The sequence below is a fragment of the Lactuca saligna genome, chromosome 9, assembly GCF_052625555.1.
Source record: "Lactuca saligna cultivar CGN05327 chromosome 9, ASM5262555v1, whole genome shotgun sequence".
NCBI lineage: Eukaryota > Viridiplantae > Streptophyta > Magnoliopsida > Asterales > Asteraceae > Lactuca > Lactuca saligna.
In genome coordinates, this window is record NC_136425.1 from 29,488,276 (window position 1) to 29,560,364 (window position 72,089).

Sequence of the window (72,089 nt, forward strand, 5' to 3'; positions counted from 1 at the left end):
GATGTTTCAGATCTTTGCAGAACTTTTACCCTTCAGATGCTTTCAGAAATTTCAATAATTGGGGTCGAATGTTGATTTGTCACGAGAGAAAAAAACCGTGTGAGGGTTTGAAGTTGACACTTGAGAGCCATGACTTTCAATAAGTGTGGGGTGCGTATCGATATTTGGAGGGATTATTATTTCGAAGAGTGGCGTTTCTAACTATACATTGATTCCCATGGCATGGATGAGCTGTTTACCACACCATGGAGTTTTATTTTGACGCGATATAGAAGTATCATCCCGGCTGCCATGACATAGTTGACACTTTCCTATGTCGTGGGGGAGTTTTTCATCGCGAGAGGAGGCTGCTATTCTACATACCACGACGTGACCACCACTTACCACGTCGTGGCCATGCTATTATTCGCGATATGGATTTTTCCTCACTCGACGACACGACGTGGTTGACACTTTCCCACGTCATGGTCACTATACATTGCTTTAGTTTGCAATCATTCGCACCATATTTCATAAGTCATTGTTATTTTGTATTTTCCGGCACATTCAGAAGCAGCAGTTCCAGTTTTCAGTTTTTCAGCAATATTTGAAGCAACCTGTAGCAGCCCCATTCGATCTCGCCACAACTACCCAGGGGAGTCTGTTCATTTTTCTCCCTTTTTATGTTCTTAATTTGTTTTAGCATAGAATGAGGGCATTGTATGAAATAAGTGTGCGGTAAGGGGTCGGTAAAAGTAAATTATAAAAATGAAATAATAGTTAGAAATTACTAGATTTAGGGAAATTTAAAAATTTAAAAGAAAACTTGAAATAATAGTTTAATTTAGAAAAATCTAGTGATAATTTAAAATTTTGCTAATATTGTATGAGATGATCCGATGAGAACTCAAATGTTTAGTTGAGCCAATATACGTTATAGTGCATTTATGGCTTCCCTTATTTTAGTGAAATCATGGAACAAAAACATAACCCCGCTCGGTTTGAAGGATGCAATATGTTTAGCAGCCTAAACCTGAAATGTATCCAGGAAAATTATTATCATTAACCAATAAAGGTTGAGGTTGAGCGCCTCTGCTTAAGCATGTAGGTTTTGAGTGAAAAAAGAGAGGTACATGTAAAAACAAAAAAACAAAAAAAAAAAGAAAAAAAAGAAAAAAAAGAAAAGAAGAGAGAATTACGAAAAAGTTTGAAGAATTTTGGAGCAAATAAAGTGAAGATCAAAAGATCAAAATTCCAAGAAATTCAAAAAGTTGAAGATACCAAGAAATCAAATCAAATAAGGTGGTGAATTCAAAGAAATCAAAGATCAAATTGTTAAGAAAGTGAAGAATTCTTAAAAAGCTCCATAGTGGTATCATAAATTGTAATTCTAGATTATGTATGCTTAGGTTGCTCAACTAAAAATACCTTGAGGTTAGGAGGTTTTCTGCAGATGGATTCGGAGGGTTGCATAAAATGAGCATTGTTCGGAAAAAGCGGGCAAGTGTTTATGAAGATTGTGAGTATTTAAAGTATGGGGGGTACTTTAGGAAAATTTTAGACACAAATGCATGCGTTGAGGTCTTGGCATAATGACTGAGTTTTAAATGGATTGTTTAGTGCAATATTGGTAAAATAAAAGTAAATTTGCTTGGGGCAAGCAAAGGTTAAGTGTGGGGTATTTTGATATGTGTATTTTTATATATATTTATGTATAACATATCTTAATATTTTAGCCTTTAATATTATTATTTAGAACTAAAATATACTTAATGTGCTTTGAAATATTTAATTACAGTTAAAATGGGAGATGGAATGCAAAAGAAAAAAAATGGAGCTGAAAAGATGCAAAAAGGATATTGCTGGCAGATTGACCCCTCTTCAGTTTTTCGGGTATATCTGATGACTCACAAGTCCAATTGACGAGATTCAAAATGTTCTGAAAACTAGACAAAATTTCCTACGACTTATGTGACAGGGACTTTTGGCTAATTCGACACTTATCTTATCCAAAATCGGCCTTGAAGATGAAGCATAAAAGCTGGACGGAAATTCCCTCCAAGTTACTTATTCCCCAAGCACCACTTTCCTTATCTTTATTTGCTTAATCCCTAAGCCACATTAGTTTCCTTATTCCAATCCAACTCTAATATTCCATATAATTCCATCTCCATCAACTATAAATACCCGATATCATTCCACCAGTTTAATAATCTATGATATTCCACTTCGACTTGTGCAACAAGAAAACTTCATAGTTGCCGTTTTGAGGGTCTAGAAGGCGGCCGGAAGGCCGTTAAGCTAACGGGAGCAGAGATCTGAAGGATTGGAGAGTGGATACATGTCGGTAATCATATGGATTGCTAACGTGACCATGTTTAGCACTTCATTATGGTACTTTTTGTATTTAGTTTCTGATTTGGGTGTAAAAACCTTTTACTTTGTGTTTATGATTGAATGAAGTTTTGATTCTTAGACTAATTGCTATGTTAAATAATTTATTTATGTTTAATTTATCTTGCCAAGCTTGTTCAAAGATCCTCATGTGTTAATGATGATTATTTGCTGTTAATTGTTAAGTGAATTAAGTTGTATGAAAACCTGCTTGATTTGCTTGTCTCTTATGATTTTTGATGACCATTGAGATTATAAGACTAGAAATAACGAATGTGAAACTAGGATTAACTTGGGAATAAGTAAGTTAATGTGTGAGCCTTGTTTGATGACCATCAACAAGAGGTTAATTAAATGTTTAAATTAACTATATTTACAAGTCTTGCTTGATACGAACTGAACACTAGGAATCATGTTAGTTTAATCAATTGATCACTGTTTGAATTGACTTGTTTGCTAAAGGATTAGTTATCGTGAACACGAATCTAATCAATTTAGAAATCGTTGAACATGAATAAATGAATTTGTGTATGCAATTGTTTATGTTTTCAAGGTGGAATTTATCTAAACCAAAGTACCTAAAGAGATTTGTTTTCCTGTTAGTTTATCGAGGATGGTTAATTAATTATTAGTTTGAGATTTATTAAACTATTTCTTTTATTCTTTTCGTGTGACCTGTAACCTATAATCAAATATATTAAATTAATCCACCGTTCCCTGTGATCGACACCCGACTTACCTAAGCTATACTGTAATCTGACTAGGTACACTACCTATAAGTGCATAGTTAGTCTAAGTTTGTTAGGTTATAAATATTAAAATTAATGGGTACTTTCGTGCACATCAGTTTCACCTTTTCGTTTGATAATGAAGTTGGTTCGATTAATGCTTTCTTTAATAATGTTCTTTATTTTAAAGCATTACCTTGTGATGGTGTGTATGAAGCTGTATCTGTTGTAGATAACTTAGGAAATAATGTTTTGTGTATTGATTCTACTAATAATAATAACTTGGATAAAGCATCATTATGGCATTGTCGTCTTGGACATATAAGCAAGAAACGCATAGGCCAACTCCAAAAGGATGGAGTCTTGGAGTCGTTTGACCTAAAGTCAAATGATAGTTGCGAATCATGCTTACTTGGAAAAATGACAAAGTCACCCTTCACAGGCTCGTGTGAAAGGGGTGAAGGTTTGTTGGACCTTATACACACGGATGTGTGTGGACCATTCAAACATGCCACAAGGGATGCTAATCGTTATTATTTGACTTTTACTGATGATTACAGTAGATATGGATATGTCTACTTAATCAAGCATAAGTCAGAGACTTTCGAGAAGTTTAAGGAATTTAAACAGGAAGTCGAGAATCAATTGGGCAGGAACATTAAGATGCTTCGATCCGATCGGGGTGGTGAGTATCTTAGTTCAGAGTTCCTCGACTATCTAAGGGCATGTGGGATTGTCTCACAATTGACACCTCCCAGGACACCGCAGTTGAATGGTGTGGCTGAGAGGCGTAATCGAACCTTGTTGGACATGGTTCGTTCCATGATGAGTTGAGCTTCGCTACCAATCTCATTCTGGGGGTATGCCTTAGAGACTGTCGCCCATATCCTTAATCTAGTCCCTACAAAGAAAGTTGCCAAAACTCCTCACGAGATGTGGACTGGTAAAGTACCTAAACTAGACCACATCAAGATTTGGGGTTGCGAGGCTTTCGTGAGACGCGAGTCATGATAAGCTCGAACCCCGAAGCGAGAGGTGTATTTTCATCGGCTACCCACAGCAATCCTTTGGTTACCTCTTCTACAGACCTAGTGACAATGTGGTCTTTGTAGCAAGAAGAGGAGTCTTTCGAGAAAGAGAGTTTATAAGCCAAGGAGACAGTGGGAGGCAAGTTGATCTTGAAGAAATTCAAGAGTCAAGTGGTGAAGGAACTTCAAACTCTAGCCCTCAACTTGAGGAGGAAACTCCTGTTGAGCCAATTGACGAATCTGTACCTCTGAGGCGTTCCACGAGAGTTAGGAGTGCACCTGAGCATTACTATGGATTCCATATTACTGCAGAAGGTGAGACACTTATTAGTGATGGGACACTAGTAAGTCAAGATGACCCTAACAGCTACGAGGAAGCCATGGCAGGCCCCGAGTCTGCTAAATGGAAAGAGGCTATGGATAGCGAGATACAATCCATGTATGACAATCAAGTTTGGAACTTGGTTGAGAATGTACCAGGTCGAAAGACTGTAGGGTGCAAATGGGTCTTCAAGAAGAAGACCGACATGGATGGTAAAGTATACACTTATAAGGCTAGACTGGTTGCAAAGGGCTTCTCTCAAATTCCTGGAGTGGATTATGATGAGACCTTTTCTCCGGTAGTCAAGATTAAGTCTATTCGGGTTCTGTTAGCCATAGCCGCATTTCATGACTATGAAATTTGGCAAATGGATGTCAAAACCGCTTTCCTTAATGGAAAGTTGGCTGAAGATGTTTACATGAGTCAGCCAGAGGGTTTTGTCAGCAACAAGTACCCTAATAGAGTGTGTAAGCTTGAGAAATCCATTTATGGATTAAAGCAAGCACCTCGCAGATGGAATCTTTTCTTTGATGAAAAGGTCAAGGAATTTGGCTTTTCTAGGAGTGAAGATGAATCTTGTGTATATGTCAAGGCTAGTGGGAGTATAGTTAGCTTTTTGGTATTGTATGTGGATGACATACTACTCATAGGAAACGACATTCCAACCCTGCAGGAAGTAAAGTCCTGGCTTGGAAAGTGTTTCGCTATGAAGGACCTTGGTGAAGCTGCCTATATTTTGGGGATAAGGATCTTGAGAGATCGGAGTAAAAGACTAATTGGACTTAGTCAAAGTACCTACTTGGAGAAGGTTCTAAAGAGATTCAGAATGCAAGACTCCAAGAAAGGAGAGTTGCCCATCCAGAGTAACGCCAAACTGAGTAAGACACAAAGCCCTAACACTGAGGCTGAGATAGCACAAATGAGTTGAGTACCTTATGCTTCGGCTGTAGGATCGATCATGTATGCTATGACGTGTACTCGACCTGATGTAGCTTTTGTCCTGAGCTTGGTTAGCAGGTTTCAGGGGAAACCTGGCAAGGCACACTGGACTGCGGTAAAGAATATTCTCAAGTACCTACGAAGGACTAAGGACTGGGTCCTTACCCTCGGTGGGAGTGATTAGGGGTGGCAAATCGGGCAGTCGTGCCGTGTTTTTATCTAACACGACACGACACGAATTATTTTCCCTCAACCCGAACACGAAACGAAACGATATCGTGTTTGTTTTCGTTAACACGAACACGAAAAAATAAAAAAACACGAAAAAACCGATAACACGAAATAATTTACCAAAAAAAAAAAAAAACAATTCCATAATGTCATTCATAGTTCTTGCAAAAAAAGTTAAATTAAACATAACAAATACACATTTAGTGACAGAAAATAACATAAAACGTCATAAAATTTTGCTAAATGTCTTCAAGCTTGTGACTCCATTTCTTCATGTGTACCATTAGCATTGTTATCAAACTTCATAACATCTTCGGTAAGATCTTGTAAACATAACTCTTCATCACCTACAAACAATATTAAAAACATATTAAAAATATTAAATACTTTATACAAATGTTTCAAGAAGAATACAAATTACCTTTAATCCCAAACAACCAATCTTTTGCACAAATTAGAGCTTCAACATTTTCATGTTTCAACGAACTTCGATATTGATCAAGAATACGACCACCATTACTAAAGGCTGATTCGGATGCCACAGTGGAAACAGGGATGCTCAAAATATCTCGAGCCATGGAAGCAAGTTCCGGATAACGATATTGATGGGCTTTCCAAAAAGAAAGTACATTTATATCTTCAGTTATGTCACTTCTTGGCTCATCTAGATACATCTCTAATTGTGATTTTTGAGACAAAGCAAACTCCTTAGTTTCATACACTGTGAACTCCTATGAAAACAGAAAATTAATTAGTATAAATTAAAAAAACTTATGAAATAAACTAATTATATAAAAAAATTAATTAGTAAAAACAACTTCTTACTTGTAGCATTTCTCTCGTGCTTTTACTAAGTGTTGTGTCATCTTTCTTTTTGTAAACACTTTTACTTGAATCACTTGTTGAAATGGTTGATGCTCTATAAGCCATGGGTGATTCAATAACGTATTCACCAAATAGATCATGTAACTTCTCCCGAATACAATCACTATGCTCACGAAAACTGCTTCCATAGAGTTTTTTGTAAGTAAACTCAACATATTGCATTTTATAACGTGGATCCAAAACTGCAGCCATGGCCAAAATTGGACTATACTCGGACCAATATTTAGAGAACTTCTCATACATTTTGCAAGCCATTATCTTTATAAACGTATCCGAACTTTCTATTTCTTCTTTTAAAGTTCTTTCAACCGTGGAAACTGAAGGAAAATATAAGTTTGCTGTGCAATACTTATTTCCAGAAAAAATGCATGTGACTTCATAAAATACTTCCAAAAATTTGAAAATCTTTTCTAATTTGCCCCATTCTTCATTACTTGGACAATCTAAGTAATTAGAATCACTTAGTGCTAAACGGAAAAAAGCACGACGATAAAAAAGGGCACTTTCAGTCATAAGAAAAGTAGCATTCCATCTAGTTGGAACATCTTGTCGCAAGCCTTTATTTGGATTCAAATTAACCTGTTTCACACAATTCAGAAAGTTTCTTTTCCTTACTGAAGATCCCTTCACGTACTTGATAGATTCTCTAATTTTGACAATCCCTTCATCAATAGCCTTCAAGCCATCTTGCACAACTAAATTCAACACGTGAGCACAACATCGAACATGAAAATAATCTCCGTTACTATGAAGTGCACCTTCATTACATAATTGACCTTTTAGGAGATTGACAAAAGTATCATTACTTGCAGCATTATCTAACGTGATTGTAAACAACTTTTTATCAATCCCCCAATTGGTCAATAAAGTAGATATTGTTTCGGTCAAACATACGCCATTATGTGGAGGTGGCATATATTGAAAGTTCAAAATTCTTTTTTGCAACTTCCACTCCTCATCAATAAAGTGAGAAGTAACACACAAGAAACCATCTGTGTTAATAGAAGACCACAAATCAGCAGTTAATGAAATTCGACCAGGAAGTAACTCAAACAATTTCTTGAGTTTTCCTTTTTCTCTTTTAAACAAATTCAGCACATCTTCTTTAGCGGTGTTTCTAGTAATTGTGGTAACTTTTTCATTTAAGTAACTAAAGATTTCTCTAATACCCTCATACTCTACAAACCTAAAGGGAAGGTCATGCTTGACAATAGCTTCACTAATAAGTTCACGGAATCTTTCGGGTTTAAAAACTGTGGAATTTATTGAAATTGAACCACCTGATTTTGCAAAACTGAATTGTGCTATGTCACTTTTGTCCCTTCTTGGACACTTTGCAATGTGATTTCTCAAGCTACCTGTTCCATTTTTTGTTTCACAGATGTATCTTTTTTTGCACTTATCACATTCAGCCCTTTCCCTACCATCTGCACCAATTGGAAGTCTAGTATAATACTTCCATACCTTAGACCACCTTTCCCTTTCCATTTTTACATGATCTTCTTCACCCTCTACTTTAACATCTACCTCCACAACATCAATGTCATCAGCTTCTTCTTCAAGTTCTACATCCTAAAATAAAAAAGGAGGGTCTTTTTCAGAAATTATATAATTTAGATGGGGAAAAGTTTAAAAAAAATAATAAAATACCTGAGGAGCTACAGTTGCAGAATGTGTATCTGTTTTATTAAGCTTTGCCTTTTTTGTATTATGTGTTTTATCAAGCTTTGCCCTCTTCATGTCGATTTTCTTATCAAACTGTTTGAAATAAAAATTGGAAACAAATATTTAAAAGAAAGCTGCAATATGAAACTAAGAAAGCAATCAGAAGCAAAATATGGAGTGTACAGTTTATTAAAATAACAACAAAATTCAGAGTAATCAAGAAGACTAGAAGTATAAGTAAAATCAAGTATCTTAGAAACAAATATGGAGCAATATTAGAAGTAATCAAGAGATAAGACGTATACAACTTCTCCTTATTGCAAAATCAATCAAGAATTATCACAGAAATATTTTTATTTTCTTTTTGTATAAGAAACTACAAAAAAAAGCAAGTGACAAGAGTGCACAAATGTTTAGTGCTATTACGTATTTGCGTACTTAACGATATCACAATTCACAAAAGTCTTTTTCTAAGTAACCAGTTGCAACATTCTTTGAAAATTAAATAATAAAATTACCTTTCTTGCGTCAATTGTGGTTGAGATTTGAGAAGCAATAAAGCAAGTATATGAGTCAATTGCGATTGTCTGAACGGCTAAACCATAAACGAAACAAGTTTGAGAAGCAAGAATAGGAAACGGCTAGAGCAAATTGGTTTTGCGATCACCGATTGTCGGCTTGTGGTTGAGGGATTGTAGTTTAAAAACAAATAATGAACTGGAGATTCCTTTAACAAAATTGATTGCGTATGGTTTTCAAATAATACCGCCATCAACGGTTTATGGTTCTAGTTCTATTGAGTATTGAGAATGAGGAAATGCAAAACGCCGATTAGAATTTCTAAAAGTCTTTTGGGTTTTCAAAGAAGCCGATGGAAAGGCCTAGCCTAGGTCTTGAATCCTTAATTGTTTAATTATTTTAATGCATAAATTTAAATACCTATTATTATTATTTATTAAATACCTATCATTTAATAAAGTGTAAAATGGAATTATCGTGCTATTATCGTTTTAGTATCGTTCTATAGTCGTGTTTCATTTCGTTTTAATATCGTGTTATAGTCGTGTATATATCGTGTTTTAGTCGTGTTGTTATCGTTTCTAATTTCAAACACGAACACGACACGACACGACGTCGTTTTTTTTTAAACAACACGAACACGAAACGAACACGAATTCGAATTTCGATTTCGTCCCAATTTCGTTTCGTGTCGTGTATTTTTGTCGTGTCGTGTCAACTTTTGCCACCCCTAGGAGTGATGACTTGAGAGTTGTAGGGTATAGTGATGCTAGCTTCCAGACTGATAGGGATAACTTCCGCTCTCAGTCGGGCTGGGTCTTTACCCTAAATGGAGGAGCAATTTCTTGGAAGAGTTCCAAGCAAGAGACAGTGGCAGATTCTACTTGTGAATCAGAGTATATTGCAGCTAGCGAGGCGGCAAAGGAGGCGTTATGGCTGAGGAACTTCATTGGAGACCTTGGAGTTGTACCAGCTATTAAAGAGCCAATGGAAATTTTCTGTGATAGTGAAACTGCTGTTGCCTTAGCCAAGGAACCAAGGGATCACGGGAGATCCAGACACATCGACAGAAAATACCATTTCATCAGACATCGGATCGAAGAAGGACTCCTCGTGGCAAAGAGGGTATCATCAGATGAGAATCCGGCAGATCCCCTCACGAAGGGACTGACTCGGGTTAAGCATCTCCAGCATGCTCGGAGCATAGGGCTGAAGGATGATATTAGATTTAGTAGTTAGATAACCTCGAAATTTGTAAAGTGTAATTGACATTTGATGATGAATAAAAGTGTTTTATTTATGAGTCAAGTGTTGCTATCTCTTGTCGATCGTTTACTATATTTCTTTTGCATGTTTTGACTTCCAGAATAATTTTGTTTGGTATAACATATTATTCAAACCTCCACAGTCGGTCATATGTCGGAAGTAGGTATGAATCAAGACTGTCATGTTTGGTTGTAGAGGTCTTGGACAAGGCTACAACGATCATGAGTGCTCATAAGTTCTGAGCATTGGACTCAACCCACGCTCACTGGAATCACTTCATGGAATTCTATCTCGAGTGATCGTGAGACGGTAATATCATATAAGTCTTTAAACCTAGAGATATGATTTGTTACTTACAAGTTGGTTATGCATTGATTGTACGAAAAATGCATTGGTAACTCGATGTTATAAATCGCGCTCTTGTGTGTAATTCAATGAGTAGTAGAACAAACATATGAGTCGAAGTTTATCTGTTCCTTCTTGGATTAGAAGCTGATATCTGGGCCCCTCGATGATTTTGTTTTGACCTATGTATCGGGCCCGGTCAGAACTAGATTGATGTGTTCAATGAAGTTCTTTGTCAAACAAATCGGAAATCGGGAAACAAATTGTTGGACAATAGGTAAGACATTGTTCCATGTATTTGTCCGACTGATATCTAGAACAGAGGATTATATGATCACTTATCTTAAATGGCGTACCATCATCTTCTCAGTTTCGAGAAACCTTGAAAAGAGCTACGATTGCCGATCAGTTCCTGAAGTCATACTTGCAGTAATAGTTATTAGACTTATCCAAGTGGGAGACTGTTGGATAAGGTGTCTAAGTCCATAACTATTTCTGGTATGTACTTGACCCGACCCGGCATGGTCCATTTGGGTTGCATGGCACCATGCAATTGGATAGACTAAATGAGAGAAATAACACTTGGAGATTATTAATATATTATAAGTTCTAATATATTAATAATATTATTTGATTATTTTGATCAAGAATTAATTTAGAATTAATTATGTGATCAAAAGATAACTAATTAAATATATGGGTTGATTATGTAAATCATCCATATCTTGTATAGTGGGCTAAAAGGCTCCATGGACTATCAAGTTGGGTTCCACCCATAGGATGCTCCATGGATGCTCCATGGGAGTTACAAACCCATGGGTCATGGAAATGAAGAGTCATGACACATTAGGGTTTAACCCTAGATGTGTCAACACTATATAAGGAACATGTTCTCCACCTAAAATCGGCTACACTAAGAAACAAGAGGGCTTGGCCGATTTTGAAGAGTGTGTGTTCTCTCATAAGTTCTTCCAAGAGCATTTGGTGTTGTGTGAAGCATTTGAGGCATCACACTTGGGGTGCTAGGCTCACAAGGTTTCAAGGAACACAAAAAACAACAAGGTAAGTTATTCTATCTATACATTAAGTTAAAATTGTTCCCCATGTATGCTAGATAGGAATATAACCTTGGAATTCAACTTTGCATGACAATTAGACAAACATAGATCCAAGGTTATTAGGGTTGCATGTACACTTAGGAAGTGTTAGAATGCTCAAAACCCATCAGTTACATATAGCTATGCATTCCTTAGAGATCTATCAGTAGTGGTGGTGTTGTAACGCCCCAAAATTCAAGACCAAAAATTTCTTTTAATAAAACATTACTTAAAGCAAAATCATCAATCCAAAACATAAATAGAGTATTAATTTCCAAAACACGTGTTCGTTATCAGAGTAAAACATTCCTAGGCTGTCTAATCAATGGTGTGTGCCATTCGATCACCCCGAACTCTTCCCTCCGCTACCGGAAGTACCTGAAACCAAAACTGAAAACCATAAGCACGAAGTTTAGTGAGTTCCCCACCCTACCACATACCATGCATAACCATATACTGCACATACTGGGCCACGCCCACTATCTTGGGCCTCGCCCCCTGCCTCGGGCCTCGCCCACTATAACGGCCCCGCCGCTCCAGGCCCCGCCTGGCTTCGAGTCCCGCTCGGATACAGATCTGTTTTACGTAGGCCTCGCTTGTCACAGGGCCTCGCCCGCCAACAAATAATAACACATAAACATATCACAGGGCCTCGCCCGCCAACAAATAATAACACATAAGCTAAACTCATACGACTGATCCTGTCCTAAGGCCTCGCCTATCCTGGGCCTCGCCCTTGTCCTGCTACTGATGAGTCATGGAACCCCATCCACGCTCCTACTGGTAGTGAGATACGGGCCCAGCCCACTCTCACTCCTTCCCTAACTTGGGCCTCACCCCTGTTCTACTACTAATAAGATGTGGAACACCATCCACACTCTGCTATTGGTGAGATACGGGACCTCGCCCACACTCACCTCCCTACCAGGCACATACATGTATTACATAGACAACAAGTATAAACTATCATATAAACAAATCCTTGGGCACCCGCCCGCTATTAATAGACCTCGTCTTGAATATCATACTAGCATACTATGCCTAGGGCTAACCCCCGGGCCTTCTACTCATAACTACATGGGCCGGCATTGTGGCCTTAGACCTATTCACACAAAGGAAAACTCACCTGCACTGGCTGAACTTGCTGATGATCTCACTAGCTGCTGCCCGGTAACTCTCTGAACTCCTGCTCCCCTTGTTCCCCGAACTACCAATATCAATGCAACACTGAGTCTAACTGACCCCCCCCCCCCCCGAGAGACAACCAAGTCAACTCTGGTCAAAGTCAAAGTCCTGGTCAAAGTCAACCTTCCAGGTCAACCCTACTCGCCGAGTTCATATGTTCCGAGTCCTTCCATTCGCGACTTGACTCGCCGAGTCGGTCCATGACTCGTCGAGTCTACCGATTTTCGAGTCCTGACCTGTCCAACTCACCGAGTCTCCATTCGACTCACTGATTTGAGTCTCATCTCGAAGGGTTTGGGGTATCGCGACCTGACTCGCCGAGTCCAAGAGCAGACTCGCCGAGTACAAGGCAATCTTCATCTGACTCGACGAGCTGTTCATCCCACTCGTCGAGTTGCTCCTAACCTTCATGCTACTCGCCGAGTCCTCTCAAAGGACTCGCCAAGTCTATTCAGATCTCCTTACATGCAGAGGACTTTTGAGTCATGCATGGACTACAAACTGTAGATCTACCCTTCCCAAGCCTATTCCTCACGTAAAGTTGCAAACTTTACGTGTAGAGAAGGAGATCTAGGCAAAATACACCATAAACTAGGGTTTAAGGCAAAGAGGCTCCATAATCAACTCAAAGGCAGATACTTTATGCTTCTCAAGACCATAATATGCTTAGATCTGAAGTAGCAACTTCAGATCTGGCTTCTAACTCATAAGAGGTAGCTAATCATGGCTAGAAAGCCCCCACCAAAACTCACAACCATAATAGATCTAAAGGAGGGAAACGACTTAATACCTTCAATAACTCAGAAAGCTTCCCCAATCTTTAGATCTAAGACCAATCCTTGAAGCTTCAATGATTCCCCTTCTTCTTCCTCCTTCAAATCACCCAAAAATGGCTTGGAAGCTTGAATGAGCAACAATGGGGCTTAGGGTTCGCTGTTCTAGGTGAAAGAGGCAGTAAAGGAACCCTAGGGGAGAGAATGAGACGTTTAAATAGGCTCCAAGTCCCGAATTTAGGGTTTTCCTCGCACAGACCAGACTCGCCGAGTCCCCTTGGCCGACTCACCGAGTCGGTCACTTACTCGTCGACTCGGATCCCGCTCAGACTCACCGAGTTCCTCCTTGGACTCGTCGAGTCGCCCCTTAAAATTAGGGTTTTCTTTCCTTTCTTGGCCTTCCAGACTTTGGGTGTTACAACTCTCCCCCACTTAAACTAAACTTCGTCCTCGAAGTTTACTATGATCCACCGCTTGCGATCTGCCTCCAATACCCCACCAATTATTCTAACATTAGCTGCCTACCTTCGCTGGCCTTCCGCTCAGTCATTCCGACTAACATTAATCCTTGCGGATAATCATCTCGGGTCAATCCTGACCCTGAACATTCTAGAAACACAACTTACTCAACCGACAATCCTTCTGGTACTCGCCGAGTACTGCACTGAACCCATAAGGGTTCTCTCCTTCCTTCCTTGCGCGATTTCCTTGCTCCCCAAGGCAATGCTCCATAACCAACTATTTCCTTTGTCACTGTGAAGATCCTATCTTCACCAAATCCGTTACTCCCGTTACTTCCAGTACGGGTCATTATCGCCAGTATCCACTGGGCATTCTTTCTACTATCATTTGGTGTCGAGCACCCCACGATCAACTAATCTGAATTCCACCATACGCTGCATACCCACACTGCTACCGACTGGAAATTCTGCTATTCCTCATCTGGCTTCCAGATGAATTGGGACCACCCTGGTCCCTACCAACCTATCAATATCTGGATTACCGGCTCCCACCGATCGCTGACCCAACACAACTACTAGTCGCTCCCAGCGACTTTCGAAGAAATTTCGAACACCTAAAACTGCTCAATCTATCCTTCCATGCAGGCACTACAATTTCCTGGGATCCCCGATCCCCTATCCAGACACTTAGATCCTTACCAGGTCCTACCTGTGCTGCTAAAACTCACGGGCCTCGCCCACGGGTCTCACCCGTCCCTATCCTTCTAGTCTCACTTGCCTAACTACTCTCGCACGGGCCTCGCCCACGGGTCTCACCCAACCATACTACTGAGCAACCCTGCTCTCAAGTCTCACCTACACTGCTACTCTCATATGGGCCTCGCCCCTGGGTCTCACCCACTACATCCTGGAGTGGCCTCTCCCAAGGTCTTACCTCTCAAGGGCTATACAGGCAAACTCACCATCATTCTCATCCATCACCCATTCCTGATCCCTATCTGAATGCTAGGAGGTAAGGGCCTCGCCCCAACTCCGCCAACGAAGCTACTACAGAATGCTACGACTTACCCGTAGTCTTACATCACCTTCTATCGCCATCTGCTAGTGAATGCTACGGCTGCCCCGTAGTCTGACAACACTTTCCACCACTGACTGCTAGTGAATGCTACGGCTGCCCCGTAGTCTTACAACACTTCCCACCACCGACTGCTAGTGAATGCTACGGCTGCCCCGTAGTCTTACAACACTTCCCACCACCGACTACTAGAATGAAAGCACCCCATGCTTTCAGTTCTCAAGATCCTCCTTCTGACTTACTCAATTCCTACAAGCGATCCTTCAACCTGAATTCCCAACCACATACCAACCATCACCAATACACGCGCTGGCTGAGGGGGAGTTTCTCAAACTCCTAACCTTGAACTCCTCAATCATCAAACGTTGTACCACTTCTTTTCCTTCTCGTAGGCTGCATACTCATTCTAGATTTACGTGCTCTTACCTTTGCACGCTCTGAGGATTCTCCTCCACTTCGATCCTGCTTAACCCTTGCTGCTCAATGCTCGAAAAGTATAATTATTTTTCAATTTTTAAACCGTGGAGTTCCACGGGTTTAAACCGTGTGTGTGTAATTATTTTTCAATTTTTAAACCGTGGAGTTCCACGGGTTTAGACCGTGTGTGTGTGTATATATATATACACACACACACACATAGCATCTAATTTATATTAAATACTTCATATCTATATGTAAGATGAAAGTGACTATACAATCACTTGATAAGGTGGTGATTCAGACAACACTTCGTTCATTAAAACAATCTTCTTTGATGAAATCGGGAGGTTTGCTTGAAAACTAGGATCTGTGTGGCCAGAATTTCAAACCGAAAAACTGTTTTTTTCGGAGACTTCGAGTGCTCTGGGGATTTTTTCTAGTGCCAGGGAGGTTCCCTAGGCTTATGGGGGTTTAGAGTGGCTCGAGAGAGTAGAGAGTGAAAGAAGTGAAGAATTTGCAAAATAATTCGTCTGACTTTGGACTCTATTTATTGAGAGGGTCTACCTTCGGTGTGCAGGGTGTTCCTGCGAGGAATGCAGGGCATTCCTGTGAACACAGTGCGTTCCGAGGGGGCGCGTGTCTAAAACTGCTTGGTGCGACATGGTCCATCTGAGGCCTAGTGCCGCAAGAACGCGGGACGTTCCTCCTACGCGAGGCGTTCCCTTCGGATAAGCTTCAAAATGTGTGCCCTGAACTTTAAAAACTCATAACTTTCATATATGAGCTCTATTTTTTATGTTCTTTATATCCACGCGTAGGTGAGGCCGTACTCTACAACTTTCATTTAGAATCTGTAGGCTAATTTTAACTTTATGTTTTAAGTTATATTTTAACAGGTCGGGATAGATAAAGTCCGTTAAAAATTCATAACTTCTTCATATGACGTCCGTTTTTGTATGTCTTTTTACTGTTGAACTACTATTGACGAAATATTTGATTCTCGTTTAGGTTGTGTTGGTTAAAAATCGCTCGATCTATAATTCGAATTCCAGAGTGCACACAACTATGTCAAATCTTAGAAAATTCATAACTTCCTCATACGAAGTCAGATTTGGACGTTCTTTTTATGCACGCTCTCGGTTTAACGAACACTACGACTCTTGTTTAGATCGCTAAGGCTAAAAATCACTTTATCATAAACTCACTTTTTACGTTATGCAATGTCGTGTCAGTTCTGTCGCGAAACTTCGACAGGTCATAACTTCTTCATTATAACTTGGATTTCGGTGTTCTTTATATCTTCGGAATCCTTGTCACGACTACTACAACTTTCTTCATAGATATCAGGTTTATCTAACATTTTAATTCTGCCGCTTATTTTCTTTCTTAATTTATTATATCATCATAATTAAGTATAAAGCACATAAATTCACATAATACTCAAATAATTCATCTTTATTACTTCAAAACGAGTTACAATGGTTAACCTAGACTATTACATCATCATTAATGTTTAGCCCAGAAACACAAGCATTACACACTCGAAGGTATTTGTAAGATGATTTTATACTCAACCATAACTCTTATAGTGTTATATCCGTTTTCTTTTTGGGGTGCCTTATCTAAAACGTGTTTGGGTATATGATGTCATTAAGAGCATGATAGTCATCATTTCCTCTAAGGTATTATTTTTCCTTTCTATGATGTCATTTTGTTGCGGGGAATAAGATGTAGTCAGATTATGTCTAATACCATGAATTGCGCAACACTCCTCAAATGTTGATACATATTCACCTCCACGGTAACTTTTTAGTACTTTAATTTTCTTTTTGAGTTGAGTCTCAACTACACTTTTATACATTTTAAAACTTGCTATCATTTCATCTTTACTTTTAAGTAAATAGATATAACACAATTTAGTGTTATCATCAATAAAAGTGATAAAGTACTTATTTCCACCTTTAAATGGATCTGATTCCATATTACACACATCTGTGTGAATTGATCCAAGGGTTCAGTTGTCCTTTCAATGGACTTGACCTTTAAATGGATGTGAATGATTGTTGTGCTAACTTTGATTCAACATAAGTGTTTCATTTATATTTTGAGTCTATATGGATGTATAAGATGTGCTCAAATTTGACTAACCACCTTAATGTGTCAAAATTAACATGTCAAAGTCTAGCATGCTACACATTAGAAGACTTAAGAAAGTAAGCAAATGGATTATTCATGTTATTGATATTAGGCATATTAGACATTACATGGAATTTAAGCATTCCACCATCCGCATATCCCTTGCTTATAAACATACCTTTTTTGATTAATACAAACTTATGTGACTCAAACACTAAGCAAAATAGAAGATTGTTCAACAACCATCCAAAGACTAAGTTCTTCTTAATCTCTAGAACATGCAACACATCATTAAGTATTAGCCCTTTTCAAGGTGATACCATTTATGGAATATTAAACACCAGATTGAAATATCTAGAATCACAATTTTCACATAACTTTCTGCCTCAACATGGACAGAAACATAAGATATGCACAACTTTAATGTTCTTGAACCACTTATTCTTTGAGCACACATGACGGGTAGCACCTGTATCAATCTACCACTCAATGGAGTTAGAATTAATATAGTTCACTTCATAACCACTCTGAATGGTGACATTTTTGAAATTATTCATACACCAAATGTAAGTGTTTAGGATTACTATTTTCAGAAAATATTTATACCTCTTGCTTGGACAAAAATCAACATATTATAAAATAGCCAAAACTATTGTCAAAATCTATAATCTATTTCACAAATATGTAGCAAACTATGCCGATGACAATTTTGAAATATGGATTTGCAAATCTGGAAATCTGAATTCTGATGCAGAAATTTTTGATACCAAATCTGATGCTTAAATTATAATTTCATAAAATAATGTTATAATTTATGGAAAATAAATGTAAAATTGATTCCTGATAGAAAACTAATACACAAATTTGATACAAATATGATGGTTAACTGGTTTCAGAATGTTGTTTTCTAAGAAAACTGATTTTCTGATACAAAACTGATACACATTTATGATGTATATCTGATACTAAACTTCTGAAAAAACAAATTTTGATGAATAAACTATTGCAATATCTAATATAAAACCTGATGTATTTTCTGATGTAATATCTGATGCAAAAAATCTGATCTAGAAAACCTGAATCAGAAAATCGATAGTAAATACTAATATAAACTTTGATGATATCTGATGCGTAAATCTGATGAAAAACTGATGTTGAAATCAGAAATTTGTAGCATAAAATCCGAAGCATAAAATTCGGATTCATAAAATCTGATTCTAAATTCTAAAATTAGCATTTTGAAATCTGATGCAAAATTGTTGATTATAAAACAATTTCTCAAAATCTGATTGAGAAATTTTTTGATGAAGAATCAACAAAGATTTTTTTCTTTATTTTCTTTGAAAATTAAGTAGTAAAAAACACCATAAAATGTATTTGTTTTTATAGTTCGTTTTGTACAAACAAATTTATTTTAATATTATAGGAATAATATTACGAAAAATATACCAAATCAAACAAGAAAATAGAAAATGTAGAGGCATGTGTTTAATACAGTATCCTTAAAACAAATTTGCCCGCTACTAGATGTTTTGTTTCCCAGAATAGAACAGCTTAAAGTGATACTCCGAGATCACCCGAACCTAAATTAGGCATAGATTTTATCATGAAGCAATAAGAAAACAAAGCAGAAGTTGGAGAAGAAGAAATCTAGAGTTTCATTTGTCCTGTCTTTCAATTATTCACTCATACCCTCTATTTATACATGAAACGTGTAACATAAATAAAAGAATAATGTGTAATTTATGACAATTAATCACAAGTATTGTAACTAAAAATCGATGATCAATATGGTAATTGTGTCTTAGTTTTCACTTACGAAAAAAGAGATATTGCAAAAAAGGTCCTTGAACTTACCCACATGATGCACGTTTAATTCATACAAACCTTAGAAACCTTTGTACTTATATATCCACTTTCTTTTCATTCTCCCACCCATGTACGATGAACTAAAACATATTAAACTTCTTTATTACTGCTTCTAACACCCTTACTTAATGGATTAATTTCTCACTAATCTTAAATCCATTTTGGATGTGTGATATACCAAAATGAAGGTATCATGGAGGAGAACACAAACATAGAACCAATTATTCATTTTGATAATGGTTTAGGGTTCGAATTTTGTGTTAAAAAATAAGGAAACTCCATTTTTATAAATTGGTTATAATCAATTTTCCAATAATCTTCCTAGATAAAATTGATCAAACATTTTCAAGCTACCTATATAAAATTTAGTAGTTGAATTATGCATAGGATAGGTAGGTGTTACCATTTGAACTATCCCTTAAGATACATATTTATTTTACTAACAGACCAATAGACTCGATCTCCTTGAACTGTTGTGTCGTGTGTGTAAATAGTCAAAAAGGTCCTTGAACTTAACCACTTGATGTTGTAACGTCCCAAAATTTCCGAGTAAAATTTTCATTTTAATAATACGAATTCATTCAACATTCCATTCCCAAAATAATTAGATGTGGAAAAATAGTATTTAAACATCAAAGTAAAAAAAAATCATGATTAATCAAATGCAAAATAAACTCTAGGGGATGTTATGAAGTCACGTCGGGCCTTTCCCTTTCGAACCGGAACTACCTAAAATCATAAATAAGAAACCGTAAACACAAAGCTTAGTGAGTTCTCTAAAATACCGTATACCATACATATACGTCAGCTCAAGGTTGTACCAGGTCTATTTCACCATCAAGTCTATTCCAACTCATATGACAAGGTTGTATCTGGTCTATTTCACCCCCGAGTCTATTCCAACGCAATCGATATTTTTCAATCGTACAGGTCTATTTCACCCCACATACATATAGCAAACAAGCATACATGCATACATAAGAGTCACAAAGACAACACGCACATACAACCTTAGTATCCTATAGTATAATGAGCAAACTCACCTTAGTCTAGAGATAACCGAACCACATGCGTTGCTGCTACCAGGCTCCTCACACTGAACACATCTAAATTATCCCTAATCAAAATTAAGGAAATTTCCCATAGTCTAAGTTTAATTCATGCTCTAGCATGGGTAAAAGACTATTTTACCTTCCCACATCTAACCCAACAACTCATGGACCAAATCCTAAAAGACCCAAGGCCCAAAATGGCCCAAAAGCTAATATGGTGAGTACCCCCCGCGTACCAACCTAGTATGCCTGTCGTACTTCAGTGAAGCCTACTACCTGTAGTGTACAAGTAGGGTACACCTAACATACTACTCTACTGCCCAAACTCAACACCAACTTCTTAACGCCTTAAGAGAAAACATATAACTCCTAGATGTGATTCATTAGGACGTCCTTAGTCATAAAGTTCCTGACTTTATGACTTTGCATGGCTTAATGGTGTCTAAACCAAATCCCTAAATATAACTTCATCAAAAGATCACCAACTCATGCATGGTTGGTCCATAACCATCAAGATGCAAACTTTATGAACACTGGACCTCAAAACATAAAAATAAACAACCTAAAACTTCTGGAGTAGCATTTACTCTCAATAATCAGCTTATGGGAGCAAAAAGCACAAAAACCCACTCACAAGCAAGATCTAACAAATAAACCATCAAGTTTGAGACTTTTTACCTTTAGAAGATAGATCAAGGTGAACAATGCCTGGATCTACAAACTCCAAGACAACCAACACTTCTCCAGTGAGTTCTTCTTCTTCCAAATGCACCAAAAACCCATCAAAATCACTTAAAGGCTCAATAATCTTTCATATAAGGCTAGGGTTTCGAGGAAACATCTTAAGAGGATGGAAGCTGAAGGTAAGGAGGGTTGGAAATGAGTTAAGGCCTTTAGATAGGGTCCAAGACCCAAATTTAGGGTTTGAGTTTGGGTCCCATACGCCTAGCGTACATGGGAGGAACACCGTGATCATCTTAAGCTAGTACGCTCAGGGTACATGCCACGTACGCCCATCGTACCCGACTTAACCCCAAAATCCATAACTTTTAATGGTCACAAATTCCGCATCCTTAATCTATTTTCGGCGTTCTTTATATGCTCGGAAAGGTAATGAGAAACCCTACAATCTCATCTAATCTCCTTCAACTTAAAATCAACCAAACTTAAATCTTAAATTCAATAAAAGGTTTGAACCCTCACTTTTACCATTATATCCTTGGGCTCCAAAGCACAAACCGAACTCTTAGATCATATAATCTACATTACCCACATCCAAATGAGTCTAAACCTCTCTTTCCTCAAAGCCCAAACCCTCATGATAATTGATCTTCCGATCATGGTTCCAAATTAAGAAACGAACCGAAACAGGGTGTTACAACTTCCCTCCCCCCCACCTACTTAAATTAGATTTCGTCCTCGCAATCATTCCTTACTACTTCCTCTGTCGTCCTAATAGATCCTACATGCACTTCCCAAATTTCGTTTAAGTATGAAGATTCATCACATACAGACGGTCGCCTTCTAATCCTGCCATCCAAACCCCATTTTAGCAGAAGTCACTTACCCATCCGAAAGAATGAACTTTAACACCTTGCCCCTCAGCCAATGAAAGAAAACCAATTGCTCTACTTGAGGACTGAAACAACTACCTTACTCTTCCCAACTGGAAGACCTCAAATCACATCGTCAACAACTCAAAGCAGGAAACTTCTCGAAGGCTGGAACCAATCAATTTAAAACCCTAAAAATTATTCCCTAAGACTAATGATCATTCATTTGATGTACCCGTCCCTAATTCCTTACTAGGAACACCACTCAACCATGTAGAAAGAATACTCGGAATATACCGATCATGAATTTCACCCGCTCCCAATTCGGAGATTGTACCAACAACCATAAATACGTACTTGACTTCCTGGAAATTCATCAATAACCTGATGATCCCATAACTATAATGATGGTCAACCCAAGAATCCCACATTGCATCCAAATCCCTCACCAGCTCAGGTGTACCTCCACCTAACAAGACACCCGGGGTATTACAACAATGATGGAAAACTTTTAGTGAAGATGTTTGCATAGTAAGAAATGAATGATGAAGGACTCAAACCTTGCCCAATGATAACGGATTAAATGGGTGTTGATTTTGATATGTTTGGTACGTTGAGATTGTACCGGGTTAGAGGACATGTAAAGCGTGCTAACTTTTTCACAGTAGACAATAATAAATTTGGGGAACAAGGAGTGGAGCACCCAAAAGAGATTGCATAACAAACATCCAAAGATGACAATTTCATTTGTCCCTTGGATGACCATGAGAAAAGATTATTATCGAGGAAAACAGTGATAGCCTGAGGTGTATTGTCTTATGGAAGGACACATGCCATAGTCGGCATTTGAATAGACAATGAGATATGTAGAAGTATACGTGTGAATCTTGAGGCCGATGTCAAAGGTTCAACAAAACAGAATGAAGAATGTGCTTAAGGGCGCCAAATTGGGCCTCACAAGAGTAAAAGCCCAAAAATGAGAAATCAAACAAGTTTATTTAGTTTTAAATGGACTGAATTTGTTAGGTTTTATTATTGGGCTTAAACAGAAAGAGCTCAAATAAAATAGTCCACGAAACATGAGAACGAAGAAGACAGCACAGCAATCCACGGATGACCCATTCACTTTTCATTTCCCCCAAAACAAACGACTCACTAGTCACTCCGTCTTCTATCTTCTTCATCTGCTTTAAAATTTCTACCCTTTTCGCCACTTCTGTCACTGAATTCCCACATTTGCTCATCAATGGCGTCAATTAACTTTAACCCCTTTGGGGAAAATTGGTTCAAGAAGCCACCAAACCCTCTACAATCCATAAACATTCACGCTTTTTCAGATTCCATAAACCCGTTCAAACACCAACCTCAATCCGATCCATTTTCTTCACCCTTTGCCGCTCTCTCTATTTCCAACCCGTTCAAGAAAAAAACCGAACCCGATTCCCAAAGACCCAAACCAGGATACTACAAGAGATTGCTTGAACAGTTTTACTGGGAGTCAGAAAATCGGCCCGATTACCGCCACACCCCAGAAGTTGAAAGGATTCTAAACGAAGACCCAATCTGGGAAAAGAAAGAGAATCCAACCCAAGAAGAGATTGAAGAGAACGAGAGATGGTTGAAGGAATTTCGTGAGAGTCCAGTTGTTCGTTTTTTAGCCCGAGCAGAGGAGGTTATGGATGAGATTAATGAAATGGAGCTTAAAGAGAATTCGAAACCATATAGAAGTGAGGATAAGAAGTATTGGCAATCGATTCCGCATGTCATCGGACCCGACGGCCGGCCTATGCCAAGGAAAGCTATAAAGACTAGGAAGGAGTCCGATGACAAATTTTGGGATTTCGCGAAGCAATTCTTCTTCGGGTTATGGGGATTCCGGCAACGGCCATATCCTCCCGGCCGACCAATTGATGTTGCTCAAGCTATTGGGTACAAGAGGCTGGAGAAGAGATACTATGATTGTAAGTTTCACTTGTTTCTTATAATGCTGAATTCTTTTTATCAAATTTTTTCCCAATTTGCTATACGAATCTGATATTTACACTTGAAAGCGATAATGTGCTATTGTGGATTGTTCTAGTTATCATGAGGTCTGGTGGATTTTTCTACAAAGATCGAATAGGTCGAACAAGGGGACCTTGTGAGTTGATACAACTAAAAACAGCTTGGGGAGCTGGAATCATCGATAAATATACTTTCATTTGGGGTGATGACATGGACGAGTGGGTCCCAATCGGCATGATTTATGGTATGGAGCGTGCAATTGCCACTTGGGAAGGTTCGTATCTGTGTACTTTGTAATCTTGCTTCTTAAAATGCACATATAAAGTTTGCTCTTTGATCACATAAGCAACTTGTTTCAATTTCAGTGAGATTAGGTGCTGCAGCCACAGCTTTCATTCACAAACTACAAAAGGGTATCCCTCCGTGGGCCCCGCTAAAAGGGTTTGAGAAAAAAAGCAGGAAACAGCTGCAAGATGAAGCATATGAAAGCAAGAAAAGGGATTTAGCTGTTTTAGAAGCTAATGATGGGATTTGGCCTGGTGTGAGAATTCCTAGTCATGCTTTGTTTCTTTGGGCTAGTGGATCCGAACTCACATCGATTTTGGAACAAGACCATATGCCTAACAAATACATTCCCAAAGATATGAGGTAATAATCCTGTTTTTGTCTCATTCACATCAGTTTCAGACTTTCAGTGTCAGTGTCAAAGTCAGAGTCAGTTGAATGCATGCTAGATGTAGTACAAGGTTGTTTGTTTTATCCTGTTAACAAATTATGGTTTGCTACAGGAAACAACTGCAAAAAGCAATTCCAGGGTTGAGGCCATGGGAGGTTTTAAGTGTAGAACAAGCGATGGATCAGATAACATATGGTGGTGAATGGTATCGCGAGCCTCTTGGTATATTTAGAACATGGCCTCCTTACATTGAGGAATGGAATGAAGATGTCGAGGTATGGCAATTGCATTTGCACAATCAGTATCAGTAACAGTAATATTTGGGTGTTTTTGTTTGGCAATTGCAGGAGTTATTTGACTCATACCAGCAATTCACGGAGCTGATTTGTGAGTTTTTGGAGGTAGCAATTCCAGGGTTTGATAAGGTAATGAAAAAGGTAGAATCGGAAGCTGAGAGGAAATTCAGAAGACGGGTGCAAAGTGGAAAGAAAAAAATAGAAGCAATGAAGCGGGCCCAACAACCAAAAAGTCCCGTTCCTGTTCCTGAAAATGAAGATGAAGAAGAAGAAGATGATCAATGAGCTCATGTGTTTGTGTTTTTTTTTTTTTTAAAGAATTGTTTTGGGGTAGAGTGTGTCCATGATAATTATGGTGTAAGTTTTTCTAGATGTTGTGTTACATGAACCCTATTTGTGTTCAAAATTTTCTTTTCTTATGGTATTTGAATTTATCCCTGATTTTTTTTTTTTTTTTTTTTTTTTTTTTTTTTTTTTCTAAACAAGTGCAATAATCTTGTGCGACATCGAAAGTCCATCCAAAATCTGTCCTCTATGAATAAATGCATATTGTTCAAGACTAATAATTGAAACAATAACAGAATGTGTTTGATTTTCCAAAAGTTTTGCTTTTACCTTATACTACCTATAAGGCTAATATGAAATTAATGACAAAAAGGGTAAGAAACCTTCGGAATTAGAGCATTTGCAACCACCAATCGGAATGTGGTCCATTAGAGTGTATTAAAATGACACAACATAAATTCATCTTTCAACCCAACTAACGTGATTATCCGAACCTACTTATAACCCGAAACTCGATTAACCCAAACCCGACTAACATGTACCTTAATGGGGTCAGGTTTCAGGTGAATGTTTTTTATGGAAAAACCCAACCAACCGGATCTATATAACCCAAAAACCGATCAGGTTAACCCAATTAACAACCCTAGATCAAAAATGTGCAAACCCCTTAACCACTTTGATAAAATCAATCCCGCCATCTTCAAGTACTTTTCAATGAAAGTGAAAAGTAAATCCATTTAGGCATGAAGATTTATCGGCTCCAAAATCTCACCCCACTTGTTTATGGAAATTGGAAAGAATGACTCTAGAAAAACTTTTTCATGAGAGGGATAACCTTTTAAATAGATTACTCATTTGTAAAGAATGGTGAGAAATTTCTTTCCAAACTAAGTTAGAAATATTCTAAAAGAACACATACACACATCCCCTTTAAGTTAGTTATACCCCAAATAGATCCTTTAATTTATACCCCAAATATATCTCTAAGCACTTTACGTCAACAAATTTCATAGAAGAACTTGGAATTCTCATTACCATATGCATTCCAGTCAATAACCGTAGTTCCACCCGGAAGATACCTAGTAGATTCATTAGTCGTAGTTCAACCTGGAAGAGAGTTACATATTTAAAAAAAAAATTAATATTTAAAATGGGGCTAAAAATAGAACTTAATTTACCACTTAGACCAAGACCACCCACATCAATTTGCTATGTCGTCTCATATATCATCTTACAATGCTTGAAATGCATATTGTCATGCCACATCACCTTGGTGGGGCCCTTTGGCATTTCCTTCCATAAATAAACTCAGTAGCAATGATTTTTTCCAATCTTTCCATTTCTTTTTCTTTCTCTTCTTCAATGAAACTCTGGAGCAAGAAATAGGACTCACTTGTTGGCATGTTCTTTGGTAATAATTACTTTGATGCTATTAAAAGGAAATGTTTTTTGGTCCTTAGACATTGAGGATTTATACCCTACAACAAACACATTGAAAATCAAGCTACATGTGATCATATGGTTGTGACAATTTGTTTGATTTTTTTGAACAGACAAGGTTTATTCGATGTGATATATGATATAATAATACTTTTGCTATTTACCCTTAAATAAAAATATCCATAAAGCCACCGACCACTTATGTACTTCATAAGCGTGCCTTCCTTCGCAACTTCATACGCACGTGACGGGTGCTTCAAACCTTAAAAGCCCCGCTGCTTAGAAATAATGTTAAATAATATAATGTTAAATAGTAGTAAATAAAAAAAATGTCAGTTCTGGTCAAAATACATTCACCTAAATTTGTTTAATACAAAATACAAAAATAAAAATAAATCAGTAACATAATTAAGAAGCAAGAAGTTGAGTGCTCCAGCCAATTAAGTTACAGTAACTCGGAGAATATTATTTGTATAAATACTCAATTGTAAATAATTTGAGCCTTTTGTTATAAAATAATCCATTCCACCGACCAACGCCAATTAAGTTACGAGTCAATAGTCATCATTTATGATTTATGGGTATACCAGAATATTATATTAGTTTTATGAAAACGAGATAGGTATAATACTTAGCTAGAAAATTTTCTTCCTGTATATATAACGTACCACAGCAATGACCATTAAAATCTTATAAAAGTTGCTGGGTTTCCAAAAAAGAAGACATGGAAGATAGTATGTTAGATCCGCCGGATTTAGTATTCGATGAAAAAGTGAGTAACAAGAGAGTAAGAGATGGCGAAGAGGAGATCAATATAGAAAGACTCGAAAAGAGGCCAAGTGGCATTTTGGGTGTTAATGGTGGTGGGGACTGCGATGAAGATCGTGTCAATGAAGGATGGGCAGCAAGTGGTGGCACTGGTGGTGGGATCATCGACACTTTCATTTCAAATGTTTTTCACCAGAATGAAAGTGTTATAGAAGGAGGAGAAGTTGAAGTTCGTGGTTTAATGAAAAGTGATGTAACTGATGTTGTCGTTGAAGAGAAAAGCGAAGATTTACGCATCGGTAGCAGTGGAGGGCATGGTGGAGACGATGGTGGTGACGGAGAAAGTGGCGGTGGACGAGGTGGTGGGATTATCAACACTTTCATTTCAAATATGTTTCACCAAAATGGAAATGGAGATGATGGTGGTGATCAAGCGAAAAGTGGTTTACTTAATGAAGTTGTAGAAAAAAACGAAGATCTAGATGCTGTCGGACGACACTCCGGCGAAGATGGTGGTGGTGGACCTGGTGGCAGTGGTGAACGAGCGGATCTCGTTGCAGAAAAACCGCCTGAGAAGACCAACAACACTGTGCCTGATTTGTCTAGTAAACATCTTACAGGTATAATATATTATATTCATTGGTATTTTTAACTTCCAAACGACTTAAAAGTGAAAAGTCAATACAGGTATATATGCATATATATAACCACAGCTTTTTAACGAGAGATCTTGATTTTATAAGATATATTTCTACCATTTGAATGCTCATGTGTGTTGTACAATAACAATGGATCAGGGGAAAAACTAAACATGCGACCAGATGATTATTCAGAAAGAGTGTTTTTCCTAAACAATAACTGAAGTTGATCGCATAGTATACCACGTTAAAGCACTGGAGCATTCATAGGTCAACCAAGTTCAAATTCATGGATGATATTGATCTACGTGTTGTTAATTTTATTTGATGCTTTTTTAGCAGTTGAAGAAGATAGTTTTTGAGGATTTTAGATTTACATGATTCGTAATGTAACTTGAACTCAAAATACTAGTTTTATACGGCATACTAATTGACTCCTCGAGTTCTTGGTGTGTGTGTGTGTGTTTTTTTTTTTTTTTTTTTTTTGTCATTCTTCCAATTTTAATATTTGTGTATTTCATGGTTCAATATGATGAAGGATTTAATTTTAAATTACATTTTACGTTCCTAACTTAGCTGATTTTACAAATTTGCTCGGAATATTTTCTCTTGTAATTTTAATGAGGTTTTTGTAATTGTTTTGATTCATATAAGGGGCTATTCAATAACCTCTCAATAATGGCACCATTCAAAGATCACCTCTAAATTGATCTGCATTTAACACGTTTGAATGTTTGATACAACATCTGAATGACCCCTAAATAATTTTTGGTAAACCAATTAAATAAACTAGTTTCTAGCTGAGAAAAATTATGTTTGGTAAGCTAGCTAATAAGTTGTTATAAATATAAAAATACATAACATAATATGAATATGTAGAAGAATGCTTTTGTTTTGTAAATTACATATTGAAACGAGTAATTCATTTGTAAAGAAAGAGAATTGAAAGGTTAGAAGATGATTTGGCAAAATTGAAAGGGGATTTTATGAAAAAGTGAGTGACCTTTTTTTAAACGATAAATCTAATCTATTTCTACTAAACTATTTCTAACAACGTCTATGTTCTGAACAAGACTTGAACCCTCAACTTCAAATGAGTAGCTTGGACTTGGAGGACCGGCTACCCTTCAAATTATAAGAAAATTACAAAAGAAACCCTGCAATTTGAGTTATTGACTATTGTACGATAAATCAAATCAAAACAAAACAAAAATAACTTAAAATTAGACATGAAAAATATTAGTATCGAATTATTATTATTATTAATTAAAAATATGTAAGTAAACTTATTAAGAAATTAAATATATACTATTAACATAAATTTAAGTTAATTTTAATAGATATTAAATATAATCCGACAAATAATAATCATCATTTGTATCAAGTCCTATATAATAATATATTTCTTGTAATCCAATTGCTTAAGATACTTATATTTTCTTATTTATCAAAGTTATGTATGTGATGATATTTTTTCAAGGGATAATGACTTGAAAGGGTAACGAAGTTTCGATTTTGTTCACATTTAGTCACTAAATTTTTTTCCGTTATCTATTTGTCATTGAACTATTGAAATTGCTCATATTTTACCCTTATGAACAGTTTCAATAGTTCAATGACAAATAGATAAGACAAAAAGTTTAGTGATTAAATGTGAAAAGTTTCAATAGTTCAATGACAAATAGATAAGAAAAAAAGTTTAATTATTAAATGTGAACAAAATCAAAAGTTTGTTTCCTTCTAAAAAAGTTTGTATTTTTTATTTCATAGATTTCTTCATCAACAAATATTATTAGAATTTAACGAAAATAAATAATTTGCTAAAACAAAATACAATATAGTTTGTATTTAGTCATTGAACTTTTTTTAGAAGGAAACAAACTTTTGATTTTGTTCACATTTAGTCACTAAATTTTTTTTCATTATTTATTTGTCACTGAACTATTGAAACTGTTCACATTTTACTGGTGGTCATAAGGGTAAAATGTGAACAGTTTCAATATTTCAATAGCAAATAGATAACGAAAAAAAATTTAGTGATTAAATAAGAACAAAATCAAAAGTTTGCTACCCTTTCAAGTCATTATTCATTTTTTTCAATCCAATAGTTCATCGTCTTTATATTTCATCTTATTTTCTTTTGTCAAAATCATTTCAAACGAGTTTATAAAACAAGTTCTCTTGAGATATCATGTAAAAGAAAAATGTGTACAGTTAGAGTTGTAATTTTGGAAGGACATTTGACTGTAGTGAAAAAGACAAATTTGCCCTTGCATTCTCATACAATCATAACACTAAATATTACATTTTTACAACAAATTTTGATGACTTCATCTTAAAAAAATCAGAAAAAGTGTCAAATAACATTAAACACATCCAAACACCCCAATACAAGCATGATTTGCATCCTCCCTTAATGTGTAAGCTATAACAAATATTGTTGTAAAAACCATAGACATAAATATAAACTCTGTCCATTTGTAAATTATAAAACTCGATAAACTGATGAAAAATTCACATAAACAAAAAGTCCCAAAATAACACGAGTATATATTTTGTAATAATTTTGACAAAGGGTAACATTGGAATTTAATAAAGTTCGAGCTTGAGTAACCATTTTCCAAATAAAATATGAAGTTGATTCTAGAGGTCTCTGGTTCTTTGCCTTAACTGATTCAGCTCATTCTCTATTTCAAGATCCGGAAACGGATATGCTGCTTTTGAGTTGGAAACCGTTGTTCTCCCTGGTGGAAGCTCTCCTTTCTGTAAAATCCCAAAAATGCCCTTATGGAATGAAAAATAATATGATAATTTGATGGACTTGCTTGTAATGGATCTTGGAGAAAGTGGTGGAAAAAGTTTGTTTATTTTACCTTAAACATTATTAATTTCGAAATGAAGCATATTCATCTGATTTTGTAATGAAGGGTGATAATGTCATTTCATTAATGTTTTAAAAGGAAAGAAAAGAGAAAATAAATACCTTTGTGGTTCCAGATAACTCCTTCTTTAAGCTTGCAAGATCATCATCAACTGATGAGCTCTCCAGCATTGCAAACTGCAAAAGGGTAAATTCAGAAAGAATGTCTTAATCCAATAAGCTAATATTATAGAGAAAAAGAAAACATACCTTTCCTTCAAGATCATCAGTTGATAGCTGATTAAGAGCTTCTGCTTGAGACTCCATGGTCATAACTAACATCAAAAAAAAAAAAGTTAGAAGGGCATTCATGTCTTTTGTTTTGTTTTAAGATAGAAAGAAATGGAACCTTTTTCTTCCATCTTCTCAAATGCTGAAAGAGCACTACTTGTATTCACATTCCCCAACATTTCACTTACTTTTGTTGCAGTTCTATACCAAAAAAAAAAAGGAAAAAAAAAATACATTAACTCCAACAAGTTTTAGAAAAATCTCAATGTTATTAAAAAAAAAAACACTAACTTTGCAGATTGTGCACGTGCTTTGAGAGTATCTTTCTTTGACTTAGCCTCTTGTATCTTGCTTTCTAGAATCTGTTAAGAGAAATGTATTATACATTTGGAAATAAGCAAAAATTTCAGTTCTTGGAAACAATATTTAAAAAGAGGTGAAAAAATATACCCGAGTGTTATTCACAAGATTATCCACAACACCTTTCTGTTGATCAAGTTGAGTCCTCAAAGAAGCTGCATTCTCCTGTAAAACAAATTAACAATACAATACAATCATATATTTTTTATATAAAAATATCAAAACCATTATGAGTGATTTATAGATCTAAAAAAAAGGAAGTCTTACAGCATAAGATTTACGCCTCTTTAAAGCTTCACGTGCAAGATCTTCATCTCCCTTACTAAGAGCAAGTTGTGCTCTCTTGTACCTAAAATTTAATTCTTGTTTTTACTTTTTATAAATTAAAAAAAAACATTTATGAAAAAAAAAAAAAAAAAAAAAAAGTCTATGGTGACTCACCAGTCTTCAGAAGCTTGCTCAGCAGCTTTATATTTGTTCTCCAACCGTTTTTGAGATGCCAAAACCTTCACAACCAAAATCATGATATTAGTTTCATATCATAAAGTAAATAAATATATATAAATAAATAAAAAATGAATGTGTACTTGAGCTGTAGCTTGACGCATCTTTATTAGATCATCATTCATTTCAAGAACAGCTTGCTCTAAGATCTTTTCTGGATCTTCAAAGGTGCTAACAAGTGCATTTGCGTAGGACTAACACATCAAAATTAACAATTTAAAAACCAAAAAAAAAAAAAAAGAAAAAGAAGAACTATATGTCATAATGAATATCCAAATAATAACCTAACCTTGACAACTCGTGCAAAACGATCAAAAAGATTCATGCGAATCCCATAACATCTTGTATTTCTAGGGTGATCTAGTCGTACTCTAATCTTTAGGGCTCCAACTGCAACACAAATGTAAAATCATTAAAAGGACTTTTTAATCATTTTTCACATATTTACTTACCTCTACAAATTCCTTATCTTTCATCATTCATTATGTTGACTAAATGAAAGGAATAGCAATGTGCTTTCAGTTATTGTTTGTTATGGCAATCTTGAAAGACACAGTTAAGTTGGAAAACTCATCCACAAAGGTGGGATGATTATAAGAACAATTAGCATCGTTTAACCACTAACTTATTCACTTCAATCCGAGTAACCTTATCAACGTCATTGAGAAAACGCACAAATCTAGAAGATTTAGGGTTTATGCTTGACACAACAGAGAGTTTAACTAATGAAATTTGTAGAAGTTATAACATAAAAAAAAAAAAAAAAAAGGATGAATCATGTTAAAAACTCATAAATTTGGAATGGGTGTGAATATATTAATCAGTAAGTTACCTCCAGAACCAAAGAAGGATGTCCTGTTAGTTGGAATCTTGCAAAATCCAATTCTGGTAGAAGAATCCTGTAATGAAGCTGATGTTGTTGAAGCGATACTTAACCCTGCAACAGGTGCTCTCAGTGCCATTGAATTCTTTGATGGATTAAAACCTAAACCACCTTACGTCGACCAAAATCCCCAAATTGTAACAAGTCGGAAGATTTATTTTATATACAAAGGGATAATCGACGGTTTTCGTGCTGCTATTCTTCTATGTTTTGGGGGTTTCGTACTTGTGGTGGTGATTGTATTGCAACCTTCGTTTGGGTTGTGCGAATTGCGATGAGGGAAAACTTGACGAAATTAAACCGAAGTGGCTATAAAGTTTGAACCATGTTGTAAATCAATGGCCCAAGTTACTGGTGTCAAAAGTAGACAATAGCCAAACTACCCGAATCCTATACCCGATAACTTGGGATTTCGAGTTTTTTTTATATATTTTTTTTTAATCGGTTAAATGTCAAAATGACACTTTTATTTTAATTTTTATATTTTATATGGATTTTATAGGCTAATTTTCATACATGATTTCAAAATAGTAGAATGATAATTGGATCTAGATTTTAAACGAGGCAATAAATCATTTCCTTCTTCGGTATGTATTTACTAAACGTAATTGTTTGGACTAAAATTCAATTATCGCATAGTATCCAATGTGATAAATATTTCGACCTAAACATTAACATACGATATGAATTCGATTTACCAAATCCCTAAAAATATTATTGCTTTTTAGGCTCTGATTTTTCTTTCTCAATGAGATAGATTATGATTGTCCATGTGTCACATTAACATGTCTCAAAATCATTAGGTTTCAGATGGTGTATTATTTTTTTAAAATCATGTATTCAGGTATACCTGAATCTTTTTGTGCCTACCCGATATCCGAACTAATTAAATATCAGGTTAACCTAATACTCGAAATTTCATACCCAATATTTGACCTGACATAATTTACATAGATTCAGAACAGGTCAAACGGATAGTTTAGGTTTGATTATTTTTAGACCTAGTAAAAACTCAAAATAAATTAAATTCAACTTAAGATAATCTAAAATGTTGTATATCCAATTGTTATTTGTAGCGATATATTATTAGGCTTTACATATTATTTGATTTATTAAAACTATTAATTACGTCATATAGAAAGTAAATATATCAAAAAAGGTTATTCACAAACATAAACTAAAATCATAATTTAAAATTTCGAGTTTTTATGTTCGGTAAAACCTCTTATATTAAAGAGTTAATGAACAGAGTAGGGGGCGAGACTAGGTAATGTCAATGTGGGCATGATTTTAAAATTTTACAATAAGTTACATTTAAAAAATATTAAGAACTATCTTAAATATTTTGAATGACCTATCTTAATGTGTTTGACAAAAAAAAAGATATAAACTATAAACAGTCGAAAGCATATCATATTTTTTGGCATGAAAGAATCACAGATCAACTCCAAGAAGAACGTCGTGAAGAGATTTTTCATTATAAATAGTTGCTTCCTCTTTCGGGCTTTCAACTTACTCTAAGTATAAGTTGGTTTTAGTAAAAAAAGAAAAAAGAAATACCGATTTTGGTTGGGTCATTTCACCACCAACTTTTATACATGTTGCACCGATTATTTTTTGATTATACTGATCCGATTGAAATAGATTTTTTTTGAACCAATATGGTTGAATTGGTCACGTAGTTTTCTACTCTAAACTTGTCACTACCTAAGAGGGTAACAAACTTTGATTTTCATTTATATATAATAAAATGATACTCTTTTCATCCGTTATTTATTCAATTTTTTGTTTATATACTTAGAGGTTTCCGAAGACAAATTTTAAATATCCAGAAAATACTTTTCTAAAATTTTAAAGTTGAAAAATAACGTTCAGAACCACACAAACAGTCATGAAAATACTTTAGCTCATGGCCTAACTAGTTCTTAATCAAGTATGAAAGTTTCATTAAATTTTGAGACCAAAAGAAAGTTCGGCAAAATACAAAAAATAGGGTTTTTAATACCGATTCCACCCCTATAGATTTAGATGTTTTTCTCAAAAAACAGCTAAAAACCGAACTAGTTCTAACACAAGCTGATTTTGATTTTTGTTGAACAAAATATCATGTTTTGGAAAAAAAAAAAAAAAATCCGTTTTTTACCACTATACATATGGATTGTGGAGCATGACCGACTGGGCCCGATTTCAATGGTAAACTAAAACTTAGGCCTGATATGCTTCACGGCCGGCCTAATTTCAAGCCCAATGGTGGTTTTGTGGGTTTATAAGCGTAGGATTTAGGGTTTACCAGAGCTTCGATTTAAGAAAATCGCTTCGGGTGCGGCATTGAGTTGCAGAGAAGTGGCGAGGAGAGGAGCAGGCTAGCCGAAAAATTCAACCGGAGATTTATATCTCCCCCCGGACACCGCAACCATGGTATAATTCATTTTTATTTCTCTGAACTGTTTCTATGTAATGTTTATGCTGTATGTAAAATTCATATGCATGTTAGGTTAATTGTAATGCATATACATTCAATTGTTTCTTCATTCTTGATGGTTATTTGCTTTTCGAAAACTTTGAGTTGCTTGCCTGAATCACAAGCCTATTTAAAAAAAAAAGCCTGGAAAATCGAGCTCGTGTACCGACCTTCTTAAAGTTCATGTTTATATTCCTCTGTTGATACTTTTGAGTGACATTCATCAATTGTCTCTTCATTTTGACAACTGAAGGATAAAGTAAAGAAGGCAAGATATCGTTTCAGTCATCGGTATTTCGATCGATGATCTGATTGTTGCTTGTCCACAACTTATGCATATAAAGTTACCCTAAGCTTATTTCTGCTACTTTCGTAGAAAATACCATCTAAATCACAACTTGTTAGCTTAATGTTTGTTATCTAACAAACCTTTTTCACTGTATCAAAGGCTCGAGGATTAAAGAAACACATGAAGAGGCTCAATGCCCCTAAGCATTGGATGCTCGACAAACTTGGTGGTGCTTTTGTAAGTAGATTCTTCTTTCACCTCTCTCTGTAACAACTCACATTTTCCCTTGTTTTCCACTTATTTAATCTTCAATTTTGGTTTATTCAGGCTCCTAAACCATCATCTGGACCCCACAAATCCCGTGAATGTTTGCCCTTGATCCTTATCCTTCGTAATAGGTTGAAATATGCATTGACATATCGTGAGGTTCAATCTATCTTAATGCAACGACATGTTCTTGTTGACAACAAAGTTAGAACTGACAAAACTTATCCAGCTGGATTCATGGATGTTGTTTCAATCCCCAAAACCAATGAAAACTTTCGTCTTCTTTATGACACAAAAGGTCGATTCAGACTACATTCAGTTAGAGATGAAGAAGCTAAGGTAAATGGTAAAATTAGTCTAATTAAGTATTTAGTTTCCATTTAAAACATTTCTTTTACTTTTAGTTAACTTTTGTTATGCAGTTTAAATTATGCAAGGTAAGATCAGTGCAATTTGGGTCAAAGGGGATTCCCTACATCAACACATATGATGGAAGAACAATTCGTTACCCGGACCCACTAATCAAAGCCAATGACACAATCAAACTCGACCTTGACTCGAACAAAATTGTGGATTTTATCAAATTCGATGTTGGGAATGTTGTCATGGTGACAGGTGGCAGAAACACAGGGCGAGTTGGGATTCTTAAGAATAGGGAGAAACATAAGGGGAGTTTTGAAACTGTTCATATTCAAGATTCAACTGGACATGAGTTTGCTACTCGTTTGGGGAATGTGTTTACTCTTGGAAAAGGGTCGAAGCCTTGGGTGTCTCTTCCTAAAGGGAAGGGTATTAAGTTGACTATCATTGAGGAGGCTAGGAAAAGAAGAGCTGCTCAAGAACCTGTTGCTTAAGTTTGGGTTTGGTTTTTATGTTTTTGTTTTCTTGAAAGAGGTTTTGAAGTTATGTTTTTGTGTTACATGTTATGGTTTAGGGTTATATGGGAACGGAATGCACAATAATTTTTGTAGCAAATTCGTAAAACTTTTGTTAAATGTTTATTATGTTTAACCTTTTGATCTTCAACTACATGTTTCTAAAATCTCTCTCTCTCTCACACACACACACACCATATGCTTAAGAACTTTTACCATATGTTGTTTTATATGCTTTTAATCAATGGAATTTCATGGGTTGGGAAATATTGTATTTCAATATGCTGTGGGTTGAGAAAAATAAAAGAAATAAAAAAGAAAAAACTGATGTGACAAAGGATTAAATGGGTCGAGAGATTTCAATGTGTTGTGGTTTAATGTTTGTATTTGTTTTTATTTTGATTATTATTTAAAACAATCTAAGTTATATATGATAATAAAAGATAAGACATTTGAAATTAAAACATGCACCTCTTCAGCTTGTCAAAACTCTAGATACCGGAAATGTTTGTTGTTTCCAAGACAAAATTTCTTGGGTCGTGTTTATTAGCATTTCATTAGTTTCACCATTTCCTCAATTACACTATCACTCTATTAAACTATAAAAGTGTACTATCATTTTGTTTGTGTGCTTCCATTTGGTGTAAATTTGCTCTATGTTCTGGTAGCAACCTCGACTCATTTCGTTGAGTGATTATGTTACAAAAAAATGACCCTCATTGGTAGATGTCAACCATTGATTCCTCATGTACATTGACTCATGCAAGTGCCAAAACCCATTGTTCTGCCGTGCTCCAAGGTGCAATTTGGGAACCGGGTTGAGTGATTGAGTAAAACATTTTGAGAGGGGTAAATGAATGTTGAATATTTGACAGAGATGAATATTGAAGATTTTAAAGCCGTGAGAAATAAAGATAGTTGTTTATATTCATTTTGGTTGAAAAGTATTTTAAATTTAAAATTTTGAAAAAAAATGGTTACTTTTTGAAAAATAAGTATATTTTTTAAAAGTGTTCAATTTTTTTATAAAATACAAATATTTTTTTGCTCTCCTCGGGTCGCCGATCCAGCACCAAGATGTGGAAGGTTTTTGCCGAGGTAGGCTATCAATTGCTATTGCCGAGGAGATACCAAAGCTACAACCTCTAGCGTGTGAAGATGGATGAATTTTGATAGAAAAAGTTAAGCTGAATAAAAAACGAAAATAGACTAAAATGCTTTTAGAAAATGTAATGTGTCGTACATTACACAATACACATGTTATGATTTCAATGAAGATTGAATAACACTCTTACTTTTCGAGGCCAACAAGTAAAATATTTTACTTGAAATAGAAATATAAAAAACAAAACAATACAATTAGTTTTTGTATATTAAAGGAACGAAATCTAACGTTGACTTTGTTAGAGTATGTCCATCTAAGTAGTTTGTCGAACAGTGGCAGCAGGTCAACCAAAGATAATCAATCACATTTGGTAGGGAGCACATGCTCTATACTTGCCAATTTGCCACTATCCTCTTTAATTCCCCACCATTATCAAGCGACTGAAGTAGATAATTGATATTGAGAAAAGAGAACCCCATGAATTATTATTGATTTAACAATCTAAAGGTATTCGAAGTAATGATAATATGTGTTATATATGTTTTTTATGTAATTTATAAAAAAAAAGATTATTGTATATATTTTGTATGCAATAGAGTGGAGGTGGTACAAACTACAAACACAAAATACAGAAGAAAAACCAACAAATCGTTTGACCAAAAGGCTCCATCACCACCTTCTAATATTTAAATATCTATTTTAATTCGAATCTTTGATAACAATACCAAAATTGGGCAAAAAATGCCAACAATCCTTCCTACTCATTTTGTCTGTTTATTCAATCTAACTTTACCATAGCATATTCTCTCACCTCATACATTAATTTTCCTTTTTCGTGATACAGTCCAATTAATGATATATAATTGTCGTTTGCCTTAATTAGAAAAAATAGAGCCCCTTTTGTATTGTTCCGTTTCTTGTAAATAGTCATTGTACAAAGCTCGAGAGAATTTACATCTTGTAAACCCTATATTTTAATATAACCATTTAATATAAAAATTATCAAGTCGGTAAATGTCTTATTTGACAAGTTAGCTGATAAACTAGTTTATCAATTAATAATATTTGGTAAAATAAATATTTAAAATACATATGATACAAGTTTCCAATGTGTATTTATTATTTTTTTGTTTGAATTTAATTATTTATCATATGATGTATTTCTATGCATTACAAAAAGCAAACCATACAAATGAAAAGGAGGATTATGAATTTTTGATTATGTTCACGTTTATTTTTTTTTATATACCATATATCATCAGATTTATTGAAACCGTTTATATATTACCTTTGCAACCGAGTGTTGCTTATTACAAGGTAATATATGAAAAACTTTAGCAAGTTGTATCATATATGGTGTATAAAAAATAGACTAAACGTAAACAAAATAAAAAATTCATTACCATCCTTAGTCATTTTCCCGATAGAATTCAGTGATCATTTTACGAGCTATATGCATGAAACTACGACACCTGTAATACCTGTAATACGATATGTTTCAACCTCTACACCAATGGATTTTATCCTTGTTAAAGAAAAACTTTCTTTGTAGTGAAATATTTCTACTTTTAACTTTCTTGTAGTGAAATATTTCTTTTTTCATAAAAAAAACATGACAATATTTAAATAGAGTTGAAACTATTTTTGAGGGTGTGATCAAGTTTCTTTGCGCATTCTTAAATGTGTAGTGCTAAGCCTTAGATTTAAAACATAAAAAATTGGTCTCATGACAGTTGATATAATTTGAATCATTAGGCTCCTTTGTCTTGTAGGGTGTCACTTACTTTCTTGTCCATTGTTATTTGTGTTGTAGCAATTAAACATATTATATATATATATATATATATATATATATATATATATATATATATATATATATATATATATATATATATATATATATATATATATATATATATATATATATATATATATATATATATATATATATATATAAAGCTTGTGAGTGAGTAAGGAATTGAAGTTGAAGTAGAGTCGTGGACAATGAGGAGGTGGAAGGGTTGCTATTGTTTCAAATTCCAAGATTCTTTTATTTTATCAACAAAAGGCATACTTTTGAAGCTGAAATCATGCCTCACAAACAAAGCAAAAGGTAAAGACCATAGATGATCTTTTTATTTCTCCCTCCATCTCTCCATAGGATCAAGGAGAAACCTACATTTTCTGCAGGGTATGCACAAAATATCATAAAGACCTTGATTGAAAGACTCAAACCTACGAGCATCTTGCTTCCTTTAAGAGCTCTTTAATCTTTATCTCTAATGTGTGTATGTGTAATTGTGTATTGCAGGGCATAAGAATGGATTGGTGAGTCTTTACAAAGACATGGAGGCTTGTGGGGGATACGAAGATATACAAGTGATGTGGGAAATGATTCATTCTTCATCTCATTCTTCAAATGTCAAAACGATTAAACGCAACGATAAACCCTTTTATTGGAGATTTTGTTTCGATACAACTTAAGATTTTTTTTTTTCTATCCCCAATACAGCCTTTTCCTTTTCAACCCAAATCACTAGTATTATTTATCTTAAAAGGTAGGGGTATTCTGGACAATTTCCACCTCCATGAACGTGTAATTAGTCATAAATCTTGGTACATCAACATATATGTTAAGTGGAATAGTTATTTTATCATAATTGTCTTGGTATAAAGTAGAACATATTAAAACCATGACCAAAATTTCACTCTACAGAGTGCATTAACTTTTTTATAATATCAGCTCAAAAATTCAATTTGCGAGCAAAATAACAATTTTTTGAAGTCCAAAGGAATTTTTGCATTATCTGGTAAAGTTAATTAATTATAACTCTAGATAAGTTTTCATTTTCCATAATCTATACCCTTCATGAAATTTTCAGAACTTAGATCCCCAAAATCATTAACAAAATAACAATTAATATTCAATAGACTAAGGTAGAGGGGCACATATACTGCCGGTTTTAACATTTTTTTTTTTTTTTTTTTTTTTTTTTTTTTTTTTTTTTTTTAAATTGGTTTTATCTAGACCGATTTAGGTTATATCAGTTTGATTTTTTTGTTTTTCTGGAAGTGAAATTGCGTTAGAAAACCGATTGGGTTTGATTGAGTTGAAAAACCGGAAAAAAGAAATAGGTTTCAAAAAACCGATTGGGTTTGATTATAGTAGAAAAACCGGAAAAACAGAAATAGGTTTCAGTTATTTATAAAATCCTATATCAAACCAACGGTTGATTTTCATTGAACCGGTTATTTAAAAATGGGATATATTTAATTTAAGAGTAAATTCGGCAAATAACCAAAATATATGGTGAGTTTGAAGAAAATGACCAAAAAATGAAGATTTCAAAAAATGACCACAGGTTCCGCAAAGGGGGGTTCTGCGGAACCATAAACACCTCTGCGGAATGTGAACATCTCCGCAGATCTTGGTTTTTTTTCATTTTTTTTTTGCTTTCTGTTTTTTTTTTTTTTGGTTTTTTTTTTGTTTTCGTTATATATATATATATATATATATATATATATATATATATATATATATATATATATATATATATATATATAATCACATAAGGTATTACGAGATTATTATGTAAATTTTTTTCGTTTTTCCTTTTTCTTATTTAATTACGCGTTTATAAAACTGTGTGTTTAATAAAAATTATACAAATATTCTATGTTTTTTTATAAAATTACACAAACTGGTATTCTAAATAATAAACATACTTTTAGTAGGTTACAAAAGATACTTTAGAAAACATAAACATACAACCTTCATAATAAACATACTTTGAAATAAACTTCATTAAAGTCTCTACGGATCCTCTACAGCTTTGTGGAATCTTTGTTTTTTGATTTAATTTTTTTTTTTGGTTTTTTGGTTTTTTTGTGTTCATTTTCATTTATTAATATTAATTTTTTTAATACACTAATACCTTATGTGATTATTATGTAAAAAATTGACAAAAAAAAGTTAAAATTAATGAAATGTTTTATATAATACGTTTGGTACTGATGTATGTTTTCCATGTATTTCTACTGTTTTGTATTTACAAATCACTCTCCACAAACACAAAGAAAAAATAATTTCTACTGGTAATTGAAACTCACAAACTCACAAAAACCCATTAAATACATCTATAACTTCTATAATTAATTCGTAAAGGTGTAAACAGATCCGCAAAGGTGTACACTGATCCGCAGATGTGTACACAGATCCGCAGAGGTGTATACTGATCTGCAGAGGTGCACACTGATCCGCAGAGGTGCACACAGATCCGCAAAGGTGTATACTGATCCTCAGAGGTGTACACTGATCCACAAATGTGTACACTGATCCACAGAGGTGTACACTAATCCGCTGATAACAGTTCTGTGGATTTCCAAACAGTTATGTGGACTGATATTAAACATAAGTTTATTATTTTTAACCTCTTTTTGCCAATTTTTTTACATAAAACATAAGGTATTAGTGTATTAAAAAAATTAATATTAATAAACGAAAACAAAAAATAGAAAAAACGAAAAAATAAAAGTTAAAAAACTCAAGATCTGCAGAGGTGTTTCGGTTCCTCAGATGCAAACGTATTACATAAAACATATCATTATTCTTAACATTTTTTTGTAGAATTTTTTACATATTAATCACATAAGGTATTAGTGTATTTAAAAAAAAATTATATTAATAAACGAAAATGAACGCAAAAAAAAAAAAAAAAAAAAAAAAAAAAAAAAACGAAAAAAAAATTAAAAAATCAAAAAACAAAGATTTCGCAGAGCTATAGAGGATCCGCAGAGCCTTCAATAAAGTTTATTTCAAAATATGTTTATTATAAAGGTTGTATATTTATGTTTTCTAAAGTATGTTTTGTAACATACTTAAAGTATGTTTATTATTTAGAATACCGATGTGTATAATTTTATAAAAAAAACATAGTATATTTGTATAATTTTTATTAAACACATAACTTTTATAAACGGGTAATTAAATAAGAAAAATAAAAAACGAAAACAATTTTTTTAAATAATAATCACATAATACTTTATGTGGTTAAAAAATATATTAATAAACGAAAAAAAAAACGAATAAAAAAAAAGAAAAAAACCAAGATCCGCAGAGGTGTTTATGGTTCCGCAGAACCCCTGACTAGGGGCCAACATCGAATTTCTAAATAATCCTTAAAACTATTCGGGTCAAATTCCATCCGATATGCCCCTAATCCTACACTTCTAGACAAAGTCACAAGCTAGCAAGTCCCTTGGCTTGGATAAAAATTCGCAACTAATGAAGGCTACAAGAATAGAACTTGGATCTCCCTTGTAGAAGCAATGGTGTTTACCAACAAGCTAAAGGGTTTTTTGTGTTTTATCTTTAAAATAATATATTTAATGTCTATTATGGTGGAGGTTTTTGTATAAATTATTATTATTATTATTATTATTATTATTATTATTATTATTATTATTATTATTATTATTACTATTATTATTATTATTAATGTCTATTATTATTATTATTATTAATGTCTATTATTATTATTATTATTATTATTATTATTATTATTATTATTATTATTATTATTATTATTATTATTATAATTATTATTATTATTATTATTATTATTATTATAATATTGCATAGAAACGTGTATAGCATCAGGGTAAAATGGTCATTTTACACCAGTCAGCACATTCGGTTAGATTTTCAATCAAACAACATGATTTCTTACTCTGTCAGAATTTCTTACTCAGACATACCTTTCTCAGTCAGCAACTATCAAACGGGGCCCATTGGGCATACGCCTAATTGCTTCCAACTTCCAAACAGCCTTGGCATTCTGAAAAATAATTCAACAATGATATGTATGGGTTTATTTGTGATGCATATGAGCCTTCTATTCTTCTAATAGGTCTTATTTGGGCTTTAGATTTTGATTGTTATGAAAGGGAACTTGTTATGACACTTTACTCGTGTTGTGATTTAGAAAAATACAATGAATTTTTTTTGGTAATAAATATAAGTTTTAGAATTGGTATGTTTGAAGGTAGAGATGCAAAAACCGGTGTTTTTTTTTTTTTTTTTTTTTTTTATTTTTTATTTTTTTTATGAACCGGACCGGTTCAAAAAACCGGTTCGGTTCCGGTCAAAGTAGTCAAAACCGGTTCAGCTCCAAAAATATCCAAACATATGTAAACCGGTTCGGTTTAAGAGAAACCGGTTCAAAAAGGGGTTAAAAAACCGGTCCAAAACCAGTTCGACGCAAATAAGGTTTTCTATTTTTTTTTTTGGGCTAATAAGTGTAAAATAGGAATTGGTTTTTTTTTTGTTTAGATTATAAAGCACTAGATTGTCTTAAACCAAAAAAAAAGTTGGCTTCACAGTAGGTAGTTTAGGGGATTGGGAAGGCAAAGGCTAATAAGCCTTACATATATACATACACATACTAGTCCATAGGATCATGTCCAAAAAGTCCATAGGATCATGTCCAAAAAGATTTTTTTTTCTTGTTTAATAATATACATATCTTTTCATGTATTAACTTTTTTTTTTTGGTTTTAAATTTTATGTTTTTGTATATGTAGAAAAACATAATGTATGTAAAAAATTGTTCAACTTGAATCAACACATTTTTTGGAGCAATTTTCAATCTTTTTTTCATTTTTTTTTTGTTTTTTTTTATATTAGAAATACATAATACAACTTCAAACATAAAAACACAAAATATCCAAATTGTCAAACTAATACATCTTCAAACATAAAAACACAAAACATCCAAAAAAAAAAATTTTGTTTTTGTTTTTTTATTCGTCATCCGTCATGTCGTTGCGTAATCCTCTCTCATACTCGATTTCTTCTAGGGTGAGTGGCACCGACATTCCCATCGCTACTTCTTCCTCATGTACTTGTGCTTCGGCATGCAACGATGTGCCTTCTAGTACTTCAATGTCTTGTATCCTTTCCACGCCATCAAAGTAGCATTTCAAGCAAATGCACACTTCCACCGACAAAAGGGTTAGTTTTGTTCTTCTTGGTGATATTACCCTGCCACTAACAGAAAAAACCGATTCTGAAGCTACCGTAGAAGCTTGGGAGCTTAGTAGATCACGGGCCATAGCGGTTAGAATCGGAAATTGGGTTTCCTTTCCTTTCCACCAAGCCAAGATATCAAAATTTTCAAACTTTTGCATACTCATTTGAGACAAGAAATCGGAACCAATGTACCTCCCGAGCTCGCTACTTGGGGTGTTAGACCGAGCTCGTTTGGAATTTTCATTCCTCAAAGTATTATAAAGCCTAATTGTTTCGTTATTTTGGTGAGAAGTGGATCCGGATGCCCCCGTATTTTGCATCATGTCACGAATGTTTGTTGAACCATATTTTGTTAAATAAACTTCAAACAAATTTTGGAAAACTTTGTTAAATTTTGAAACTTCCTTTGATGCATAATCCATTAAACCCAAATCGTAACAAATATTTTCAATTAAAGTCTCAACCCCCCAACATTTAGAGCCGGATTCAAAGCCGCGGAACAAGTAATAATGGGAGGCATTTCTTGAAAATATTTTTTTAACTTTACTTTCATCGGTTTCATTATATTAGCAAAAATTGTGCTCCTCATTTCAAACTCATTTATTTTCGCACACATTAAAAAAATTTGGTTTAAAACTAAACAACTTGTAGGATAATAAACACCCGATAAAAAAGTAGTTGCTTTTTTAAAAACATCAAGCATGTCCGTAACAAGTTTGATAGTATCCCAACTTGATTCCGGATAAGCCGTAACCTTATTACGGTCCGCAAGGTTGTCATGGAACATTTTTAAAGTATCTTTTTGACGTAAGGCACATTCAAACATTTTGCAAGTGGAGTTCCATCGTGTATTATTTTCCCAATTCGGACCTAAAAAGAGGGCATTCGCATCGACACAAAATTGCATATAATAATGATAACGAGCGTTGCTAGAACTAAAAATATCTTTTAGCATGTCTTTGAAACTATTTTTTATAGTTTCAATGCTAGTTAGTCCATCTTGCACAACCAAATTAATGATATGTGCAGCATATCGACTATGAAAAAAAACATCATCGCAAATTGGTTTATATTTTAGTTTTAGTTGTCCAACCGCGACAGTGTTGTTTGAAGCTATCAAAAGATATAGAAAAAATCTTTTCCTTCAAGTTTATAAGTTTTGATCACACAATCTAAAATTTTAAATAAATTTCTACTGGTGTGCGGGTACTCAAACAATTCAAACGTAATTGTACGCTTCATCATTACCCAATTAGTTGGATTAATCCAATGAGCGGTAACACAAAGGTACGCATTCGGTGAACCGTGAGGAGCCGTCCAAACATCACAAGTTAAATTCACACCGGTTTCTAAAGATTGAAATCCTAAAATCAATTCATTTTTTGCAAGTTTCCACATTTCAATACAATCACGTCTAATTAAAGTACGACTTACATGGCAATATCGTGGTTGGAGAGTATCTTGGATGAGTGAAATCAATCGTTTGTTGTCGAAGTGGTTAAAAGGCAAACATTCTTGAATCACGAACTTCACCATCCTATCCCGAACTTTACTCAAATCGTAACTCCACAATGTTGCATCATTCACCATTGTTGTTTGATTATGACCCGACCCAAATTTCACCGCAGGACATCTTTTGGTCATATGAGTTTTCAATGTCGAATTCCCTTCTTCATTAAAAAAAGCACTACATTTCTTGCATCGCGTTTTTTTTGTACCGTTCGACATTACACACAAATCATAGTTGCACCAAATAACCGAATTTCTATTTGTTTCTTTGATGCTAACAACAGTAACATTGTTTGATTAATCTCCAACACCAATGGAAGCCGAATCCATTGTTTGAATTAAGATAGTTTTTTGAATTAAGAGAGGTTTTTTGAGGAATGGTTAAGGTAAAGTGGAGACCTAAACATCTAATACATCTATATACTATAAGGAATGGTTAATATAGTAAAAAAAAGAGCCAAAATCGGGTCCTTAACAGCCTCAAACGGCTATATAACCATTAGGAAAAGACAAAAAAACGGTAACATAAAAAAAACGGTTCAAACCGGTTCGGAAAACCGGATCATCACCGGTTCAAAATCGGTCCAGCAAACCGGCTAAAAAAACCGGTCTCAAAGTGAAATTGGTCGAATTGATCGGATATGTCGGATTGGTTCTCAAGCGGTTCGGTTTTGGAGTGAACCGGTTCAGGCCTAAACCGGTTTCCGGTTCGGTTCTTGAACCGTTTTTTTTTGCACACACCTATTTGAAGGTAGTTAATATAACTAAATTAGTTTTTACTCGTCTTTAAAGAACATAGGCATTTGCCAATCTAAAAAACAATGATGGCTATTATCTCAGTGTGACAATTATTTGTTTCAAACTTGGCTAAATTGAGAAATGTTTGTTTCAAACCTAGCTAACAAATAGATTGCGTCAGTTAAAAAAAAGCTTGATAGTATTTATATTTATTTTTAATAAAGATACATCCATGACACTTCATATACCAAAAGACATGTACATGCCACTTGACTTTAAGCAACTAAGGTAATGTTTAAGAAAATGAACTTTCCTAAGCATGCATCGAAATTTGTTCACTAAATGGAAGTATCTTCTACAAGTTAAGAAACAACTAGTAAAAATGAACAAGTGGGTCCAAATGCAAGAGTAGATGCCACTTTTCAACTTTTTTTTTTTTTTTTTTCACTATTTACTTATGTTTGTACTTTGTATACATAGCCTTCTAATGATACGCCATTAAAGATTGTAAAGATTGTAGGGAAAATTAAGGTTTGAGGTTGAAATTTGGATACCAATTTAGATTGTGATATCACTTTCCGAATTGATATTCCTACCCTATGCCTGGGTTACAATAAATTCAGCATAGGATAATCCAAGTGATCACTTACGATTCTAGGCATAGAAATCGTAAGTCAATATGCTAGAGGATTCTGTGAAAGTATGATGAAAACGAGAGCTTAAGATCGTAACCCTCTTTTGAAGAAGAAGAACTCTTTATATATTAAACGAGATTAGGGTTTCATTAGGGTTAAGCCGTAATTAGTTGTTTTGGAAGCAAGTCATGATAATTTGGATTTAATGAGGATTTAGGGTTACCAAAACTAACGAGTTTCGTTAGTTTTACCATAATCACCCTCAAGAAATTGAAGTTTCCACTATGTTCCCATATGTAAAATCCAGCGAGGATCCCAGTCAGGGGCTCTGCCCCTCGGACCCCGCTATGGGTGTTGCCCCTAGACCCCGACAAAAGGGCGCTACCCCTTTGGAAACCCCGGACCCAGGGGCGCTGCCCCCAGACTCCCGACTAGTCGTCGAACCAGATTCTAATTCGATCTTATACATGCGTGCACTCCGCACAACCTCGTACATATATTAGAGTACAAATTATGAAGCTCCTTAGCTCACATGTTAGTTCCAGTTACTTAAAATGACATGGTGACACTAAAATCACCAACAAAGATGGTATAATACACTTTGTCCATAATTACAATTCAACTTTCAAAGTTTAGTTGTATCACCTACACTTGCTTTGGGCTAGTTGGAGGATTAATAAGACAAAGTTTAAGATGTGGTTTGGAAGCTTATATAATAACTAATGGGTTTTGGTCATAAGACATCCTATGTGCTCATACAAACCCTAATGCTTGGATCTAGGTTTCTCTATTGTACATGCTTTGAATCCAATACTATAAACCCTAATTCTAGCATTTAAGTAATCATATTAACATAAGAATGAGTTTATAATGTTACCTTGATTGTTATGTAGCAATAACAATCCCAAATCTCCTTGAATTGACTTTGGAATGCTTAGAGTCACAAGTGTCACTCCTCTAATGGCTTACAAACACCAAGAGCAAATGGAGAAGGTATAAAGAGAGAGGAGAGAGGTTAGAATTCATCCTTAGGACTTCTTGGGAAGGGATACACGAATTCATAAGCCTTGGGGTCTTTATATAGGTGTAGAGATAGGGTTTCAGTCATTATCCTTATCTAGTTGCTTATCCACAAAGCAACCCATAAGATAATCCTTAAAATCCTTATCATAGTCGAATTCTAAGGCCTTATCACCTTAAATTCGTTCACCCTATATTTAAGATAATCCTTACCTTATTTTGTAACTATCACATAATTACAAATCAGTCCCTCTAGTTTAATTAATTACACTTGATCACAAAATTAATTCCTAATTAATTATTGACCAATATTAATTAAACAAATATGATTTTTCCTTTAATATATTATTCTTATAACATATTAATAAATCATAATAACCTTTCTCTCTTTATTTATTTCTCCAATCAAGTTGCTTTGGTGAAGGCAACCCAAAAGGACCATGCACCATCGGGTCAAGTACATACCAAAATAGTTGTGGACTTAGATACTAATCCAACAATAACTACCTTCTAGAGTACAAGAGTTTCTACTTTCTAACATGAGTTATAGTTTATGTTATTAAATGAGCAACATCTAGATTCAAGCAAGCAACTCACGTGCTTGCCACTATCTGTGGGCAGTTGTCAAATTTTAGTTCCTTGTTTTCTAGATAGTGGTAGTGTAGTAGCAGTTTTCTTTTTTAGTTTTTGCCTTTTATGGCTTCCACTTGTAATCCGTTTTCTTTCAAGTTAATCAATATACATAAGTGTGTCTAACTATGTGTTTCCTTCTTCATTTCTTTGTTGCATTCATTAGTGTTGTACTAGGAAGATTGTCTTTATCAGGTCAACAAAGTGGTATCAGAGCCTGCGTATCAATGGCTGAACTTCAGGTCGTTGGTGGTGGTAATAAGCTTAACAATCAGAACTATAACACATGGTCTACTTGCATCACGTCATACATGCAAGGGCAAGACATATGGGAAGTCGTGAATGGGACTGAAACTAAGCAACCTGAGGCAGAAGAAAATAATGGGATCTTACGTAAGTGGAAGATCAAGGCTGGCAAAGCTATGTTTGTTTTAAAAACAACCGTTGAAGAAGATGTACTTGAGCACATCAAAGATGCGTCAAACCTAATAGAAGCATGGGATATCTTATCAACCTTGTTCTCAAAGAAAAATGATACGAAGTTGCAACTTCTTGAGAATGAACTCCTATCTGTTTCCTAGAAAGATATGAAAATCCCACAATACTTTTGAAAGGTTAAAGCTACTTGCAGAGAAATTTTGGAACTTGATCCAGACTCTCAAATCGGTGAAGCAAGGATGAAAAGAATAATCATACATGGGCTAAAACTAGAATTCAGAAGTTTTGTAGCAGCGATTCAAGGTTGGGCAACTCAACCTTCCCTTGTTGAATTCGAAAATCTATTGGCTGGACAGGAGGCTTTAACCAAACAGACGAGAGGGGTACTATCGAGGATGATGGAGAAGCTTTGTATGCAGAGAAAGGTAAAGGAAAACAAAGATCTTCAGGAAATCACCGGTACAGAAAAGAAACAGAGAGAAATAAGAATTAAGAAAAAGAAAAGAAAACTTACAAGCATGAAAAAGGAGAGTCATCTAAAGAAAGATCAAAGAACCACCATCACAATAAATGATTTCCTTACAAGTGTTACAACTATGGTAAAAAAGGCCATATAGCACATAACTGTAGATTTGAGATAATGGAAGAAGGGAATGTTGCAACATCACAGGAGGAAGAGGTGTGGGATGCAAAAGCGATGTATGCACAAGTTGAAGATGTTGATGATGCACTAGCACTTACAGTAACCATCGAGAACAATTGAAACCGTTTTGATGAATGGATTGTTGATTCGGGCTGCTCTAATCATATGACAGTGGAACATGAGAAGCTTCAAGGTTCAGTAAGTTATGGTGGCAGCAAAGTGGTTTTAATTGCTGATAATTCCAAACTTCCAATTGCACATGTTGGAGAAGTAGTGTTCTTTCCAGAAGATAACAACAAAGATCAACACTCGAGAATGTGTACCATGTCCCAGGTATGAAGAAGAACCTTCTTTCATTCTCACAATTAGCTTCCACTAGCCATTATGTGTTATTTGGACCTGATGATATGAAGATTTTTAAAGAATTTGAACCCCCCCCCCTCAAAACCCATTTTGAAAGGTAGAAGATCAAATTGTATCAATGAAATGTCAGCACAAAACAACTTATGTAGAGAAAACAAAAAGAAATCAAAATGCAGACTTGTGGCATATGAGGTTGAGCCATGTGACATATGAGGTTGAGCCATATGAGTTATGATAAGCTTGAACTCATGATGAAGAAACAGATGGTTAAGGGCCTTCCAAAAACCAAAGTCAGAAAAGATGTTGTATGTGTCGGATGTCAATTCGGTAAAGCTCATCAACAACCATTTGACATATCATAGTACACGTCTCGAGCACCATTAGAACTTGTACACTCTGATGTATTTGGACCAGTCAAGAAACCTTCTGCCAAAGGCATGAAGTACATGGTAACCTTCATAGATGATTTCTCAAGGTATGTTTGGGTGTATTTCATGGCTGAAAAGTATGAAACAGTTTCCAAGTTCAAGGAATTTAAAGTGAAACCTGAAAAAGAAACAAAACACAAAAGCAGTTGTATCCGGTCTAAGAATGGAGGGGAGTATCTCACAATAGAATTTAGTGAGTACTTGAAAACAAATAAGATCAAACGGCAGCTGACTTGTACAAATACCCCACAACAAAATGGGGTATATGAGAGAAAGAATAGACACTTGGGTGAGATTTGTCAAAGTATAATGCATGATAAAAATGTTCCAAGGCAATACTTGGCAGAAGCAATGAAAACAGCTACCTATGTGATTAATAGGATTCCACAACAAAATCTTGATTATGTATCACCGTTTGAAAAGCTCTTGGAGATTAAGCCTAATGTGAGTCACTTATGTGTATTTGGTTGTCTATGTTATGTGTTCATACCCAACCACTTGCGAAGTAAAATGGAAAAGAAAGTTTTCTGATGCTTATTTGTGGGTTATGATCAAGAGAAAAAAGGTTGGAGGTGCCGTGATCCTAACTTTGGAAGGTGCTATGTTTCAAGGAATGTGGTTTTTGATGAGAACTCCTCATGGTGGTCAGAAAAACAGGAGGTTCTTCCTGATTCTAAACTTCTTAAAGAAGAGATAGAGTCATCAAATGTGAGACTAGATGTGGAAGGGAGTGATATAGTGATTGATAATGATGATGTTCATACTTAAGGTCAATCTCTGGAACAGTCGAATGGAATTTTTAATGATGTTAACAACAAAGAAACTCAAAATCACAGAAGATCATCAAGAATCAGGAAACCAAATCCTCGTTATGCCAATGTTGCAATAGTTGAAGAAGTAGAAATTAAATTAGACACGTATGATCAAGCTGCAACCAAACAAGAGTGGGTTTTGGTAATGAATGAAGAATTCAATGTTGTAATTAGGAACCAGATGTGGGATTTAGTTCCAAAGCCAGATGATGTGAAGCCAGTTTCATGCAAGTGGGTATTTAAGATAAAACGTAATGCGGATGGGTCACTAGGTAGGTATAAGGCACGTCTGGTAGCCTGTGGTTTCTCACAGCAATACAGGTTGGATTTTGAGGACACATTTAGCCCAATGGCTAAGTTAACTACAATTAGGGTTTTGCTAGCTTTGGCGGCAAGTAAAAGATGGAATCTATGGAAAATGGACGTAGGCAACACTTTTCTGTAAGGAGACTTAAACCATGTGATTCATATGGATCAACCACATGGTTTTGAAAGTAAAAGTCATCCAAGTTATGTGTGTAAACTTAAGAACGCCTTGTATGGGCTAAAACAGTGTGACATCCCCATTTTCACGGCTAGAAAAGACCGATTTGTTTATGCTTTGTTTTATAAAATCAGAGTAATCTTTTAAAGAAAATGGTTGCGGAATTTGTTCCCAAAACAAGATATGATAATAACTTATCAACACATTTCTCAAAGAGAATGTATTTTCATTTAATAATAAAACCTCGGGATGTCATGTTCCGATACAGACATATAAGCATAAACAGAACTTACATTCAATTACACTAAAGATTTACATCTCCTTTAATCTCTCAGTGCAAAGCAGCTTCGTATCGATACCTGTGATACAATTAAACTGAGTGGGTCAGGCTTGGGAGCCTGGTGAGCATATAGGGTTTTCAACCCACAATAATATAATTATTATATTCAATCATCAAACAATCAACCCAATTACCCATCCCTATTATCTTCTTTTAATCTTCCCTAGAGATATTATCCTAAGGGTCATCTCCTATATCATATTTACCGCTCATCTCCTTACATCTTATATCCTTATATGCTTGTTCCTAAGAACTTTTCCTAAGGATCATCGCCTGTATCATATATACAATGCTAATTCGGGGATCACTCCCTCAATATATGTCTAGTAAGGGTTAGGGTATCATCGCATGATTACACAGCCATAACATCGCCTGGACTCGTAAATCATAATAAGGGTTAGATTATCATCGCATGAATACGCAGCCACAACATCGCCTGGACTCATAATTCATAATAAGGGATAGACTATCATCGCATGAATACGTAGCCACAACATCGCCTGGACTCGTAATTCATCACCTATCTATCATCACCTAATTATCATCACCATTATATCCTCACCTTTCTCTTATCACATTCTTTCAACACACATCAAATATTTCATCTACCCATGTTCTACCCAACATATTTGTAGATATAAATTACATATACAACTTATTTAAAAACTCATATAAAACATTCATTCAGCATCCATCTCAAGTAAACAACAATGTATAAACACATAGCATGTATTTCATAGCAAATACTTCATATCTATGTGTAAGATGAAAGTGACTATACACTTACACATATAAACAACTTTATATTATACACATAACACGTATTTCGTATAAAATACTTCATAATTATGCATTAGAAGAAAGTAACTACACACTCACTTGATCAGAAGATGATCGGACAACACTACGGCTTGTAGAAGTAGTATTCTTCGGTAGATCTGGAAGATCTTCACAAAAACCGAACTTCTCGCGGACAGAGCTTCGGCTCGGGAAGTGCACTTCTCGGGATCTTCGGGGCCTTGGGACTAGCTTCGGGGCTCGGGAATGATACCGGGGCTTCGGGATAATTCTTGCACGAAAAACGATGCAAAAACGCGAGAGAAAGGGAAGAAATGAGCAAAGAACTCGGCTGCCCTCGACACCCTTTTATAGGGGCTGGAAACCCAAATTACGTTGGGCGTAATTCTAAATTACGCTGGGCGTAATTCTAAATTACTGTAACGCCCGTGTTTCTAGGCTTGCCATTTTTAGCAATGTAATAGTCTAGGTTAACCTTGTAACTCAACTTGAAATAATAAGAATGTATTATTTGTGAATTATTTGAATTATGTGATTTATGTGTGTATTTTCTTAATTTTATAATTTAATGAATTAAGAATAAAATAAGCGTCAAAATTTAAGTGTGAGATAAGCCCGACATCTTTGCATAAAGTTGTAGTGGTTGAAACAAGGATTCCGAAGATATAAGGAATGCCAAAATCCGAGTTATAACGAAGAAGTTATGACCTGTCGAAGTTTCGCGACAGAACCGACACGACGCCGAGTGACGTAAAATATGAATTTAAGATAGAGCGATTTTAGCCTTAGCGATCTAAACGAAAGTGGTAGATTTCGTTAAACCGAGAGCGTGCATAAAAGGAACGCCCAAATCTGACTTCGTATGAGGAAGTTATTATTTTCTGAAGTTTCGACGTGGCAGTATGCAGCCCGAATACTCGATTTGAGATCGAGCGGTTTTTAGCCGAAACAATCTAAATGAGAATCGAAGATCTTGTTGTTAGTAGCGAAACGATGAAAAGTTAGGCGAGAACGGACGTCGAACGAAGAAGTTATGATTTTATAACGAAGTTTTCCTGTCCGAGCCTTCTAAAAATAATTAATAAAAATAAAAGTCAAAATTAGCCGACGGAGTCTAAACGAAAGTTGTAGAGCGTAGTCTCACCTTCGCGTGGATATAAAGAACGTCGAAATCAGAGTTCGTATGAAGGAGATATGAATTTCTGAAGTTTAATAAAATATTTAATGTTTATTTTTATTTTACTCCGATATTATCCGAAGAGAGGAGAGGCGGTCTATCCGAAGTACGCAGCGCGTACTGCTGTACGCCCCGCGTACAGCATAGGGCACTCGAGTTCTACGGAGTAGCGAGTCGTATGCAATGACGGAGATGGACCGATGACGTAAGCGCTGACGACCACCGAGGCGTACGCCCCGCGTAGCCTCGTACGCCCCGCGTACGTGCGAGGGTTCAGCACCTATAAAAGGAGACCCGAAGCAGCCGAGTTTCCTTTGCAAATTTCATCATTCTCTCTGGTCCTTTGCCTCGATTTGCGTTTCAATCATATCCCGAAGCCCCGGTATCATTCCCGAGCCCCGAAGTAAGATCCGAAGCCCCGAGGATCCCGAAAAGCGTTATTCCCGAGTCGAAACGCTGCCCGCGAGGAGCCCGGTTTTGTGAAGATCTTCCAGATCTACAGAGAAACACCTCATCTGCAAGCCATAGTGCTGCCCGATCATCTTTTGATCAAGTGAGTGTGTAGTTATTTTCATTCCAACGCAATATTATGAAGTATTTCCTATAAAATACGTGTTATGTGTATATATTTGGTTGTTATACGTGTGAGTGTATATTCACTCTCTTCTATCTTATAGATATGATGTATTCTCTATGAAATACGTGTTATGTGTGTATGCCTCATCTGTTATGTGGAATATGTATTGCTTAAAGCATGTTATACAGGTTTTTAAACTATGTATAAAAACGTATATTTTTATCTACTAATATGTTGGGTAGAACATGGGTAGATAATTGGTGTGTAATAAACAGATGAGAGGCCTCGGTGTTATTGGTGTTATTCTAGTCATTCAGCAGAGTATGGATGACGACCACGGACTATTCTAGACTGTCCCGTGGAACACTAGCAGGCTCATTACCTGTAGGTGTTGTGACCGACGTGTTCACCGGTGTACTCTATCCCCCACATGGTTGCCTTTAGGACACTTAATGTTGAGGAAGCCCCTCTGCAGTAATGTCCATCCCGATGAAAAATCCTGAAATAGGTTCCTTATAATAGACGTTATTTTTGGGAACGTAAGGTGAGGATAACGGGAATGGGTAATCGGGTTTATTGTTGATTGTTGAAATTAAATATAATTATTGTGGGTTGAAAACCCTATATGCTCACCAGGCTCCCAAGCCTGACCCACTCAGTTGATTTATTTTACAGGAAGTGGCGCAAGAGCTTAAGATGGGCGAACATCAAGTTGTTTTGTTTACAAGTCTGTATATGTATATATTTGTTGAATGACTTGTAATGCTATCGTTTATGCTTTATGATCTGTATCAGAACATGACATCCCGACTTTTGATTATGAAATGAAATCATATTTCTTTATGAAATGTTTTGATAAATATCTATTTTATCATGTTTTGTTTTTGGGAACAAATTCCGCATCTCTTTTAAAATTAAAAGGATTTACTCTGAAAATTATTTTAAAAAGCATAAATGAAATCGGTCTTTTCTGGCCGAGATTTTGGGGATGTCACAGTTGGTATCAGAGCATTAGTTTAAGCGAACTAGGAATTTGTAGGATTTCTAAACTTAAACTTAGGATGCTAAGTGGAGATTGCGAGGTGTGTGTCTGTTGGATTTTAGACACAAGCACTAGTTTATTTTAGGAATGTTGCCTAAAATGCTTTTATGTGCTAAATGTTATATGTTGCCATATATGATATTATTTGTTCGGATCTATGGTTTATTGCCAACCGGATCTGAAGGTTTATGTGTTTAGGATTCTAAGCGTATATGTACGATATTAGAACTAGCATGTAATCGTTTGGAGTAATAAGGTCAAATTATTCGGTGTATAGATCAAAATGGTGAGAACAAGAAGCATAGTTGGAAATGCTGATGAAAACAGGAATCAACCACCTGTAATCGAGCAAGTACCTGTCGTAGCTGCTGCACCTGAGCCGATAACAATGGTTGGTGTACAAATGATGATTCAAATGATGTTGGATCGTCAGATGGAAGAAACAAGACGCCTGCTTAGGCAGAATCGTGAAGAACCGTCAATTCAAGCGGAAGAGCCCGAGGAGAATGGAGAGCAGTCTGAAGGAGAAAACTTTAGTGGGATCATTGGTCAAGACGAACAACCAGTGGTTAGACGCGATAACCAGTATGGAGGAAATGATGGTCGTGGGTGCAAGTATAAGGATTTCATGGCATCCAAACCACCATGCCTATCCGGAAGCCCGACGCCGGTACAAGTTATGGACTGGGTCTCTGAAATGGAGACTATGTTTGAAAGTTGCGAATGCAGCAACAGGCAGAAGACCGCTCTTGTGATCCCTCTGCTAAAATCTGGCGTGTTGAGTTGGTGGAAGCTGTTAGCTGACTCTATGCCCAAGGGAGAAGCAAGCAAAATGTCTTGGGAAGACTTTCTGGAACAACTAAAACTGCAATACTGCTCCGAGCAGGACCTTCTAGAAATCAGTAATGAGTTTCAGAATTTGAAGAAGGGGAAATTGAGCGTTACTGAATACGCTACAAGTTTCACGGAAAAGATGAAGTTTATCCCATATTTGGTGCCTACTGAACTCTCTAAGGTCAACAAGTTTGCCCTTGGACTACCAGCGGACTATGGTCCAATGGTTAAGCAAGCAACCACATTGAAAGCCGCCATCTGGGCTGCTAGAAATGTTGAGACCCAGATCAGGGAAAAAGGTCTAGAAAGGTCAGAGGTTGGTGAGAAAAGGAAAGTCGATGGATTTTCAGGGTCCAGCAAGAAAAGTAAATTCTCGAAGTCTAGTTCGAGAGGAAGTGGAGGAAAGGTAGAGGCGAAATGGTGCGACAAGTGCAAGAAGAAGCATCATGGGAAGTGTGGCGGGGAAACCACATGCTACAAATGTGGAAAGCCAGGGCATTATGCCAACGAATGCACCTTCACCAAGAATGTTTGTTATGGTTGCGGTGAGGAGGGGCACATCTCAAGGGATTGTCCGAAGAAGAAGGAGGCAGCAAGACCCAACATTCCGCCAAAGCCAAAGGCGAGAGCATTCCAGATGACACTGGAAGCTGCTAAAGATGAAGCTGATGTCGCTTCAGGTACCTTTCTCGTTAACAAATTGCCTGCCCAAATTTTATTTGATTCTGGAGCCAACTACTCCTTTATATCGCATGAATTTGGTAGAAAACTAGCTTTGCCTATTGTGAGACTAGATAATGCTTTGTTAGTCGAAGTTGCTAGTGGCAAGATTGTACCTGTTAGCCATCGTATGAAAAACATTTTAATTGATTTGAATGGGAATAAGTTCCACGAGGAATTATTACCTATAGAACTTAATGGTTTCGACATCGTTTTGGGAATGGATTGGCTTAGTGCCAATGATGCCGAAATTTTATGCAAGAAGAAAATAGTGAAAGTGAATTCGCCTGGAAAGGAATCGTTTATGGTGTATGGAGATAAACGCAGAGTAAATTCTGGAATCATTTCCCTAATGAAAGCCAGAAAGTGTTTGACCAAGGGATGTACATCATATTTAGCATTCGTGATCGATGCTAAGAAGGAAAAGAAGGTGATGCAAAATATTCCTGTTGTGTGTGATTATCCGGAAGTATTTCCCGAAGATCTTCCTGGATTACCGCCCGATCGACAAGTAGAATTTCGTATTGACTTGTTGCCCGGAACAACGCCAATTGCAAAAACACCTTATCGATTAGCACCGACGGAGATGAAGGAGCTAATGATGCAACTTCAGGAATTATTGGACAAAGGTTTCATTAGACCTAGTTCATCACCCTGGGGAGCTCCGGTGTTATTCGTAAAGAAGAAAGATGGAAGCATGAGGATGTGCATTGATTACCGAGAGCTGAATAAGGCAACAATAAAGAATAGATATCCGTTGCCGAGGATTGATGACCTATTCGATCAGCTACAAGGTTCAAGTTATTTCTCAAAGATCGACTTGAGGTCAGGATATCATCAGCTAAAAGTAAGAGAGCAGGATATAGAGAAGACTGCATTCAGAACCCGATATGGACACTATGAGTTTTTGGTTATGTCGTTTGGACTAACCAATGCTCCAGCAGCATTCATGGATTTAATGAACAGAGTTTGTAACCCGTTCCTTGATAAATCTGTGATAGTGTTCATAGATGACATTCTGATTTATTCAAAAAGCCAAGAGGAGCATGGCAGACACTTACGAGAAGTTTTGGAAGTCTTGAAGAAGGAGAAGCTGTATGCGAAGTTCTCCAAATGTATTTTTGGATTCGAGAAGTCCAATTCTTGGGTCACGTGGTCAACCAAGAAGGTATAATGGTTGATCCAGCAAAGATTGAAGCTGTAATGAAGTGGGAACAACCGAAAAGTCCCACGGAGATTCGAAGCTTTTTAGGATTAGCCGGATATTACCGAAGGTTTATCCAAGGCTTTTCTTCGATTGCTAGTCCATTAACAGCTTTGACCCACAAAGGAGCTACTTATGCTTGGAGTGATAAGCATAAAGAAGCATTCGAGAAGCTAAAGAAGAAACTATGCGAGGCACCGATACTTTCTCTACCCGATGGAGTTGAAGACTTTGCTGTTTATAGCGATGCGTCTGGTGTTGGATTGGGTTGTGTTTTGACCCAAAGAGATAAGGTGATCGCATATGCATCTCGACAGCTGAAAGAGCATGAAAAGAACTACCCGACTCATGATTTGGAGTTGGCAGCGGTAGTTTTCGCTCTGAAAATATGGAGGCATTACCTCTATGGCACGAAGTGCAAACTTTTCACTGATCATAAGAGTCTCCAATATCTCTTTAGTCAGAAAGAATTGAATATGAGGCAACGACGTTGGCTGGAACTACTTAAAGACTACGACTGTGAAATACTTTACCACCCCGGTAAGGCCAATGTTGTTGCTGATGCTCTCAGTCGGAAAGTCAATCTTGAAAAGCGAAGGCCAAGAGCGTTGAGAATTGAAGTTGTCTCAACCATTTTAGAAAGTATAAAGAAAGCTCAAGAGGAAGCTTCGGAGAAGAATGACCGAAAGGAGGAACGTTTGGGCAAAACGTTGGTGTTCGGTGTAAACAGTCACGGACTGAAGGTGTTCCAAGATCGGATTTGGATACCTAAGACAGAAGGAATCAGAGATCTTCTGATGGAAGAAGCTCACAAGAACATGTACTCAATTCATCCCGGTAGCACTAAAATGTATAGGGACCTGAAACCCTATTATTGGTGGCCGACGATGAAGCTCGACATTGCGAAGTATGTGGCCGAGTGTGTGACTTGTGCAAGAGTCAAGGCACAACATCAGAAACCGTACGGGAGTTTAGAACCATTGCCTGTGCCTATGGGTAAGTGGGAAGACATTACTATGGATTTTGTCACTAAACTGCCCAGAACAAAGAATGGTCACGACATGATTTGGGTGGTCGTCGATCGATTCACTAAGAGTGTGCATTTCATAGCAGCCAATGAGAAATGGTCTATGGAAAAGCTTGCGAATTCTTATGTGAAGGAAATTGTGAGACTTCACGGTGTTCCGCTAACAATTGTGTCGGATCGTGATAGTTGTTTCACCTCAAGATTTTGGAAAAGTCTACAAGAGGAATTGGGTACCAAGTTGTGTTTAAGTACAGCTTACCATCCGCAGACTGATGGTCAGAGCGAACGGACAATACAAACACTTGAAGATATGTTGAGAGCGTGTACCTTGGAATTCCTAGGTAATTGGGATGAACATTTACCTTTGGTAGAATTTTCCTATAATAATAGTTTTCACTCGAGCATAAAGATGGCACCTTATCAAGCCTTGTATGGACAGAAGTGTCGTACGCCGTCTTGTTGGCTTGAGGCTGGGGAAAAGCAGTTTATGGGGCCGGAGATAGTCCATCAAACTGCTGAAAAGTTGAAAATAATTAGGGAGAGAATGTTAGCAGCTCAGGATCGTCAAAAGAGTTATGCTGACAAAAAGCGAAGACCGATGACTTTTGAAGTTGGAGATTCGGTTTTGCTTAAAGTCTCGCCGTGGAAGGGACTTATAAGATTTGGAAAAAGGGGAAAGTTAAGTCCAAGGTTTATTGGACCGTTTAAAGTTCTTCAGAGGATTGGGAACCAAGCTTACAAGCTCGAACTACCAGAAGAACTGAATGGAATTCATAACACTTTCCATGTATGTTATTTGAGGAAGTTCACGGGAGAAGTTCCCGACATAATTCCACTTTCAGAGTTGAGGATCGATGAGAACAAAAGGTTGATTGAGGAACCGGAGGCAATTGTTGACCGAAAGACTAAGAAATTGCGACGTAAGATGGTGGAGTTAGTGCTTGTCCGATGGAAACACACGAATGGGCCAAATCTCACCTGGGAGACGGAGAGTGACATGATGAGTCGCTATCCGCATTTGTTTGCTGGTGTGTGATTCCGGGGACGGAATCATTCTAAGGTGGAGAGAATTGTAACGCCCGTGTTTCTAGGCTTGCCATTTTTAGCAATGTAATAGTCTAGGTTAACCTTGTAACTCAACTTGAAATAATAAGAATGTATTATTTGTGAATTATTTGAATTATGTGATTTATGTGTGTATTTTCTTAATTTTATAATTTAATGAATTAAGAATAAAATAAGCGTCAAAATTTAAGTGTGAGATAAGCCCGACATCTTTGTATAAAGTTGTAGTGGTTGAAACAAGGATTCCGAAGATATAAGGAATGCCAAAATCCGAGTTATAACGAAGAAGTTATGACCTGTCGAAGTTTCGCGACAGAACCGACACGACGCCGAGTGACGTAAAATATGAATTTAAGATAGAGCGATTTTAGCCTTAGCGATCTAAACGAAAGTCGTAGATTTCGTTAAACCGAGAGCGTGCATAAAAGGAACGCCCAAATCTGACTTCGTATGAGGAAGTTATTATTTTCTGAAGTTTCGACGTGGCAGTATGCAGCCCGAATACTCGATTTGAGATCGAGCGGTTTTTAGCCGAAACAATCTAAATGAGAATCGAAGATCTTGTTGTTAGTAGCGAAACGATGAAAAGTTAGGCGAGAACGGACGTCGGACGAAGAAGTTATGATTTTATAACGAAGTTTTCCTGTCCGAGCCTTCTAAAAATAATTAATAAAAATAAAAGTCAAAATTAGCCGACGGAGTCTAAACGAAAGTTGTAGAGCGTAGTCTCACGTTCGCGTGGATATAAAGAACGTCGAAATCAGAGTTCGTATGAAGGAGATATGAATTTCTGAAGTTTAATAAAATATTTAATGTTTATTTTTATTTTACTCCGATATTATCCGAAGAGAGGAGAGGCGGTCTATCCGAAATACGCAGCGCGTACTGCTGTACGCCCCGCGTACATCATAGGGAACTCGAGTTCTACGGAGTAGCGAGTCGTATGCAATGACGGAGATGGACCGATGACGTAAGCGCTGACGACCACCGAGGCGTACGCCCCGCGTACGTGCGAGGGTTCAACACCTATAAAAGGAGACCCGAAGCAGCCGAGTTTCCTTTGCAAATTTCATCATTCTCTCTGGTCCTTTGCCTCGATTTGCGTGCCAATCATATCCCGAAGCCCCGGTATCATTCCCGAGCCCCGAAGTAAGATCCGAAGCCCCGAGGATCCCGAAGAGCGTTATTCCCGAGCCGAAACGCTGCCCGCGAGGAGCCCGGTTTTGTGAAGATCTTCCAGATCTACAGAGAAACACCTCATCTGCAAGCCATAGTGCTGCCCGATCATCTTTTGATCAAGTGAGTGTGTAGTTATTTTCATTCCAACGCAATATTATGAAGTATTTCCTATAAAATACGTGTTATGTGTATATATTTGGTTGTTATACGTGTGAGTGTATATTCACTCTCTTCTATCTTATAGATATGATGTATTCTCTATGAAATACGTGTTATGTGTGTATGCCTCATCTGTTATGTGGAATATGTATTGCTTAAAGCATGTTATACAGGTTTTTAAACTATGTATAAAAACGTATATTTTTATCTACTAATATGTTGGGTAGAACATGGGTAGATAATTGGTGTGTAATAAACAGATGAGAGGCCTCGGTGTTATTGGTGTTATTCTAGTCATTCAGCAGAGTATGGATGACGACCACGGACTATTCTAGACTGTCCCGTGGAACACTAGCAGGCTCATTACCTGTAGGTGTTGTGACCGACGTGTTCACCGGTGTACTCTATCCCCCACATGGTTGCCTTTAGGACACTTAATGTTGAGGAAGCCCCTCTGCAGTAATGTCCATCCCGATGAAAAATCCTGAAATAGGTTCCTTATAATAGACGTTATTTTTGGGAACGTAAGGTGAGGATAACGGGAATGGGTAATCGGGTTTATTGTTGATTGTTGAAATTAAATATAATTATTGTGGGTTGAAAACCCTATATGCTCACCAGGCTCCCAAGCCTGACCCACTCAGTTGATTTATTTTACAGGAAGTGGCGCAAGAGGTTAAGATGGGCGAACATCAAGTTGTTTTGTTTACAAGTCTGTATATGTATATATTTGTTGAATGACTTGTAATGCTATCGTTTATGCTTTATGATCTGTATCGGAACATGACATCCCGACTTTTGATTATGAAATGAAATCATATTTCTTTATGAAATGTTTTGATAAATATCTATTTTATCATGTTTTGTTTTTGGGAACAAATTCCGCATCTCTTTTAAAATTAAAAGGATTTACTCTGAAAATTATTTTAAAAAGCATAAATGAAATCGGTCTTTTCTGGCCGAGATTTTGGGGATGTCACAATTACGCTGGGCGTAATGTGGATCAGATCGCTGACTCCCCCCATGGATAATATCGGTTAATTTATAATTAAATTAAATATCGAAAATATTTAATAAACTTCAAAAATTCATATCTTTCTCATACGAACTCCGTTTTCGACTTTCTTTATATCCCCGCGTAGGTGAGACTATGCTCTACAAATTCCGTTTGGACTCCTTTGGCTAATTTTGAATTTATTTTTATTATTTATTTTTAGTAGGCCGGGACAGGAAAACTCCGTTATGAAATCATAACTTCTTTATCCGACGTCCGTTTTCGCCTATCTTTTTACCGGTTTACTACAATTAGTGAGATGTTCTATTCTCATTTAGATTGTTTCGACTAAAAACCGCTCGGTCTCAAATCAAGTATTCGGGCTGCATACCGCTAAGTCGAAACTTCGAAAAATGATAACTTCCTCATACGAAGTCAGATTTGGGCGTTCTTTTTATGCACGCTCACGGTTTAACGTATTCTACGACTTTCATTTAGATTTCTAAGGCTAAATATCGCTCTAACGTAAATTCACTTTTTACGACGCGCTGTGTCGTTCCGGTTTCGTCGCGAAACTTCGACAGGTCATAACTTCTTCGTTATAACTCGGATTTCGGCGTTCTTTATATGTATGGAATCCTTGTAACATATACTACATATTAGTTAAGATTATTCATTCTAAATAATATTTCATCAAAAATTCATTTTTGACGCCTATCGTCTCTAAATTGACTAGCCCTGATCTACGGGCGTTACAAACAGTCTCCAAGGGCATGGTTTGAAAAAAGGCTGAATTCCTTGAGCACAACGGATATATAAGTACTCCAATAGATACTAGCTTATTTGTGAAGAAGGTTGAAAGCAAGGTTGCATTGGTTCTTGTTTTTGTAGATGACTTGATAATTACAGGTGACTTGGAAGATATCATCAGTCAACTCAAAGAGAATCTAAGCACTCGTTTCCATATGATGGACCTAGGAAGACTAAGACACTTCCTAGAACTTGAGCTAAGATATGATGATGAAGGCATAATTTTGCATCAGTGAAAGCACTTTATTGATTTGTTGAAGAGGTTTAGAATGTTGGAATGTAAAGCAGCAGTGACACCCATGGATACTAATGCTAAACTGTGTGCACAGTCAGGAAGTAAGATAGAAGATGCAACACTATACAAAAAAAAATGGTGGGAAGCTTGATTTATCTCACCTTGACGCAACCAGATATATCATTTGCAGTTGGTGCTTTAAGCCGATTTATGCAGAATCTGAGAAAGCCTCATCTTGGAGCTGCACGCAGAGTATTAAGATACATCAAAGCTACCCTGAACTATGGTGTTCAGTTCAAGAGGGAACCTGATTGCAAGTTGATCGGTTTTTGTGATGTTGATTATGTCGGTGACTTGAATACAAGAAGGTCAACAACTGTCTATGTATTCATGCTTGGTTCCATCATCATATCATGGAGTAGCAAGCATCAACCCACCGTGTCTTTGTCCACAATGAAAGCGGAATATAGAGTTGCTGCCATGGAAACTCAAGAGTGTACCTGGCTTATTCAATTGTTGAAGAATCTAAACCAGGAAGCTGATTACAACATTCCACTTTTATGTGACAATATGTCCTCCATCAAACTAGCTGAGAATCATACCTTTCATGCTCATACCAAGCATATTGAAGTTCACTACCACTTCATTAGAGAGAAGGTCTTAATGGGCAAAATAGACTTGCAATATGTGAAGACAACTAAGCCGCTTATAGATATCATAACCAAGATTCTAGCAAGTGAAAAGCTTATTGAATTTAGCAACATGATGGGTATGGTAGAAGTTGATGTTGAGAGGGAATATTAAATGAGCAACATCTAGATTCAAGCAAGCAACTCACGTGCTTGCCACTATCCTTGTTTTTTAGTTTATGTTTATTTTAATTTGTCTAGTATTTTCTCCTTGTTAAATTAGTCGAGATAGTGGGCAGTTGTCAAATTGTAGTTTCATGTTTTCTAGATAGTGGTAGTGTAGTAGCAGTTTCCTTTTTTAGTTTTTGCCTTTTATAGCTTCCTCTTGTAATCCGTTTTCTTTCAAGTTAATCAATATACATAAGTGTGTGTAACTGTATGTTTCCTTCTTCATTTCTTTTCTGTATTCCTTAGTTGTTTACTAGGAAGATTGTCTTTATCAGGTCAACATATGTTTAGTATAAGGTATGGCTTTATAAGTCATTATTCCGATTCATTGTCATGCAATTTACCTTATCAGTACAGAATTGTGGTTTGACTTTATCACTCATTATCGTGTATGTATGGCATACTACTTTTTTGGGGTATAGAAATCGGAGGTGGCATTTTGCAAAGATAATAAAATGAAACAACCATATAACATGATAAAAAGTACGTAAGGAAAAGGATTTCAATATTCTTTATGATTGTAATTAACAGTTTTTTGGTTGACTATATTTTATGGTTGTTATTTTGAGTTTAGACATGTATGTTAAAATACAATATAAAATTATCTATGATATATATTTTTGTTATGCTTAAACAGAATCAACGATTGTTTTTAGTCTAAAAAATGATGCATTTTGAATGTAAAAAAGTTTTATATTATTGTAATTAAAACCATAATAGTTGCATCTAAGTATAAAAAAAGTTATGATTTTTATAACTAAAACCATAAGAGCGTAAAAAGATTGCATTTTTGTGACTACAACAATAATAAAAGTTGCATTTGAGGGTAAAGAAAGCTGTATTTCAGTAAAAAAATGTTGCACTAAAATGGTTGAATTTTTATAGAAATTGCTAACTTTTTTAAAAAGAATCGTACACATTTTCTAACAAAATGGTTGCTTGAGGTCTAAGACAAGTACTTCGTCTAACATGTCCCTCATTAAAGGATGCTTTAGGCTTAATACAAAGTTTCCAAGGCTTAATACAACTTTTTATCGAGTTGTCTTAACTTTATTTTATTGTTGTAACATACACGTTATTAACCTAGTTTAATTATCGTGTTTTGTAAATCTTATTAGCTTAAAATGAATAATATTATATGTTTTTGAGTGTTGAATTCTAATAAGATAGTTTTTACGAGAATTGAAGTAAAACTATGTTTAGAATCATTCGGGAAGTATTGAAAGTCTTATGAGATTCCGATCAAAAGTCAACTATTGAAATTAACCAAAATATAAAGTTAGAAATAAGTAAAAATAATGTTATTGAAAGTTGTAGATTATCTCGTTAGAAACATTTAGGCGAAAACTTCATCGAAATCTGAGTTATAACGAAGAAGTTATGACTTATTGAAGTTTTGCGATAGAACTGACACGATACCGTATGACGTAAAAAGTGAGTTTATGATAAACTACTTTTTTAGCCTTTGTGATCTAAATTAAAGTCGTAGTATTCGTTAAACCGAGAATTTTCATAAAAAGAACGTACAAATCTGACTTCGTATGAGGAAGTTATGATTTTTCTAAGTTTCGGTATAGATATATGCAGCTAAAAACTCGAAATAAAGATCGAGTGATTTTTAGCTGACATAACCTGAACGAGAATCGAAGGTTTCGTCAATATTAGTACAACGGTAAAAAGACAGACGAAAACGGACGTCAGATGAAGAAGTTATGATTTTTTTAACGGATTTTCCTGTCCCGGTCTATTAAACTACTTTTTTAGCCTTTGTGATCTAAATTAAAGTCGGAGTATTCGTTAAAACGAGAATTTTCATAAAAAGAACGTACAAATCTGACTTCGTATGAGGAAGTTATGATTTTTCTAAGTTTCGGTATAGCTATATGCAGCTAAAAACTCGAAATAAAGATCGAGTGATTTTTAGCTGACATAACCTGAACGAGAATCGAAGGTGTCGTCAATATTAGTACAACGGTAAAAAGACAGACGAAAACGGACGTCAGATGAAGAAGTTATGATTTTTTTAACGAATTTTCCTGTCCCGATCTGTTAAAACTATAATATTAAAAATAACTTCAAAATTAGCCAACAAAGTCTAAATGAAGGTTGTAGAGCATAATTTCACCTACGCATGCATATAAAGAACGTCAAAAACGGAATTCCTATGCGAAAGATACGAATTTTTGAAGTTTTGAGCACAAACTTCGAGGCTAGTTCGAAGGTGTATGCCCCGAGTACCGGAGAGTTACGCCCATCGTACTCAAGTAAGTGCCTCGAAGTCTGTCATCCTCCCTACTCCTTCGCATGAGTTCCATGTTTCGTAGCCTTGACGCGTCCGATCTGATCCACTTCGTATGTCAGCATACGAAGTTACGCCCAGTGAAGAAGTCTGCGAGGCAGTACGCACCGCGTACTGGAGAATTACGCCTAGCATAATGCTGACCTCGGGCACTATAAATAGAAATCGAAGGCTTCAGATTTTAGGTTACAAAATTACTCTCTTACACCCTCTACTCTCTCTTAATTTACGCTAATACCCCCTGAAGCCTAGGAAACATTCCTTACTCCCGAAGCAAGTCCCGACGCACCGAAGACCCGAGAAAATAATATTTTCAAATTGAAACTCTGCCTGCATAAGGCCCAATTTTCAACAAAAATTCCCTATTTCTTCATAGAAAGTCATTTTAGAGACGAAGTGCTGCCCAAATTATCATTTTATCAATCGAATATTTCACAGTGAGTTCAATATAGGGACAATTGTATGTTATGTGTTATATGTGCAATGTGCTTTCCCGTGTTATTATGATAATGAGCTATACCTTTGATCACGAAGTGAATGACTAAGCATCACTTGGGTATTAGTATGCAGCCTTTAACCATGAAGTGAATGAGTAAGCATCACTTTGACATTGGCAGAATGCTAGATAGGGCTGAAAGCGTGTATATTCTAGCAAAATGTTAATTCAGAAATCGTTTATTTTCTGTGTCACTTGGACTGAAGTCTTATTGATATATATCAAGTTGAAATTGTTGTATCTCATTGATTGTAAATCTTTGAATCAAATCATTTGTTGATATGGAAAGCTTGTCACATGATTCACATATACCTTTGTTGTTCTTTGTCCCTCTTTGTTTTTGCCATATTGATATGTATATGGCATAACGTTATATTGTAACTGTTATTGAACTCACTAAGCGTCACCCGTTTATCCTTCCCAATGTTTAAACTATTGCAGGTGATAAGTATCCACTATAGTCATGTAATGGTAAAAGATGTAGAATAGATAATATTATAACTTTTGTATTTAGTGCATAAATTCCTGGAAAGTTATATAATATATAAAACTTTGTAAAAATCTTAATAGTCGGTTTGTATCCAGTCTTTTGTAATTAGACCATATATGTAAAATATATTTATTGATATGCATGTAGCATGTTTGGAGTAATAGTATTGTTAAGATATTAGAGAAACAGTGGGTCTCACAATTGTAGTGTTTGCTTTATTACATTTTAGTAAATTCATCAACCAATCTAGCGATCCATAAAAGATATCTTTAAGCATAATAATAACTAGTGTTGTAATCATTTTCCTATCTTATTTTGTCATAGCCTTTTTGGCTTTTCTTGCATGACTTCTAGTTAGACGTTCTATTTTTTAGATAATCTCCAATGGAAGGTCTAATAATTTATATCAATCCCATATAATGTTTTTTTATACTATGAAATAAGATGAATTTTTAGGTCATATATGTATCAAACACATTTATTCTACTAAATGTGTTTCGGGATATTCACAAAACTAACCTTTTTAATAAATAACCATCTTTTTCAGGAAACACCAAAATGTCTATAAAGATTGACATTTGTAAATTTTGAAATATATTATGGATTTTTGAACATCATACATATATAAGAAAATAACCCACTTTTTTGCAAATTCATACTTAGTATTTTTAGTTTTTGTTTTTCTTTGGCACTTCAACATATTCATGTAATACACATATGATATGATTAAATTTCGTTCACAACAACAAAAAGGAAAATAAAAAACAAAAATGGAATTTGTAGCACACAAAAACAATTAGGATAAGATTATTTGTAACATCCCAATTTTCAAGATCAAAAATTTCATTTTTGATATAACGATTTAGAAAAACATTTATAAGAAAACATTATCGAGTCACATCGTTTCATAAAAATATAATCACATGTCTCAAAACCATATCATAAAAATAGTAACAATGACAAAGTACAATCCTAAGAATCTCATAATGCGGAAATCCTGTGTGTGTGATGCACTGCTATCGTGCCAGCTCCTCCCCCTTCGATGAAAAGGTACCTGAAAACAAAACTGAAAATTTTAAGCACGAAGCTTAGTGAGTTCTGGGGTGTCCGACCTACATTGTCAGGCAATTCTGGGGTGTCGGCCTCCCCTGTCTGGTAATTCTGGGGTGCCAACCTACCTTGTCTGACAATTCTGGGGTGCCGACCTACCCTTCGGTTTATCTCAACCAGCTGCAGGGACTATTTCTCCCATACTACTACCATATAATAACATAGCATAAAAATACTATCGAGCATATTTGGGGTGCCCGACCTACCCTTCGGTCCTTACGACCATAACACGAGGACTATTCCCCATACTACTTACCATCACATAACATCATATCAGGCTAGCACATAATCATAACAGAAAACAACATACCAGATAATTATCACGAAGACAATTATCTATACTATAACACTTATGGGTCGGCCTTGGTGCCTTAGACCCACTTCTACTGGAAGGAAACTCACATCAATGTCGTGAAGTGTCTGAACTATCCTCGATGCTGGGATCAACTCCTCTTAAACTCCTACACATAACAACCTTCCTTAATTACCATTTCATACTCTTAACCCTTTCAAGGGTCAACTTAGGTCAAAGTCAAAGTCTAGGTCAAAACTTGGTCAAAGTTAACTTTTGGTCAAAGTCAACATCTGGTTGACTCAACTCGCCGAGTTGGTCCACCAACTCGTCGAGTGCCCTAATCCGTAAAATGTTGGAATTCGATCCTACTCGTCGAGTTTTTCAAGAACTCGTCGGTTTCTCCTTCATACAGAATCGAGACCTTTTGCTCATGACCCGCCGAGTTCATCCTTAAACTCGTCGAGTTCCTCTTCATGTAAGTTGGCACGTTTAGTCTTGGACTCGCTGAGTTCTTCCTTGAACTCGTCGAGTACTTCTTCATATAGTTGGGACATTGTGTTGAACTCGCCGGGTTCTTTGAAATTCAAGCCCATATTCACGTCCATCTTATTGAGTCCTCCTATAGACTCGCCAGATCGATCAGGAACATAAAAGGTTGGGGAACCATAACTCGACTCGCTGAGTCCCAAGACTCGTCGAGTCCCCCAAAGTCCATGTCTATCCAGTCGATTTCAGTCAGGCTTAATGCATCCAGAACATAAATCTGACCTCGTAGGGTCGATATAGCACGTAAAGTTACAAAACTTTACGTGCATGCATGGGTTAACTAGCTCATAAGGACCTAAAATGAAGTCTACATGGTGCACGGGACTCCCATGGTTATAAAGTTGGCACCTTTATGCCATGGGAACCCTTAAGGGTTCAAGATCTGAATGTACAACCCTAAAGATGTACACCATCCCGAAAATGGCTTCACTATGGCTTAGAAAAGGTAGAAACTAGCCCTAAATAGAGATCTAAGAAATGAATAGTCAAGGTATTAGCTTTATACCTTGATTGAGCTGGAAATGTGCCAAAACCTTTGGATCTACTTGCTTTCTCTTGATCTCCCAAGCCTTCTCTTTCTTCTCAAGTTTCAAAGACACACACAAATGATACAAAAGCTCAAGAACACTCAATAATCAATTAGGGTTTCGTAAAGAGAGTCCGAGGGTGATGGAGGCTGGAGTGGAGACCCTATAAGTTGTTTAAATAGGATGCAAAACCCTCAAACTTTGGATTTCATCTAGATGGGTCTACTCGTCGAGTCAGGGCTTCCGACTCGGCGATTAGATTCTTCCACCCGCGTCCAAATTTCGCATCTACTTGACGAGTTGGGCCACCAACTCGTAGAGTCCCAGAGTAATATGCAAAAAGTTATATTTAAAAAAATACGTACTGGGAACCGGGTGTTACATTATTAATCAACTATCTAAATCAAACATAATGTTTTAAAAATTCATAAAATCAAAAAAATAGAGAAGCATCATTTTGACCTGAACATCCCTGAATGGTCGAAAACACCAAACATCACGTTGAAGCGATTGTTTTTGTTATTTTGCTCGTTTCGCTTTATCCATGCAAATTTCATACAATTCCAGTTTAAAAATCATTTCGGTAAGTTTGGTGATGATATCATCATTTTTCAAACCTGCTGGTCATGATGTCATCAAGAGTTGTACATATAG

General features: G+C 35.8%; 4 protein-coding genes, 1 long non-coding RNA gene, 1 other non-coding gene and 1 pseudogene across 6 annotated transcripts; 6 read left to right on the top strand and 1 right to left on the bottom strand.

Moving 5' to 3' along the window:
- The first annotated feature begins 23,037 nt into the window (after positions 1-23,037).
- On the top strand, positions 23,038-25,339 carry LOC145015888 (histone-lysine N-methyltransferase ATXR3-like protein). Its single transcript, XM_078974362.1, has 5 exons — positions 23,038-23,883; positions 24,003-24,200; positions 24,292-24,574; positions 24,715-24,877; positions 24,950-25,339. Exons 1-5 carry the CDS (start codon positions 23,169-23,171, stop codon positions 25,181-25,183), a joined length of 1,593 nt encoding a protein of 530 aa, XP_078830488.1. The 5' UTR covers positions 23,038-23,168; the 3' UTR covers positions 25,184-25,339.
- A 1,941-nt stretch (positions 25,340-27,280) lies between these two features.
- LOC145017542 (uncharacterized) lies at positions 27,281-28,453 on the top strand. The gene is made up of 2 exons (XM_078975557.1): positions 27,281-28,011; positions 28,189-28,453. Exons 1-2 carry the CDS (start codon positions 27,348-27,350, stop codon positions 28,251-28,253), a joined length of 729 nt encoding a protein of 242 aa, XP_078831683.1. The 5' UTR covers positions 27,281-27,347; the 3' UTR covers positions 28,254-28,453.
- A 2,034-nt stretch (positions 28,454-30,487) lies between these two features.
- PTAC4 (plastid transcriptionally active 4) lies at positions 30,488-33,247 on the bottom strand. Its single transcript, XM_078975801.1, has 11 exons — positions 32,877-33,247; positions 32,334-32,434; positions 32,128-32,238; positions 31,982-32,046; positions 31,808-31,889; positions 31,631-31,705; positions 31,472-31,542; positions 31,299-31,381; positions 31,160-31,224; positions 31,013-31,087; positions 30,488-30,792 (listed from the first exon to the last, which is right to left on the bottom strand). The coding sequence occupies exons 1-11, from the start codon at positions 33,004-33,006 to the stop codon at positions 30,673-30,675; spliced, it is 978 nt and encodes a 325-aa protein (XP_078831927.1). The 5' UTR covers positions 33,007-33,247; the 3' UTR covers positions 30,488-30,672.
- Positions 33,248-35,221: 1,974 nt separating this feature from the next.
- Positions 35,222-36,970, top strand: LOC145017118 (small ribosomal subunit protein eS4z-like). Its single transcript, XM_078975196.1, has 4 exons — positions 35,222-35,345; positions 35,837-35,914; positions 36,005-36,283; positions 36,367-36,970. Exons 1-4 carry the CDS (start codon positions 35,343-35,345, stop codon positions 36,796-36,798), a joined length of 792 nt encoding a protein of 263 aa, XP_078831322.1. The 5' UTR covers positions 35,222-35,342; the 3' UTR covers positions 36,799-36,970.
- Positions 35,592-35,717, top strand: LOC145018897 (small nucleolar RNA snoR111). Its single transcript, XR_013667258.1, has one exon. It is a non-coding gene; the product is annotated as a small nucleolar RNA snoR111 (small nucleolar RNA).
- A 2,949-nt stretch (positions 36,971-39,919) lies between the features above and the next one.
- LOC145018683 (uncharacterized) lies at positions 39,920-40,578 on the top strand. The gene is made up of 2 exons (XR_013667118.1): positions 39,920-40,037; positions 40,236-40,578. It is a non-coding gene; the product is annotated as an uncharacterized LOC145018683 (long non-coding RNA).
- Positions 40,579-64,950: 24,372 nt separating this feature from the next.
- On the top strand, positions 64,951-65,619 carry LOC145016144 (secreted RxLR effector protein 161 pseudogene; annotated as a pseudogene).
- Positions 65,620-72,089: the final 6,470 nt, after the last annotated feature.

Excerpts from the sequence above, each read along its gene's own strand:
- LOC145017542 (XM_078975557.1), top strand. The coding sequence starts at position 27,348 with ATGGAAGATAGTATGTTAGATCCGCCGGATTTAGTATTCGATGAAAAA. Across the intron at positions 28,012-28,188 it reads GTCTAGTAAACATCTTACAG|GGGAAAAACTAAACATGCGA; the intron begins GTATAATATATT and ends ACAATGGATCAG.
- LOC145015888 (XM_078974362.1), top strand. The coding sequence starts at position 23,169 with ATGGCGTCAATTAACTTTAACCCCTTTGGGGAAAATTGGTTCAAGAAG. Across the intron at positions 24,201-24,291 it reads TGCAATTGCCACTTGGGAAG|TGAGATTAGGTGCTGCAGCC; the intron begins GTTCGTATCTGT and ends TTTCAATTTCAG. Across the intron at positions 24,575-24,714 it reads TACATTCCCAAAGATATGAG|GAAACAACTGCAAAAAGCAA; the intron begins GTAATAATCCTG and ends GGTTTGCTACAG.
- LOC145017118 (XM_078975196.1), top strand. Across the intron at positions 35,915-36,004 it reads ACAAACTTGGTGGTGCTTTT|GCTCCTAAACCATCATCTGG; the intron begins GTAAGTAGATTC and ends TGGTTTATTCAG. Across the intron at positions 36,284-36,366 it reads TTAGAGATGAAGAAGCTAAG|TTTAAATTATGCAAGGTAAG; the intron begins GTAAATGGTAAA and ends TTTGTTATGCAG.
- PTAC4 (XM_078975801.1), bottom strand. The coding sequence starts at position 33,006 with ATGGCACTGAGAGCACCTGTTGCAGGGTTAAGTATCGCTTCAACAACA. Across the intron at positions 32,239-32,333 it reads GTTTTGCACGAGTTGTCAAG|TCCTACGCAAATGCACTTGT; the intron begins GTTAGGTTATTA and ends TTGATGTGTTAG. Across the intron at positions 32,047-32,127 it reads TGCGTCAAGCTACAGCTCAA|GTTTTGGCATCTCAAAAACG; the intron begins GTACACATTCAT and ends TTGGTTGTGAAG.